Source organism: Misgurnus anguillicaudatus, chromosome 21 (genome assembly GCF_027580225.2).
Source record: "Misgurnus anguillicaudatus chromosome 21, ASM2758022v2, whole genome shotgun sequence".
In the NCBI taxonomy this organism is placed as follows: Eukaryota; Metazoa; Chordata; class Actinopteri; order Cypriniformes; family Cobitidae; genus Misgurnus; species Misgurnus anguillicaudatus.
The window spans coordinates 41,869,854-41,941,942 of NC_073357.2; the positions used below are offsets into that span (position 1 = coordinate 41,869,854).

At 38.9% G+C, this 72,089-nt stretch overlaps 1 protein-coding gene across 1 annotated transcript; it reads right to left on the bottom strand.

The window, feature by feature from the left end:
* Nucleotides 1-2,677: 2,677 nt before the first annotated feature.
* cdh11 (cadherin 11, type 2, OB-cadherin (osteoblast)) lies at nucleotides 2,678-59,449 on the bottom strand. The gene is made up of 12 exons (XM_055207847.2): nucleotides 59,014-59,449; nucleotides 23,770-24,271; nucleotides 22,760-23,054; nucleotides 22,005-22,124; nucleotides 20,097-20,264; nucleotides 18,420-18,607; nucleotides 15,376-15,629; nucleotides 15,022-15,158; nucleotides 14,301-14,422; nucleotides 11,271-11,388; nucleotides 4,911-5,162; nucleotides 2,678-4,353 (listed from the first exon to the last, which is right to left on the bottom strand). The coding sequence occupies exons 2-12, from the start codon at nucleotides 24,019-24,021 to the stop codon at nucleotides 3,857-3,859; spliced, it is 2,403 nt and encodes an 800-aa protein (XP_055063822.2). The 5' UTR covers nucleotides 24,022-24,271; nucleotides 59,014-59,449; the 3' UTR covers nucleotides 2,678-3,856.
* Between the last annotated feature and the right edge of the window lie 12,640 nt (nucleotides 59,450-72,089).

Sequence of the window (72,089 nt, forward strand, 5' to 3'; positions counted from 1 at the left end):
CATATTGTACACACATGCAACGTGACACCCTACCTAAAATATTTCTAAAACCTCTCAGTAGGGTTTTGTGTGTTAATGTGACAATTTAAATCGACAGCACAATGGTCTTGTCCTTTCTGAACTGTACACTAATAAAAATATAATAAATAAAGGTTCCAAAAATTTTCTGCGTCAGGCTATATGGTTCCAAGAACAGCCACAGTACATTTTCTGTTGCACAAAAGGTTATATATTGTGGAAAAAGGCTCTTCAGACTATAAAAATATAAGAAAAAAACAACATGATCTCACAAAGTTCCTTGGTATAGTCATGGAATATTTTGCTCATTTATCCATGTCATTGTCATGGATCTCCACATTTTTCCGTGTCCGTCTGGAGTACCTATAGAGTAGTATGACATCCTTTATATCTCCGAAGAGTCTTTCGTTTAATCAAATTTATAAAAGAAAGATTAGCTTTACCGAATCTTTCCGATAACGTACGAAAAAATGAAGAAGGAGGAGTTACTACCGCGGGTGGAGCGAGTACAAGTCATGCAACACTGTACAACACTGTATAACTTATGATTCACTACGTGTTCGTGTCATTTATAAAATATGCACGCGACTATTTCCAACATAAGACAGAAGTCTTTACTTACCGCATGCAACTCATGACTCAGTTGGGAAAATCCAGCGCATCAAACACACACGCAAAACTCCGCTGCTACCCCAGATAATAAACTATATCCATTGTTTTCATAAGGCTGGCTTTCTTCTCCTTACATCTAAAAACACACTTCTTCTTTCGTGCCATTGTTGACTTTTGAAATTAAACAAAGCTGTCGCGTGATGTGATGTTTGTAAGCTCTAGCGTCTCCCGCTGATTGACGGGTGGGCGGGGTTTTCTGGGGGAAGTGCCCATATAAAGAAGTGAGACGTATAGAAAACTCCTGAAACGTCAGTTGGACCTGTTTTTGAAAAAAACTTTCCAAAACTTGTACGAACCCTGGCGAAGTGCATTTGGCACAGAAATACATGTTAATAAATGTAACATGTCCAACTGCTTTTTTGACACTTAACAACTCTATAACCGTGTTAATAAGTCAGAATGCTTGAAATACCATTGAACCCCCCCTTTAAAATGATCAAACTGTGTGCATGGGTACATGCAACTTCGACACTAGGTATCCCGAGATGCTGGGCGACGTTGTGCATTTTTTACCCTTTCCCAAGCCACATCTCAACCAAGATAACGTTAAGTGTCTAAGGGGCTAATCACACCAAACGCGTGATTAAATGCTTGGAAACGCAAGGCGCGACACACTGCCTTTTTTAAAAAAGAGCAGTGCGACGCGGCTTTTTATATTGCTAAGCAACCAGCTGCCATAGCGCCTGTCACTGAAAGTTGATTGTTTGTCCGAATGAGTGGAGGGGGCGTGGCTTAGCCATAGGAGAATTTTCGCCTGACGTTAGGGTTAAAGTTGGGCTTGGGTATTTTATGTTCAGAAAGTCGCTCTAACCCCAAACCCACGCGACAATGGTAAGAAAATAGTAAAAACAATTGAGTAACCAATATGTGAAACTGACACGGAAAAGAAAGTCGTGGTATGGACACGGAAAAATGCGGAGATCCATGAGAATGACATTGAGAAATGAGTAAAATATTCCGTGACCATAACGTGGAAATTCGTGAGATCAGGTAGGAAAAAACAGAAAGGGGAGCCAGAAATGGTTCTTTTATGACATCGCTGTAAAGAACCTTTTCACAGCACTTTTATTAAAAAAATAGCATTTCAGTAAAACTCGAAGTTGCAAATTAAATTAGATCAAACTCAGATCAATACTGACAAGATTTTAGCATACAGGACATTTTTCCGAAACAATAAACCCCATTCTGAAATAATCATCTGTGTAGTTGAGATTTTGAGGATTGCATGAGGATTGTGATTGAATAATCGGCTATCAAGCAGATCCGTCCCCAATGCAAGTATACCTCAGATTACTCACACATAATCTGGCTCTCTCATACGGCACGTCCTGCAAAATGACATGTTAAAGAGAAACAATGAAGGAGGAATTTACAGTACATGATGATCTCCTCTTATCTGCTGATAGCCTACAATCATTTCTGACAAAGACATAGGTGGAATAAATAACAAGAAAGCTAGCCAGCAGCTAACCAGTATTTTAAGCTACTTGTCAAGATCGCATCCTCAGCAGGGTACCAAGAAGAATAGCTAAAGGCTATGGTTCCACCGAGTATGGTTCTGCACTTTATACACGGCTACAGTTTTCCTTCAAAGGATGGAAAGACCTGCAGCAGTGCTCTTCCAAAGCCCTTCTGGGAAATTGGTGTCAAATCTAATTCAGGTGGGCTGAAGTTGGGTTTTATGTAACTATTTTCCTTTTTTTAACAAAGTGCACATTGACCTTTCAATGTGTGGCTACCCTGGGAGAGGAAAGAATGCAAGACTCTCCGCTGGCAGACAATGGCGAGACCCACCACTGGAAAGCACTAAAAGCAATGAAAAGCTCTGCGAGTGCGAATGCAATTCATGCGTCGAGTGGCTTTAAGGCACCGTGTCCTCATTCAACCTTTGTGTTTTTGTCATTACTTGTGCTACAAAGAATTTGCATTGTGAAAACCGATGATAGATATAGTACGCGTTCACACACATTTATTACCGCCATTGATCTTTTTATAAAAAGAGCATTTATTTCAAAGTTTTTTGCTCCTTGGATTGAAGCACATAATAAAGCAACAGTACAATGTTCATAAAATATAAGTGTGATGCCTGTAATATTTTCCTTACATGTTGAAATACTGATATTTGTATGTATACTAAAATAAGAACTTTTAAAATTGTACAAATAGTTACCATAAAATTGACATAAAAATTAGCCAGTTCTCACTGTGACAGGACAGACTGCTAGTTTCTCCCAAAGGAGAATCAAATAAGCCATAAAGAAAAACAAAAAATGAAAGAAAAATGAAAATAATGATAGTCATAGTGATTTTATCATAATTAAAAAAGAGATTTACATAAACTGATAGGTGCAGGATTGATCCTCAAGAGACATATTTTGCACATTGTACTGTACATACGTTATAAGGACTTTAGCTTGCTTTAGGATATAGCTTTCAAGTTACAAAAAAATGCACTGTGTTGCAAGAGTGTCCATTAGTTAAGGCGATTTTCGAGCTCACAGGTCTTCGTGATTGTTCGCAGATGGAACTGGGCTGAAGTTTATTTTTAGATGACAGGAACACTATTTTGCTGGATCCATCAGCTTCCAAATATATATATAAAAAAAAAAAAAAAAACAAGAGGACCTGTTTGGACAATATCTCCAAAGACAACATGGAGGCGCTACAGACGTTACAAGTCTTAATTTGCTGACGTACTCTCCAGATTTCTTAATAAGGCAACTGTTTTTTTTATTTTTTTCTCCGTGAGCTCATTCACAGTATCAACAAATCCACGTCTGTCTGTGATTCACATCCATAACCTCAAACCTGTAGGAACCTATAAACATTAAAAGTGAAATATAATGTTCTTTAGTTCTAAAACAACATCGTCACATATTTCTTGATTTCATACACGCCGACACATCCAGCGGAGGTGTCTCTTTTGTTTATCTTTTTGTGAAATTTATTTCTACCCTTCTTGCTCCCCCACAGCACATTGTGATCGTACCTATGACCCTTACGTGTCTAGTATACTGCACGTATACTCGAATCTAACAAACAACCTAAAGTTTACTATAAATCGATAAACTCATGGAATACTTATAGTAAACTTCACGAAGAACACACGGTTGGTGGAGGAGGGCAGCGTGGAGGGAGATGAAAAAAAGACTCGTTTGAGTGAACGTTAAGAGTTGTCATCGGCCGAGTCTTTGGAGCCGTAAAGATCGGCGAGTTTCTTGAAGCGTGGCCCCCAGCTTTGGAGGTAATCGTAGTCCAGGTCCGAATCTGTTGTTACCGACTCCAAGGAACTGAGCGAGCCGGCGACCGAGCCCCTGCCTTCGTAACCGTAGATCTGAATGGAGTCATACGGGGGTGCCGTGGGATCATTGTCCGCGTCGGAAATCCGTGTTTTGATAAAATCGTCCACGTCCACGCTGTTGCCGATTGGCCTCAGACCGGGACGCAAGGCATACTGCAGCTCGGGTTTGATGTCCTTACGAGGCAAGAAGCCGTTGGCACCGTCCGGGTTCTGTAAGGTGGCAATGTCAAACGCCTCTGTGTCCTCCTCTCCGCCTCCCTCGTCATCATAGGTGATGATGTTCTCTCGAATGTCTTCCTCCTCAAACACGATCAAAGGCTCCTTCTTCTGGCGGCTCAGGGCTACAAACAGCACCACGATCACTGCGGAGAAGCAAGCAAACGTCAAGCCCATACTAATAGCGTGCGAGAATAGCGTTTTCTTATTATAGGTACAGGAGATACAATGACAAACTGTTCGTGGAACACGCAACGCTATAATAAAGCTCTTTAGTAAGTCAGCAAAACATAAGACAGCTCATATATTGTGGTGAATGATGACATGCAGCATTACAGCTCTAAAATAGGCCTTCGAATAAATTCGTAATCCCTTCTGAAGATCTGACCAGCTTCTAGGGACGAGCAAAGTAAATACATGATGCTGTTTATCTTAGCCTCTCTGTAAAACATCTGTTTCATAAATACTTTAAGCCTTAAAGACAACTTCAGTGCATTCTGGCCTGAAATGCTAATATTGACACGCATCGGGTCCCTATAAGATGCTTAAGCCAACTGAGCTAGACCACGCATATTTACACATGGTTGCACAATTTATCCTCAGTTTTTTGCTCATACTGCAGGATTTGTTCAGAAATGCAATACAATCTATAAAGGCAATAATTTGATAAAAATAAATAAATAATAATAATAATTATGCTTACCAAGTAGAATAACAATGCAGGCCAAGATGGCGATCAGGGCTCCGGTGCTGAGCCCAGCCGTCAAGATGAAAGGCTCCACGTTGCAAGACAGGATCGTGTCTTTGCTGTCGCAGCTGCACACGCGGACTATCAGGGTATTGGTGCTGCTCATTGGTGGTATGCCGTTGTCATTGATCTCGATAGGAAGATGATACACATCCTGGGCCATTCTGCTGAATCCCTTCCGGATCACAAATATACTAGCGGTGCTGTCTATAAACAAAGAGAGGAAACGTTTAGCCCAGTTTACCAGACTTTAGTAAAAGCAGTTGTAAATGTGTTGTTTGTGTTGAACAGAATCACAGTAAAGTTCTGCCCTCCCCAGAGTTTAGGTGTCATACGAATGACTCACAGCCACTGGTAAGAGTTAATGAGGTGTGAATCCTCCAATATTAAATTCATGTTTAATATTGTGAACATTTATCAGCTTTTGGAAGTGTAATCAAAGTTAGAGCAGAGGGAACGGTATTGGTTTTATTTGCAACTGGGAGGGATGGATCAGCGCCAGCGCACTTTCCTGACTCAGAGCAAGGTCACGCTGAAGGCGTAGATGGAGTGAGTTCATTTAGGGGCTTGGGGTTTAGTAATCTTCTCTCCCTCTGGCACCACTGTCTTCAACCTTCAGTGGCTCTGTCAGGGAAGGCTGTTAATGATAAGCCTTCATATAGGACGATGGCACAGGCGGGCACTATCAATCTGCCGTTATACATTATAATTCTATATCATGCTATGTCAGGTAGATTACAGTATCAATTTGCCACATTTGAGACAGAGAGAGACACCTTGCCCTTGTTAACTGTTCTGTATTGGCTTTTAAGAGGATTTTTGGGCACCTCTTTGGGGAAATACAGAGCCAAATGAACTCCTACCCACAAAACAAAGTATTTTGTAAGGGAGGGTGAGTGCATCAGGGTTGTGCATTGGTGTTTTTTGTTGGTCCAGTACAGTAGATGTTAGATTGGCATCGCTGGCTTTATGTCGCACCCCACTTCAACGTTGACATAATTTTCATCATTACAGACCATTTTGCTAAATATAACCAGCACTGGTCCAAAAGCACTTCTTGTTTCAGGTTAACACTACACAAACATTAAAATAAAATGCAACCAACTGAACATTTAGTTCTGAATCAGACATTTAAACAATCATATTTAATGGGGTGTGCACACGAGAAGCAAATTTAACAATTTGCGCTAGTAGATTACATACAAAGTCAATGCAGAGACAAGAATAGATGCAAATTAGGCTGGGTGATTGCAGCAAAAACGCGCTATTTGCTTCAAATGCTTCCCACTTGGTGTGTATGTAGCATAAGACTTGGTTATACAGTAGGGGTGGACCGATAAATCGCCCGATGATGCCTGCTATGCTTTTCAATGAATAACCGTGAAATGCCGCTACATCCAAAAGCCAGAGAGCGCTCTCGTGCAGAAACTCAATATGGGGCGGAGAAGAAAAAACATTACACGGCCAGCTCCAGGAAATGGCTTAAGGATATATTTATATTGGTGTTTTTCAAACTAGTGATGGAAAAATGAAGCTTCGAATGAAGCATTGCTAACTTCCCTTACTGTTTCGAACCGTGATTGAAGCCTCAAAGAGGGTGTCGAAAACAGCGCCATTTTTTTGGTTAATAAAACACATAGCAGTCGCTTCTGGAAGGTCTGTCAATGAAGCAAACAGCTGACGAAATTCAGATGAATATTACTATTATGTGTACAAATAAAGCTTAGACAACAATGTGTGTGAATACTCAATTTCGTCTATACTGTATTTTATTGAATACTGTTCACATGCACAAGTATATGTAAATACAATACTATCTATTCAGTATTATGTGGGACTAAAATGTGAATAATGCAAATAACTGCTAAAAAACTTTTTATGAAACAACAAACACGTGACTGAGCAGAAAGTGAAGCCATTGGTCACGTGATTTCTACATTAACAACACCAGCTTCGAATCGAGGCGACACAAGCTTCGAGGCCTCGGTTCAAATGTAACATCACTACTTCAAACCTTTTTAGGTATTTTCATTATAATAAAGAATATGTATAATGAATATGTTTGACGGGTGTTGTTTTTCAATTGCATGTTATAAATGACTAACAGTGATTTCAGATCGATAATGATCAAAAGCGTAGTATATAAAATAGCTTTGCATAATATTGGCGGTGCGATTCAGAATATTTATTGGCCAGGTATTATTAGTGTATACCTGCATTTACCGTCGCATCTCTATTATACAGTGTGTGAAATAAAAGCAACTATAAAACTGAAGATGCTTCTGGACCAGAGTCCCCTGCAAGCAATTTAGCATTTAAAAGCCGTGTACCAGCTGTCCAATACACAACGTTCAGCAAAATTTGGGCTGTCAGCAGTGTCGGCTGGTGACTTCATTTTTTGAAGGCGCACGATGCGAAGTTCGTCACATGATGTACTGTATGTAGCCGTCGTGTGTGGTTCGTCATTTCAAAATATGTGTTCTGCGCTTTGAGAGATCACGTGTCTTGTCAAATTAAGTGCCTGCTGCAGACGCGTCTAAAGGGTTTATGATAAAAGAGACGCTCGCGTATGCCATATACATGTACTCGCATAATCACATAAGTGAGTGTCTTGGGTGTATTTTGTGAACGTGAGCGTCTATTTTATCATAAACGGTTTTGACGTGCGTGCAGCAGGCACTTATTTTGACAAAACACATTATGCACACAGGATCTCTTGACAAGCAGGACACATATTTTGGAAAAGGGAACCACACACATGATACTCCGAACATTTATTTTGAATTCGCGCCGCTCGGATGAGGAGTCACGAGCCGCCACTGGCTGTCAGTAAAAATGTATTAGTCTACAGTAACCACAGCCCAAAAATAAATAAGATAAAAATAAATAATTAAATCAAACAACTTGTAATCCATGTTGAATATCATACATCTCACAAGTTATTTTTGGCTAAAACAACATGTAACTAAATTATGTTGGCTAGAAGTCACATTAGGGGTATTGTCAACCTAGACATTAAAATGTTGGCTGTTGCTTGCTGGGTTGTTTATGTCTAGCAAAAGGTCTAGCAAAAATACCGAACCACAGCAACTTCAAAATCGCTCTGAAAGTGATGTCTCTGCTCTAACTGCAGGATTACTTTAACTATCTTAATAAGCATGGACCACTATTTTTATCACAGCATGCCTGTCTCTATATTTTAAAAACCATGGCTGGTTTGAACATAGATGCCATTGGCTTGTTTTTAATATAGTTAATACTGTCACTTTCAAGTCCGTACTGGTGTCCATCCCTAGAACACATATAATACATTTATTACTCCTTTCTTCTTTATCTCATCAGCTCTGTTTTCCAGCAGAAACACATAACCATCGCTGCCTTCTTTGCCTAAGGGATTGTGATTAATAAAACATAATTTGAATTTGACATCAAAGTTTTATCACTTTCATCAGCGCAACTAAACACAAATAATATCCTACACTCTAAATAAGTGAGTTCATACAAATATTCAGAGTTCAAGCATGACTTTATTAAGTCTTAGTGATAAGAGAAGCCTCTGTGCGGAGCCTCCTTTTAATGGACCTCTAGATAAATGGGTGGGCAAAGCTGATGAAAGCTGTATCCGATTGAAAAGCTCTGGTTCCAGTCAATCTGAGTAGCTTAATCTGTCTCCCTAATATTGTTGTCTTTTGAAATGGCCTGCTAAAAAGTGCTCATCTCATTTCTCATTACAGCAGACCAAATGGGAAATAGAGAGTCATTTCTCTCTCTTTACTGTCCTCAGCTTCTTTCTCAGTTTAAATGTATTCTCAGTCTAACTAATGCTTAAATAAATATGTGATTGTGAACATGCAATTAATGTATGTTTTACTCAAGCCTGGATCATATTTGTTCTATTGAACATGTGAGATGTTTGTGTTTTTTTTTTATTGAAGCAGTGGCGGCCAGTGACTTCTTTTTTCGAGGGCGCACGATGCGAAGTTTGTCACAACATGTATGTAGCCAGTGATGTGTGTGGTTCGTAATTTCAAAATATGTGTTCGGCGCGTCGAGTGAATCATGTGTCTTGTCAAAATAAGTGCCTGCTGCAGACGCGTCTAAAGGGTTTATGATAAAAGAGATGCTCGCATTTGCCAGATACTCGCATAATCTCATGCGCAATTAGAGTTTAATGTTAAGGGAGTGTCTTGCGTGTATTTTGTGAACGTGAGCATCTCTTTTATCATAAACGGTTTTGACGCGTGTGCAGCAGGCACTTATTTTGACAAAACTCGTGGTGCACATAGTTCACATGACGCAACAAACACATATTTTGAATTTGCGCCCCTCGGAAAAGCAGTCACGAGCCGCCACTGATTGAAAGTGAAAGCATTTCGAGCATGCAACGCATCCTCGAAATGTGACCTCTGCATTTAACCCCCCCCCCAGAGCAGCGGGCAGCGGGCAGCTATCCCAGCTCCCGGGGAGCAATAAAGGTAAGGTGCACCACAGTTGCAACCCGCCAGCTGTAAGACTCGAACCAGAAACTCTCGGGTTTCAATCCCTACTTCCTAACCACTAGGCTACAACTGCCCAATTGGCTACAATTGGTCATGTGATCTCAACAAGGCAATGCTCCTACGGGTCCAACCCACCACATGTAAACCAAAACAGCTTCGTTTGGCTCACAGATACTGAAGTCTTCAGTCATTTTTTAATTAGCACAAAATTACAGAGCGCACCTCTACAGTAAAACAGATCATCTGGGAGTCTGGAGAAAAATCTGCTTTTAGAAGAAAGTTTTCACAGGGGAAACTTTTGAGAGCTATTTCCTATTAAGAAACGAGTTATTTAATCATCAATCAAACAATAATTATGTGGAATTACTGGAAACAGCGACTGACTCCATTATTGGTTTTCCAGCCTTTTGGTGGTCAGAGAGAAATATGCCAACTCAATTATGGCAGTGAAATATGTGAAAATCTTCAATCCAGTATCACAAAATTACGTACCTATAGTCACGTAATTTTGTGAGTCTTTTCCGTGACACTGACACGTTTTTCCGCCTTTTTGCGTGAACATGTCACGTATTTCTGTTTACGTGTCAATGTCACGTATTTGTTTTGTCCTATTTTCTTACCGTTGTCGCTTTGGTCTAGGGTTAGATTTACATAAAATGACATCCTTACCCAAACCCAACTCTAACCCCTAATGCCAGACAATGGTTTAAAAATCATAAAATATAAAAAATAAATCATGAAAAAAGGTATAAGCACCAAATCTAACCCTAAATCAAAGCGTCAATGGTTTGAAAATAGGACAAAACAGTTGAGTCACAAATACATGACAGTGACACATAAACAGAAATACGTGACATGTTCACGCAAAAGGTGGAAAAACATGTCAGTGTCACGGAAAAGACTCACAAAATTTTGTGACTTTAGGTACATCATTTTGTGAGACAGGGTTGAAATCTTATATAGCAAGCTATAAAGCAATATTTTTATATAGTATACTAAATACATACATTTATCATTATATAACAGATGTCCAATATCCACTATTGGTCTCTATCCAATAATGATCCAAGCATTCCTCATAGACTTTATTCAGGGCTATATGCCATATTTAATTTTCACACGAATAACATGCATCTGTTCAATAAGCTGTTCTATCTTAAGCTCCTACAGTATGTTGGTCTAATTTTCCAAGCTTTTAGATATTTTCAATTAAGGAATTTAAACCAAACGCAACTTTACAAACCATTAAGCAGACAGTACTTCTGCTCAGCACAGCTTGATTCCTGTAAAATTAAACAGGGCATCTACCCTGACTAAAGTCCATTGAGCTGAAACTAGGGAGTTCTCATTTCACCGCAACCAAGTCTAACATCAGGTGGGACTCGTACATACGGTCTCCTGACCTGCGTCTGTCTGTTTGGTCAAAGTCCAGGAAGGTTTGCACATGTAACCGAGTGGAGTAAAGCATGGCGATAAAGGTTTCCAGGGTGCAGCAAGCATGATGCCTGAGAAACTTATACAACCGCTGCTGCCTACCAGCTGGGTCTCCCACGTTTCGAATCCACAGATGGCAAACTAGAGAGATGCCTTCATAATTAATAAGAGAGGAAGTTGACTTGAGTTTTTTTACCTCATCACGACCTGATTGACAACACAGAGTTGGTTGGGCAACTCTCAGGCACTCACTCCTATGCATAAATAAACTAATTTGGGTTGAAATTAACGAAAATATTGTGTGTTTTCAAGGCAGTTTTACAGTGGTCGTGATTCTGTAACGTTTTTTTTGTGTGTGTGTGTGTGTGTGTGTGTCACATACCTCTGTTGTCCTTGAGGGAGAAATTGTGGTTGTTGGAGACCTCGGGGGCCAGGCTGAAGTGGAAGTGCTGGCGGTGGGACATTTCATCCTTATCCACAGCACTAACCGTCTCGATGAGCTGTGGAGGACAGAGTTCATTTCAAATCATGTTAAATGAGTTAAAACCACCAAGGCATGTCTTTAAGTGCTTTCACACATATAGGCTTCACTGGTAAATTGCAGTTAAGAGATCATGTGTGACTGTGAACAGGACTATTTTTTAGAAATACTGCTAATTTACCAGTAGGAGAAGTTGTAAGATTACCAGTAAATTACTGGTACGATGCTATGACAGAACAGGGAATAGGATTATAATGGCATAGGCACGGATGGCGTAATAACGCGCTGGCAACTTCGGGACAATCAAAACATTTTGACACAGATGACATATTTACCTGGCATGGTTTATGGAAGTTTCTCTCCACAGGCTAAATGAAGTCGAACACACGTGAAGTGCCAAATGTGCCAAATCTTGTTTATGACTAGGGATGCTCCGATCAGGATTTTTGCAGCCGATACCGATTACGGATTTGTTATCTTTGTGATCGGCCGATATTGATTCCGATGACAATTTTTTAAGCTGATATGCAAGCTTTTTGATGACTGTAACAGTTAACATTTTTTCTAGATAAAGTAATACCACAGATGTTGCCTTTGTTATATTACTTGCAGTAATTAGATATATTATTGTTTTAATAGAGAATCAAATAAATAAGCACAACAAATATTTCTTCTGCAAAAAGATATTTAATATCTCTTTGCAAAAAGGTTTATGTCTCTTAAAAGTAATGAAAATAAAACACTTCACACTCTTTACTGTATGAATTAAACATGCACGCATTCGTATAAAGTATAACAGTTCCTTAGTCAAAAGCAGAGAGTGATTTAATCGAGAGATGAATGAGGTTACTGTAGCTTTAAGATGTGAGAGAGATCGCTCTGTTCACATGCACTGATGACAGGCTGTTGTTGCCATAGACTGTAAAAAAAGATGGACGACGCGACGTCGCCTCCCACTATTGTAATGAATTGAAGCCAAAAATGTCCAACCACAGTCGCCGCCATGTTACGTAAAAACGTCAGTTTGGAGCCGAGGCATGCGCAGAAGGAATCGTCCGTGAAGCCAGAGGCGGAGCCGCGGTATCAAACTTCCGCCCAAACGCTCGCGCGGCCAATTCAACCATTCCAATCATAACGACACGCCCGGTTTCTATAGCATCAAATTACAAGCTAAAATGAAACTTATCACAAAAATTAACACTTGAACATATATCAGCGTGATAACAACTACTTGAAAGGACCAAAACCATCTTTCGAAAACTTTTATAGGAAGTGTAAATTTTTTTTTTATTTAGAGCAAAGTCCTATTCATTTGAATGGAGAAGGTGGGGTTATGACTTGTACTGCAGCCAGCCACCAGGGGGCGATCAAAGAGCCAGAGGCTTCACTTTTCAAGGCTTATGAGGCACACCCGGTTGTGCGTGCACGGGTCAGGTGTAAGCAGCTGTGAGGAACATTAAAGTTTAAACGCTCAAAACTTTAAAACGCATGCAAATAATAAACTTTTGGCACGAGGATTTTTGGCCGCAATAGATATATGTTGTATACGCTGTTTTATGGAGATGTGAAGATGTGTCGCGCTGTTGACCGGATCGCATCCTCATAGAAAATACACATATCTCTGTAAAAGCAAAGAGAGAAATACAAATCTGCACGTCGCACATGAGCAACGGGTTATAAAAATGCTCAAAAATTGTCTCTAATTGGAGCCGCATTTAGGATCCCTATGATGACAAAAGTAAACCGAAAGATCGGTTCATGAGATCTGCAAATTTAGCGAGTAACGATCGAGTCATTTAATGCCATTATCGTCCGATACCGATCGGTGGCTGATCGATCGGAGCATCCCTATTTAAGACAGTTTACTATCTATTTGTTGAATTGCCCAACATTCTGTGTAAAGCCATGTTTAGACATTACTACTTGTCACAAATGTATTTAGCCAGTCATGTGTGTGGCTCGTCATTTTAAAATGTGACAAACATAAGTGCATCACGTGTCATGTCAATATAAGAGCCTGCTGCAGACGCTTCAAAAGGGTTTATGATAAGAGACGCTCACGTTTGCCAGACACTCGCTTAATCTCATGTGTAATCAGAGTTTAGTGTTAAGTGAGTATCTTGCGAGTAATTTGTGAACGTGACCGTCTCTTTTATCGTTAACACGTTCAATGTAAGTATTTTGAAATGACATATGATGCACATGGTTCACATGACGCAACAAACACATATTTTGAATTCGCGCCCCTTGGAAAAGAAGTCACCGGACACAACTGCATCTAATACAATGTTGTTTGGTCAAGAAATAGAAACAACACAAATACAGCCCACAGATATGAAGACATAACCTACCATTGTTTACACCAACAAACACAAATCTCACCGCGCGGCGGTTGAGAAGAAACTTTCGATCTCTGACAGTTTACCGCCATTTTGATACTGATGTGTAAATGATATCTTACTGGTAAAAAGATGTAAACTTTTTGCGTGGGTGAATAACAAATATTTGTATTTACTGGTAAAGTCAATTTGGTAAATGTATGATACTTTACCAAAATTACAGGCTTTTAAATAAACTGATGCATTTTTCATCTCTCCCTCTCTTCCTCTCTTTCCCTGTCACTTACTCAAACTTTCAACTTTACAACAAAAGTAAAGTCTGCATGACATTGACTAAATTTAGATATTAGGATAAAGTTGTGACCTCCTTAGTAATGAGCTAATTCCTGCTTTCTGTTTAAAGTAAGTCTTACATTTCATAGGTCACTAAAACAGGAATCAAAGATAATGTTTGGTGTTAGTAGGCCACCATTCCTTCACCAGACATTTACCACATCTCCTTTTATACCAAAAGACTAAGACTAATCTAATTAGATATCTTTTATACTGAAAATGAAGTGATAATTGCATTAACACAAAAAAAGTATCTTACTCTGCCAGGGCTGACGTTCTCACACACAAACACTTCATTTTGAGTTGCAAATTCTGGAGCGTTGTCATTCACGTCTTTGACTTTAATATTGACTCGTACTTTCGCATCTTGGTGATGTCCGTCTGGAACAACAACACAAATCAAATTAACATATCTTTACATTAGCTTTATACATTGTATACCGCATTGTTGTTTACTGTATAAATCATATAAATCACCAACAGCCTTGGTTTAAGGGAGATAAAAAGACAGACCCAGAGCTGTGAAAACTGTGATGAAAAAACGTGTCTTTCACAGTCTCCAGACTGAAATTATCAGGTTTTGTGAATGTCTAGATATTATGCTTCGAAGTATAGGTGCACTCAAAAGACCATTTTGTGTGAAGCTCCAGACATGAATTTTACATGCTGGAAATTATCAAAGACAGCGAAATGTAAAAGAAAGTGTATTCAACGAGACACAAATACTGCACATGGAAAAGATCGCATACACATACAATTTAAGGGCAATTACACACTGTTCACTGAACTGAGGGTATGATTTGGAGTTTGAAGAGGCAATCTGTGGCTGTCTCTCTGAAATCATGCCGGAGTCCTGGCGACACTACAACCACATAAGAGCAGGGTGTAGGGAGAGCTGGGGAGCTTGGTCAGGGAAAAATGTGAACAACGTATGGCTACCCTGTTATTTAAAAGCCCAAAAAAAGAGATGATTGACCTACCAATCTCAGTAGCACTGACAGAGATGTTGTGCCAAGCTTGTGCTTCCCGATCTAAAGGTTTTGTGGTCTTAATAATGCCGTCCTCGGAATTAACAGTAAAGAATTCTTCCAAGTCTGTGTAGCGTGGGATCATATATCTGGGATAAAAGAGAAAAATCTCAGTGTGGGAACATTTTCTTTTGGTCTTTCTCAGAGTCAGAAAGCAAGAATGCTTTGTTGGCATGATTGTTATGTACATACACAATATTGCGAAAGGATAAACTAAGTATAGTATATAAATACACAATATAGAAAACACTCATTCAGCTACTTGGAAAAAAATGCTAGCATCATTTTGACATTTTCCGTTGTTACCTGATTTGGCTGTTCCTCAAGTCAGTGTCTTTGGCATGCACACGGCCAACCAAAGTGCCTGCTGGGGCGTTCTCCTCCACCTCAAAGTTGTAGTTGGGAGACATGAAGGTCGGGGGTTCGTCTGCATCTTCCACTGCTATTTTCACAATGGTGGTATCTTTGTATGGACCCCAGGCAATAAAACGGGGATCCACGTGTGTGTTGGAGGCCTCAACCTTTAGTGTGTACGAGCGTTTGGTCTCAAAGTCCACAGGCTGAAAACCAAAACAGAACTCAATTCAGTTAATCCATTTTTGATGGATGCTATCAATAAAACAGTAATTTTCAGGAATTACTATACAAGTTCAAATAGAAAAATGACAAATGTGTCAAATGATTATAGACTTTTGGAGGACTGAAGGTGAATTACCAGCTCAAAGCCTCAGAGAAATAAACGAATCAAGAATAGATTATCAATAAATCAAGGAATTGTGGTAAATATAGGTGAAGCAGGACTATTAAGAAAAATGTAATTGACATAAAAAAGAATAAAAAAAGATCCAAATGGTTACATCAATCAGTGTCAATGTTCCACTACTGGAGGACATTAAAGGGATATTTCAGCCAAAAATGAAAATTTTGTTATCATTTACTCACTCTCATGTTGTTAAAAATAAACAAAATACATTTCAAAATAAAATTCAGAACAAAATAAACATGTATGCATTATCAGATCACTGTTTATTTATTTCTAAAAAAATTAAAGGGAAAGTTCACCCAAAAATGAAAATTATGTCATCATTTACAAACCCTCGTGTTGTTACAAACCTGTATAAATGTCTTTGTTCTAATGACCACAAAGGAAGATATTTTGAGAAATAACCAAACCGTTTGTGGACCCCATTCACTTCCATACTATGAAAAAAGAATACTATGGAAGTAAATGGGGTCCACGAACATGGAATGTTTGCTTACAAACATTTCTTAAAATATCTTCCTTTGTGTTCATCAGAACAAAGACATTTATATAAGTTTTTAACAACATGAGGGTGAGTAAATAATGACAGAATTTTCATTTTTGGGTGAACTATCACTTTAATGCAGATTTTTGTTTTTTTAAGTAACAAATAAACAGTGATCTGATAATGCATGTAAGTGTACCAGTATTCATACTGTACCTATTTCTAAAGAAAAAAAAATTAAAAAGAAAACTATGAAACTAGATGGCACTGTTGTAATACATTTAGAAAAAGACTACATTCAAGCTTATAACACAAATAACAAGAATATCATTTTTTTTTGAAGACATATCAATTCAAGGTCCCACTTCTTTATACAATACCTACATTTAACCCCATTAAGATGAAGGCAAATTAAACTTCATTATAAAAGCGACTGTGCTAAAGCTCTCGTCTGGTCTGCCTCTCTCCTTCTGCATGGGCAGTTTTCACACGTCCGCCTGTTTTCTGATTAGCCTATCTCACCCGTCACACCGCTCACTCGCAAATTACCAAGCGAGAATTACACTTAAAGGGAACATATCAACTCAAACACACACTCACACGTACACATGCTGGCTAGCTCTCCGTTGATTGGTTCGAGGCTGTTTTTTCTTGTTTCCTCTACCCTCCCTTATTTTCTTTTCTTTGAATTTCTTTAATGAAGCTGCCAACACTGGAAACAAGTATGACCCAGTTCTTTCCTCCAACAGGTTGGAAACTATCCTCTTGTTTATTCTGACAACACGGGTCCCATCTCGTCTTCTGTTCTCCATTTATTTCCCCCACTACGATCCTTTATTTTGGCACCTAATAACTCCCGACCGCACCTAATCAGAAGCAGATAATATTCACAATAATGCTACGTCTCCTCTTAATATTCAGCCTGCGTCGCTAGCCTGCAGTTGAAACAGAATACTTGATTAAAACCCTGGCAATTCCGTCAGTAATTTCGACTTTAATTTTCAACATGCTTTGAAGAGCAAAAGGTGATGATTTCCCAAGAGGTGTATCAGCGAGGCATTGTGTTATTGAGTGAAGCAGCACTGCATCCAGCTGATAGTTGTTGGCAAGCTGTATTGTCTGTTCTCTCTCCTTTCTGCTTCCCCTCCTTACCCTTCTCGGTAATCTAAAAAGCTCTCTTGTAGCTCAGTTGTCAGGGTGCTACGTTATCAAAACAAAACCTTGTGCGTTCGATTCCTAACAAATACACATACTGATAAAAATGTATATAGCTTGAATGCACTGTACATCAATTGACATCCACAATCCTGATAATACTTTTTACTTTTCTCTGCATTATGCTCAGCCCTTTCTGAGTCAATCCTTACTAGCATCAAACAAACTATCATTGGAGATATACAGATACCAGCCATCTTAAGGTTTGGAATTCTAGGTAAAAAGATCACCAGCAGGTGGCAGCGTTACGGCTGCAGGCAGGGTCTGTTTGGCTCTCAGGCTAGAACTGGTTGCTCTGGGCACTGTGAGAAATTTTTCTCAACCACAGGCGGAGGAGGAACGAATGGCCGGCAGTCTAACCTGAGCGGCTGCGTAATTGTCTACATAATCCTGGGCCTCAGAGCAGGGAGCAATAACCTGAGCTTCAGTCCAGCATGACAACTCAGCACGCGTGCGGCCCAGATGAGCTCCCCACATGGGAAGAGACAGAACCAGCTATGAAAGTCAATGCTCGTCTCAGAAATAATAAGAAACGCGATGAAGGCAATGTCAACGGAATTATAAAGCGGAACCCTGAGAAATCACTCCCAAGCCCAAGACTCCACACCTGCATCAGAACCACATCACACACGTGCCTCCATGCAAATACAAAAGCAAATACAAAAGCAAATAGGCTAAATGCAAATAATTACTCAGGAGAAGAAAGAGAGAGAGAGAGAGAGTGCTTGGATAGAAATTCAAATCAATGATATTTGACAAGAACACGATGGCTTTCACAACATGCACATGCACACTTTCTTCCATTCACAATCACACTTACATAATGAAACTGCTATGACAGTCATCCTTTCACTTTGTGCTCTTTTACTTCCCAAAGGTCTTTCTCACCTTCTTCAGTTTGACGACAGCCTCCTGGGTCTCGGAGTCTTTCGTGATCTCAAAAATGTTCATTCCATCACCCTCTAAAATGCGATAATCCACCAGCCCGTTCTCTGCCAGGTCCAGATCTTTGGCCTTCAGCCGGCCCACCTCTTCACCGGGAACCTTGTCTTCGGAGACTGACATGGCGTACACACCTGTGGAGGAAGAGAATCAGTCCCGGGAGCTCTATTGAAGGGGTGTGATGAGACGGGGGCAGAATGTAATAAGGTTTATAATATCAGTGAGTCACAGGCAAGACGAATCATCATCACACTGCCCACCCGGGAACGGAGAGCCAAGTTCGCTGCATGATACCAGCGCTACCTTCAGCTGCCTGGCACCTGTGAGCTCTTAGCTAGAAGTGTATGTGTGAAATTTTGTATTTGTGCAATCGAGTGAGGCTGTACGTGTATGTGGGTGTATGAAGACTATAATGGACACCTGCCTGAGGCTGGGGCTCGCAGAAGGACCATATGGCTCCACTCCCTGTATGCTGAGAGCCAAACACTTCAGCTGCATTTACAAAAATAACTCCCACATGGGGCGGAAGTCCTCCCGAAGAAAGGCCAGGCCATATGCAAAAGGTTTTGCTTTTTCAATCAAACAGAAAAAGGAAATGTAGCATTTTCATCTTGACTTGTGTGAGCGGAGTTTCTAGGCACGTTCCAAGTCGTGCTCTCAGAGTCGGTTTCTGATTGGCCGGACAACTCTGTGAATCTATAATGAGCCAGACGGACGTCTGATTTTTTTAAGCTAGCACAACCACATTAAAAATCAGAGGCTCAGATTTCAACCAATGCACCGAGCCAGGCTGCCATCCACATTAAATCTTTTCTGAACTTTTCCATCATCGTGCAATAGGCGGCTCAAGGTAGATTTAAGGGTTTCCTAGCCTAAGCTACTCATTGTGGGCAAAAACCTTGCAATGTACATTTTATTTTAGTCCATGAATAACGGCTACTACCACCAAAAACACAGGGATGGGAATGAGTCGGTCTTCTGGGACAAATGCGACATTCTGCTTTAGTCAGGGAAAAAAGCTTGAAGGCCTTACCTACCAAGCCTGAGGCTTAGAGTGCACAAAAAAGCACAAGCTCTGAAGAGATTTATTGTGGCGATTTCTGCAACAAAAGACAGATAAAATCTATGTGCTTAGTGTGCAGTTTAATGTCACGTTGGCGAAACACAATGCTAGCTCACTCCAACCGGCTCCCGCTCTATCTTCAGTTGTACACAAACACCGTAAATATTTTATTCAGGCCTTTCACGCTAAAGGAAACTGATGACATCATGTTTGTGCTGAATGCTTAAGAAGATTTGAAAATTTAAGCTGTGATATTTTCATTTTAATATTTGTAGGACGAATTAGCAGGCTCCTGAAGACTTGTCAGCGTTAATGTGTGACTGAAAGATTGAAGTGTTAGGAAGAATGAGATATATACTGGCTAAGAGCAATCTCTTCTGTCTTGGTGCATGCATACTGTAGCCGAGGTTAGAGTAATGTTGTGTGTAGCAAGACCAAGGGATGGCCACCGTGACTATAATGACATTTGACAGGGATGAAGGCAAACAAAAAATGATCGATTGCTGAGAGATAGAAAGAAAAAGAGAAACATTTGTAGCAGAAAGAAGAAATTTTCTCACCCTGAGAAAACTTTGGCGGGTTGTCATTGACATCAGTCAGGGTGATTTTAACCTGAGTGGTTCCTGACAGACCACCCATGTGTCCACCCATGTCCTTGGCCTGGATGACGACGTCATACTCCTGCCTGGCCTCTCTGTCCATGTTCGGAAGAGCTGTCCGAATAATTCCTATAGAAATGTACAAACATAGTACATGTTTACGTCATACAAAATCAGCTTTTGTACAGTACCTACGTTGTTCATCTAATTTAGGACATTGCTGTTAAAGGGATAGTCACCCCAAAATGAAAATTCGGTCATTATTTACTCACCCTTAACTTGTTCTAAACCTGAGTTTTTATTTTGATGAACACAAAATAAGATATTTTGATTTGTAACCATTGACTTCCATAGTAGGAAAACAAATGTTATGGAAGTATTGTGATAAATAATGAAGATATTTTAATTAATTTTCACCTGGCCCTCATTTAGCAAACAGATATTTGAGCAAACAAAGCCCAGACAAGAAAACAGGACCAGCTAAGTATATTTTATAAATAATAAGATACAGATAGGCATAAGGTCTTATCTAGCAAAACAATTGTAATTTTTGACAATAAAAATAAAAATATGCACTTTTAAACCACAACTTCTCGTCTATCTCCGGTCCTGTGAAGCCCCAGCGCAACCTCACGTAATTCCGTAATGACGTAGAAAGGTCACGTGTTACATATATGAAACACACATTTGCGGACCATTTTAAACCGACAAAAAGACATTAAATATTATCATTCAACATATAACAACGTTGGAAACTTGTAAATACAAGGGGTGAAGTTTCGCATTCATCATCCGTTACCCCTTGACGTGATGAGGTATTGTGTGAGGTCGCGCTGGCACATCACAGGACCTGAGATAGACGAGAAGTTGTGGTTTAAAAGATAATAATTTTTCTTGTCAAGTCACTAGATAAGACCCTTATGCCTCGTTTGGAATCATTTAGAGTCTTTAAAAACTCAATTAAAAAAAAAATTAAGTGTTGAGTTAAGTGTTAAGTGTTGGGGTCCATTAAAGTCCATTAAAATGAGAAAAATCCTGGAATGTTTTCATAATTTCTTTTCGACTGAACAAAGAAATACATCAACATTTTGGATGACATGGTGGTGAGTAAATTATCTGGATTTTTTTTTTTGAAAATGGACTAATCCTTTAAGTCAGGACTAAGCCTTAGTTAAATCAAGATATTAATGTCATTTTTAAAAGCATCATTTATAAATAAACATTACTAATGTGCATTTTCAGACACAACACACTCGCACATATATTTTAAGACATGTCAGAGCAAGTTGTTTTCGATCAAGACAACACTAACATTGAAGTTAGTCTGAGACTAGTTTAAGCCCTGTCTGGAAAACTGCCCCGTAATGTCTACATTTATTATTGGTTTTAACTGACGCTTTACCTTGCCAATTGTTTTCAGCATATAACCTATCACACTTTGTTAAGCTTCATAAAGCCCTTATTATAAATGTATTCCCTCATAATGCAAAGGGAATACACGTGGGACCATTGTATGTCGACTTTGTTAGCATCACACTGATAAGCCAACAGTGAATTACAAATGTCAGCACTGAACAGGATCAAGCAAAATATCCAGCTTTAGTTTATTAGCAGCATCTGCTCCATCCCTTCAGACTGCTGTTAGGGTTTCGACAGCCACGGGGGAACTGTAGGACTAATCTGACCACGGGTTAATTTAGCTCAGAAAAGCAAAGTTCTCTCGCGAAGCGTGAAAAACTATCCTCTTCATTCCCAATCCTCACGCCAAGATAATTGAATTGAAGCTAAACATGACATTGCACGTGATGCATATTTGAATGCACGATTGCCTCATGGAGCAATGTAAAATCTCATTACTGGTAACTGTACCTGTTTGTGGCTCCACGGAAAAATATGGCTGCCCCTGCAGGATGCTGTAGACCAGCCTGGCGCTGTTGCCGTATGTGGGGTCATCTGCGTCTGTAGCTGTGACCTTTATAACCGAAGTACCTGAGGAGGAAGGCAATAATGTTGACTCATCATCAGCCATGATACAGAAACACTTTTGGATCTCGCCCAAAAGTATGAAAAATCACCTCTTACCGACATTCACAGCAAGGGATACGATTTTGCAATTTTTGTATTTTAAAGTGAAAGTTTAAAGTTGAATGCCATTACAAACGCAATAACTGTATCTCAGGTGCACTTCGGGCTTTTTGTTTTGTTTCACCTTGTCTAAATTCCCTAAAATCTGATTCGATTTACTCACTTTGTGTACCAACTTGCAAGTATATGAAATTGACCTGGCCAAAACCAGCTTTTCCGGGTTCCCAGAAGTATTACATGAGCCGTGAATGGGGGGTATTGGGGTAACAGATCGTTACCCTGTGACAGGAGGGCATTACTGATGATGTATTGCTCAGTGAAAAAGCAGCGAACACACAAACAAATGTAAGCACACACGCACACACCTGAAGCCTGACTGCAAAACAACAGTTGCAACAAGAGTACGAGTCACTTTCTGAGAGTCAGATTTCAGCTCTCTTGAATAATTCATGAGGAACAAGCTGTCAGGGAAAGGCTCGTCGAGAAAAGTAGTAAAGTAAAGAAGCTGACAAATATGCTTTTCTGAGGTTCAGACTCACCGACATTGGACATCTCTGCCACGCTAGCGTAGTATGGGCCGTGGAGGAATTCTGGGGGATTGTCGTTGATGTCCTGCACCTTGACAATAAACTCGGAGGGAGGCTCCAGGGGCTTGTTGGTATCTCTGGCCACGGCCTGGGCTGTCAGGGTATACTGGGCCTGCTCTTCTCTGTCCAGAGTCTTTGTGGCATGAATGTTGCCTGTTTTGTCATCAATGACAAAAATAGTGCCTGCACCTTCCCCTGAAAGAATGTATTTAATGTTTCCATCCCCTGAATCTACATCCGAATGAAGCTAGAAGGACGGACAGAAAGGAAAAGGACGTGGCAATGAGTAGCAAAAACAGACTATATGGAAAGTAGTACACTGTGAATGAAGTAGAAAGCTTTTTAGCTGATCTTTAGTGACCCGTGATACCAGGGTATCACATTAACATACTCATATTGTATCTTACAGTAATATCCTTCCTGATGGGCTGCTGCATTGATGGTGCATTTACATGTAGCATGGGGAAAAATCTTTTTCTGAGTCTACTGAAGCGACATCATTTTACATAAAAATAAAAGCAGACTTTATTTTAGTGTGGTTTGATTGCTTACGTTAAACATGCGCTGTATAGATCTGCTCTGAATAAAGAAAGGTTGATTTTAATATTAAAATCCTGACACAGAATATCCCCACTCGATAAGTTTAAACCTTCAGTTCAAATGGGAATTAAAAGGACAACATGCTCTAGGTTTGCCATGTAACTATTCGGCAGGCCCATAAATCGTCCATTTCCCCTATGCAAGAACCATAGGGGACTGTAGGGTTATTAAAAAGGAAATCCAATTTATAACCTTTAATCAAGTAGGCCACTTATTGCTTTTGTGGAACAAATGAAGGATATCGCAAGGACTCTGTCTGTAATGAAAACCCCAATGACTTTCCTTCACAGCATAACCTTAAGAATTAAAAGAGGAAGAGGACAACAAGAAATGAATGTAAAAGTTGCTTAGTTTTCACTTACACGTCCTACTAAGACGGGATCTGGGCCTGTGTACTCCTCAATGACAAAGAACTGGTTCCAAACCCAGCCTCGTTTGGAACGGTGAAGCACTTGGCCCTCTTTGCCTCTCTCTCTGTGTCTGTGTAAGGAGGGATGTCGGCGATGGCCGCCCTGCCTCAGTCCCGAGCCCCTGTGCGCTGATGTCACCGCAGCGCTCCATAGTGCAGCCCCCAAACACAAGAAGATCACCTGCAGTCTCACTCCCCCCCACATCCTGCCCACACTCTCCACTTCCTCTGGGCCTTCCTGTTTGTACCCGTCCTATGGATATTATTAAGGTCCAGAGAGTATCCTTGGAGGTGGTGTCTTGTAGCTGGTTGGGTTTGTAAAGGGGCTGAGGGGTTGGGGGGACAGGAGCAGAAGGACTGCAGACCTCACCGGATTTGACTGTCCATGCGGAGATTCATCACTTAACTGTCCTTCGCTTCTTCTTCTTCTTCTCTCTCTCGGTGTGTAGCCGATTCTGAAAAAAATGAACATATCATCGGTTACACGAGAGGGCATGTCAGAGGTACAAGGTGGATATTCAAATTAAAACAATAGCACTTCTTCTACGTTATAATTAGCATCATTGAAATGGAAGTGATTCAGTAAGGTCCACACATGCCAACAGATAGGCACTTAAAAGCTCTTATCATTTTTCATCATGGCAGGGTAGTAATGTAAACACAGTTTTGTGTAAACACATTCTGACAGATATTATTGAATAAAATAAAAAAACTTCTCTTAGTGTATTTGTTCTTTATTACTGACTGTTATGTAGTTTTAAAATTATGCAATATTTACTAAATACTACATTGAATTTAGTCACGTTATATTTATAAGTTCAATAAGGGGTGGGCGATAAACCGGTCGACATGATTAACCGGTAGAAATTTGTCAACCGGTAGAGATTTTGGACTATCGTCTCTATTGAGTTTACACGCCCACATCACGCTCCTGTGCGTGTGGTCGCAAAAATGTAACGTTTGTACACATATTTAAGCACCACAGTTTTAAAACAAGTTATTTTAAGCCATTGAAACGCAAACAACAAATCTATATGCGTGCGCTCTTTCTGTGTGTGAGGAGTGCACAAGTCGCCCAACCGCTGCTCATTAAGCTCGTGAGCATTTCCCGCATTATTCACCTTAAATACATATGCATCAAAATACTTTGCAAGTATCCTCATAAACACGACCATTTAGGTCTTAAGAGAAAGTAAACAGCTAAAAGAGAAAGCGTATGTGTAACATAGGGTCCGGAGTTTGGTCTTAAAGGGGAAGTTATCTAATTTTGCTCCTGTCTGTCACGTGTTTATGAAACAGCATTAAGAGAAAATCTCTCACTGCTCTTGACTAAATCACATACATAATTATTTATTACCATTCATTTATTTAGTTTTGTTTGTTTTTGCTTTCATTTTATGCTTGTATAAGGTTTTTGTGAGAATTATGAACATTTCTTTGGTATTAAAGATTTTAAACAGAAAAATCTTATTTAAACACAAAAAACTCTACCATGATACATATCGTTATCATGATATAAAATGAATCCTGAATCGTGATAGAAGATTTTGGTCATATCGCCCACCCCTAACATACATACTGTACATAATTATTTACTATCATTCCTTTATCATTGACTGTTTATCTTCAGGGTGAAAGTGATTTCACCAAGTAAGATGTGATCCTGTATTAACACCATTGTTGGTCAGATTGCAGGATTAAGATTAGTGTGCATGTAAGATTTAGGTTTAGGATTGGGTTAGGGGCTTTTAAGAAATACTCCTCAAACTATTATTTCACACTAAATTGAGGGTTTAAAAATGGTTAGGGTTTGAGTTAAGGGTAGGTTGGGGTATCTTTGATTAAAATGTTGATCCAGGATCAACAAAAAATTGATTTAAGTTTTGTTTGTTTTATCTTCTTTTTATGCTTGTATAAGTTTTTATTTTTTGTGAGAATGAACCTTTCTATGGTATTAAAGATTTTAACCTTATTAAAACATAAAAAACTCTACCGTGATACATATCGTTATCATGATATTAAATGAATCCTATCATGATAGAAGATTTTGGTAATATCCCTGCTAAAAATACCAATAGACACCATCACAGAAATTCTATTGGTTTATTGGGAATTTTATTGGTTCTAATGGAATATGGCCCAAAACACAGTACAGTGTATTGGTCTTTGTTGGTCTCTAATGATATGCATTGGTTCTATGTATTGGTTCTTATGGAATATGGCCCAAAACACATTACAGTGTAGTGGTTTTAATGGTAAAAGCTAATGGTTCCTATTGGTATTTTAATGGAAACCATTAAAATTTTCTGTAATGGCTCTATTGTTTTTGTTTTTCAGCCTATGTTCAATTACATTTTAGGTGTGCACCTTTGGTACAGACTATTGAAATCGGTATTGTGACAACCATAGAGTATATACAGCCCTTTCATATACAACAAGCTTAATGTCTTAGACCACACAGGAATCAAAGTTTAATTGACTGTGTTGAAATATATTAATTCATTTTGTAACAGTGTACCCTGAACTAATTAAGCATCAGAGGTTGTAAGCCCATTTGCACTTATTCAATTAGGCATTAGCCAGTCAGCGGTCTACCAGCAACCCATTGTTGCAGCTATTCTCAATGTTGCACAATAAAACCCACAAGACTCCAAGTCTCACAACCGATTTTTATTTATTTTTGAAAACGTGATAAGATTTTCTGCTTAATTACAAAAAGAAAGAAAACCTTGAACACTAAAATTCCCAATATGAACGTCACAAACAAACCCTGCTTTAATAGCTGTCAATGGATCATTTTCCAGGCCTTTATCTAGTGTAAACACTTGTCATGTTACACATCCCATAAATAACCACTTGAGGTGATGGACGAAATCCCATAATGGCCGTTCATCGCTCTCAGTCTGGGCGTAGGTGGAAGTGCTATGGGAGTTAGGCCCGCTGGGTATTTTCTCATCCAGTGAGCTGCTAACAACCTTCAGCTTTGACAAAACAGCCACGGTGGCCTGTTGTGCCCACACACACACAAACACAGTACAGGCCCAGTGCACCATCTCTAGCCTAATAACAGTACGTCAAATCCACACTTCAGAGATGTAAGAAGGAGGGGTTTATAAGTGTGTGAAAGGCAGTTGAGAGCTGGATAAGGAAGAGACTAAACAGAACAGATTTCCTGTGCTCATAAATATATACCAAATAAAGTGCATCCAGCGGAGAACTAGGAAAACTGGCACCCTAACTCAGGTAGACCTCCATACTGTCAGACCCTATAATGATTACATTATATTGCTTTACGCATTTTTCAGTCTCGGCTGTAAATTGGCAGTGATGCAAGAAGAAAAAGATATTTTATCCCTGCCTTCATTATTGACCGGCGGCCACCAAAATATCAGCATGCTCCGTTAGTTAGAGCTGTTTTACAGCCTCTAAGGCCTTTCTCTCAAACCGTGTTTCCTATGAGCAGCTGGAATCCAGAGCATTTACCTGAACCCTCAATCAACATGGCTGACATAATGTGAGATTCTGGAACTGCATCATGAAATATCAAGGAAAATAGGGCAATTTAAATCAGAAAAGCACAACGGACACCTACCGCACCCTGAAAATGTTTAGATATCAACTACCTTTCCATAAAGTTCATGTCTTTTAATGTCAGACTGGAATGCTGGGCTCACAGACCGCTCTGTATTTCCCCATTAAAACCACAACCCACAGCATTTTTTACAGAATAGCTCTGGGCTTTTTCTTATTCCTCACGGGAGCATTCTCTTTTGTTTTTAAAACACCAAACCACTTGATGATTCAATAAAAAATAAAACGCAGCAAATGCTTTATCCCCCCAAACTGATTTATTCATGTCCTGACTGGAACTTTTGTATTACAGACCAAGTTTACAGTCACTAAAGGATAATAAGTAATTCATTAGCCCTGCAATATCTGCAACATCTGTAACCGTGGTACAGTGTGTTATTTATTAGGCACTCTTATCACTGTAACTGTCTCAGTGTGTCTCCGCTCAAACATTCAGAGGACAATTTAAGCTGATTTAAATGAGAGGGGATATATTAACACTCCGTGACTTCTAAAACATTCAATTGAAGAATACATGAAATACAGATATTGTATTATTGTGTCTCTGGAGCAGACGAAAAAGTACTGCAGTACTGCTAGCGTGTACTGTTATAGTACATGGAGGGCAAGGGAGGAAAATGCCTCAGTGTTTTGAAACCGCGAATGATTACCAAGCCTTCCAGCCTATAATTACTAGTTTAGTGGAATACATTTAATGGAATATATTACACATCCCTTAAATATTGAATTCTACACTATAAAATGCCAAGACCTTAATTATAATAAAAAGTTATGGTCACCACTGCAAAAGCCTTGAAGTGAGAGGGAGTAACTGCAGCATCTGAAAGGAATTTGATATGAAGTAAAACTCTTATAGTGTTTGCTTCAATCTCCCAAGTAAACAAGACAGATGGATGCACAAAATCCCCAAGTGTCAAAGCCTTGTCATGACTCTCCTGCGATCATATTGAATCTAATATTCTATCACATGTATACTTTCACATGAAAAGGATTTGGAAGCGGACTTAGAGGAATGTTCACAGAATGACACTTGAGACCAGACATAAGTAAAGCTATTTGTGTGAAAGAGTCAGACGTGAGTGAAAGAGTTATTCTGTTCTTTGCACAGTATTTTCAGTTAACAGCCACTTACCCCATTGGTTTCTGAATTTTAGTAGCTATCACTAAACGAAAACAGAAAATTACTGCAATTCAGCTGCAGGCACACTCTGCTCCTCTGGATCTTTCAACATGAACTTGGTATCTAATGAAAAGTGACTTGAGAGAGCAAACGCTAATGTGAAAATGGCGTGGTCAGATGTACTCTATTTCACCCATTTTTTCTCTTTATATCTTGCTTTTAATTTTACACTCAGCAGCATTCTGGACCAGGCAAAAGCACACCTGGATAGAACCGGTGCGATGCAATAACGATGATTCATCTCTGTGCAGATTTGATATATGCAACTCTCTGCTTGCTCCCTCAGCAGCTATGCTCAGTGTTGCTCGGAGTCTCTGAGATTGCATTTGTGTCTATGTACACGGGTACAAATAAAGTTTATTCAATCTAAAATGGCTTTTGCAGTAGGTAAACAGAGACTTCCACGTTTATCTCCATGGGGTTTCTGTTAGCAGTAGATAGTTAGGGGTATCTTACTATAGAGGGTATGCATTGACGTCACTTTTCCACGTGACCACGCGAGAGCTCGCTCGGTTGAGTGGCAAAACGTGCAACAAAATGGCTGTTTTTTATAGGGGACATAGTAAAACTGACTATTATCAGCTTAAATTAAATTTAGTTGGACTTGATAGCAGAGGTGGACAATACTTAGTTACATTAGTTACATTTGTATTGGAAAAAAATTCCCTTCACTACATTCTAAAGCATATAATCATACTGTGTATTTTTTAATACTGCATATTAAAATTTATTTAAAGGCGGAGTCCACGATGTTTGAAAAACGCTTTGGAAAAAGAGACGGGCCGACTACCAAAACACAATTATAGCCAATCAAATCAAATGCCGGTTTGCGTATGTGTGGGGCGGGTCTATCAACAGAAGGTCCAGATTCTATTGGGGTAGGGGCGTGTTTGTTTAGGTGATTTCAAATATCAACATTGGCTTTCAAACATCATGGACTCCGCCTTTAATACCTAATTACATTTAAATTGTGTACTTTTACTTGAGTAAAAGTACTTTAATGTACTTAAATATTAAATCTAAAACAAAAACGTATTATTTATGAAATGTAATAGAGTAAAAATTATGATAATATGCTTTGGAATGTGTTTTCCAAAGAAAAACACTGATAAAATACAAATACTTGAAAAATACGTTTAAGTAGAAAGTAAAACCTCTGCTTGATAGTGACCTTAGTGTCTTATCAACCCACGTGTTGTCTGTGAACGTTGGCATGAACAATCAATTTACTTCTCCTATCTGTGTTTTTTGTCAGTCCGTAAAACGATAGCTCAGAATTCTTGTTTATCTGTTAGTACACTATATTGCACAACAGCTTTTTCCCATTTCGACACATTTTCACAGTGTTTTCGCCGATGTGACGGTGTACTCAAATGCTGCCGCTTTGTCTTTTGCCACTCAGTGGGCGTAAACGCAGACCCTCTCGCCGACGGTGACGTCATGTGCATACCCTATATTAACAACATACTGATGCAAACTTAGCCAAAGGTGCATGCATTGCGGATTGTGAATGTTTATTCATATTATTTTTAGTGTTTCTCTAAAACATTGATGATAATAAATATTGTGTTTGCATTTTAAGTCTACATAAAAATGCATACCCTTAGCTGAACTTTATAATAAAACTCTGATTTTAAATTATAGTGGTTTTAATAGTCTATTCAGATTGGTGTTATAAAACATGTTGGACTGTAGATAAGCAGTTCCAGGAATTTGACAAAAGCATTATAAAAGAAAAATGAAAATAAAGCATTCTTAAGTGCTGTGAACCTATGGCTTTAAAGCGCTTACACCAGTGCAGAAAACACCCATGGTTTTTTATGTTGCGAGGAGGTTTTTAATAGCACATAAGTAAACCACTTTTTGCTATCAAGAGACTACAGCCTCAACAGATACACTGCAGAATGCGCAAAGCTTGAATCTATATAATAATACATCTGAATTCACTTTAGATAAAAAGATGGTTGCTATTCATACTACTATTGGGTTGAATGGATTACATTGTTCACATTACATAGAAGTCAGGTGTACAGAAGCATTCACCACAGGCAGTGAACGCCTCTTCGTACTGTCAAATGCCCTGACAATGTAAACTCTGTGAACTTTTGTGAAGGTTGCTTGACTCTCATTTCACTCCTTCAGCTCCATGTTCACCTTAGGCACAAAGATTCACCTCCATGACACGAAGATTTAAATGCGTACAGTAAGCAATCATTTGAACAAACGGGACACAGTTTTTGGATCTATCTCAGAGTGTTGTTTGCTGTGATCTTGTGTAGTGCTCCTCCCCCTGACAAAATGTCAACTTAGTCTTAAGTGATGAAGGTCAAAACCTTCGAAACCCTTTGCTAAGAAGCGATGGCATAATTCGAAAAATCATCCAAAATAGATTTTCTCTCAAATGGCTAATTGCTATTTGAGGCATGAAAACTAGCAGGCTTTTAAAAGTGCAATGTAACAGGAAGTCATAACCTCTAAACATTACACATGCTCTTGATGGACCTGGGAATTGAGATGTGTATCTATATACTTCAAAGTCCTGCCATCAAAGCCTCTGCCGATGCTGTCACGGAGAAAAGAGCTTTTTGGTTTCTCATTACCCAGCGGCACTTCCCCTGGTCAGCGTTTGTGCTCGCAGGGCGAAACCCGACTCTTAATTGCCGTTCAATTACAAAGACTAATTTGTGGAGGTGTTTCGCAAACAAAAATCCCTCAGCCCGGCTCACTGCGGTGCTTGGTCAAAGAGCTGATTTGTATTCTATAAAGGTAACTAATGTCCATGCCTCTCCCTTCTCCCCTAACGTCTGTACATCCACTGAGAGGTCTGGGTTTTGAATATGCTAACATTCAGGAATAGGGCTCTCAGTTATGGTTAGTGGTTTGGGAACATGATGGAAAACATTCAGCCTTTGATGACGTTTTTGTGGATGCGGCTGCTCCGGCCACCACTGCACAGCAGAAATGTCACGTCAATGGAAAGTACAGTTTTTCATAGACTCCTAAGCTTATGTGATGTTATTTTAAGTGTCCAAGACTCAGTCTCTTCTGCAGTTCAGCATGGTGGCACGTGCCCATGGAGAAGAGAAGTGTGTATCACCTTACTAGGGCAAACCAAGCTCAGCATTCTACTTATATTACTTACAAAGACATGAAGGTTAGTCGCCTAAAGGGAAGATCAATCGGTGTATAGGCAATGCATTGCTTGTATCCCTTGATTATCCAGAGCAGGAGGTAAATTTGTCTTTTTTTACGAATTCATGCTCTTTCAGACATTAGCAGAAATGAATAGAGATCAGAAATTTAGTTGCAATCCAAATGTTACTGATGTGTAAATATGCATATGGGCCTGTGCTTGGTGTGGTGGATGCCTCTTTGGCTCTCTTTATGGTATGTTTTAGATGCATTTTGGTCAATCACACCTGTATATAGCATCGTACACACCAAAATGCATCAACAGCCCTTTGAGCTAAAACGCATTAAAGCTTTATTCATAATTATTAAAGGAATAGTCTATTTTCTTAAAAGAAAAATCCAGATAATTTACTCACCACCATGTCATCCAAAATGTTGATGTCTTTCTTTGTTCAGTCGAGAAGAAATTATGTTTTTTGAGGAAAACATTGCAGGATTTATCTCATTTTAATGGACTTTAATGGACACCAACACTTAACACTTAACTCAACACGTAACAGTTTTTTCAACGGAGTTCAAAGGACTATAAACGATCCCAAACTAGGCATAAGTGTCTTATCTAGTAAAACAATTGTATTTTTTGACAAGAAAAATAAAAAAATATGCACTTTTAAACCACAACTTTTCGTCTTGGTCCGGTCCAGCGCGACCTAACGTAAATGCGTAGTGACGTAGGGAGGTCACGTGTTACATATATAAAATGCACATTTGGGGACCATTCTAAACAATAAGCTGACACAAAGACATTAATTAGTATCATTCGACATACAACGTCGGAAAAGTCCTCTTTCAACACACTTGTAAACACTGGGGCAGAGTTTCGCGTTCATCCTCTGTGACCTCTTGACGTCATGACGTATTGCGTGAGGTCATGGGGTTAAGGGTTTAAAAGTGTATTTTTGTTATTTTTATTGTCAAAAATGACAATCGTTTCGTTAGAAAAGACCCTTATGCCTCGTTTGGGATCGTTTATAGTCATTTGACTATACGTGTTGAGTTAAGTGTTAAGTGTTGGTGTCCCTTAAAGTCCATTAAAATGAGAAAAATCCTGCAATGTTTTCCTCAAAAAACATAATTTCTTCTGGACTGAACAAAGAAAGACATCAACATTTTGGATGACATGGTGGTGAGTAAATTATCTGGATTTTTCTTTTAAGAAAATGGACTATTCCTTTAAACACAAAAATCAGCTTTTGCACATGTCTGATAAATGATCTTTTTTTTTTATTATTTATCTGTGCTACCACATTACCCTTCTGTTTATTCATACAAGCACAATATGTGAGTATTAATAACAATCTGTAAATCCCCACAGCCAGCCAGTGCTTTTACTGCCATACCTCAAAATATTTTAATTGAGGAATGAAAATTAAAATGTGTTAATTTTAATGACAAGATGTTGAATAGACAAGAAACACGATTCATTTTCCCGCTGCATTTTGAGGATGAAAGAAATACAAGAGTAGTTTTAAGCAATTATCAAGAAAATTATAGCAAATAAACAAAAGACGACAGATAATCATTTCAGAGCGACGTGCATGACCATTAAATCTAGTAATTTAAGTCTATAGAAATAGCTTGTGCATGGTTGACTTTAAACTATTCAGCAATGAAAGATGATTTCCACGTTTAACAGTCTCTCTGCTGACTTCTTAGATGTCGTTTAACATGAATTCTAATGACTTAAGATGATTGTTTCTTTCTTCTTTTTTCTCCTCTTTCCACATCAATAACATTCTAATTATGTCTTCAGTTATTACGCTATTCCAATAAGCACTTCATAGCGTCACAGTATATCCAAGAATACTAATGACTAGCTTATAAAAACAACGACTAAAGACAGCTGCATCTCCACAGAGCTTCAATCACCCGCAAGACACTTCATTCATTATTAAAACGTACAGGCCTAATAAAGCCCCCGTGTTTTTGCTTTTGTCTAACGCATAAGGCCACAGAATTTTTCTGTCACTGTGAAAGATATGCCTGCGTATTTTCCTTTAAACAGCTACATTACAAAGAAGTGAATGGTGAGGGCCTGCCAAAGCCTCTCATTCCCAAACCTTTTCATTTCCTGGAAAATGGAGGAGCAGTCAGGGCTTTCAGACAGCCGCGTCCCGGAGGATCCGGGGAACAGGAAACTGCGGTGTCTGGAATTGATCTGAGGCAAAGGGAAAATAAAATGCTTGGGATTCTTGAGGTTGGGGGAACGGGAGACAAAAAGTCATGGATCCCGACGAAACTATGTATGGAGACGCTGAAGTGAGAGAGAAATGAGGCTATTATGCTACTGTGACAAACTTCGGGCGGATTTAGGGAGCCGTTTCAAGCACGGGAAACTTATCTGACCTGCCAACTCCAATATTTAAGTCACTAGGCATATTTCAATAAAACTCCCCTCTGAATTTCAGCTTTAAAAAAAATCCTCTCTTTATGCCGCTAGCATCTGCGAGCTGCTTCCAGCCTGAAGCGCCTTGAATGACAGCTTTATTGTTTGACTTTTTCCGAGATGATTGAAAAGCAAATGGTGCATTGATAAACATCGCTCGATTTTTAATACCTTTTCACCGAGCTTCACCTTTGAGGAGAGGTTAATTCACTGAATTGGTAAACAGAGAAATTAAACCTCAGAGCCATTTCAATAGAGTGCACAAAAGAAAAGACTGAAATGATTATCTAGCTGCTTTGAAACAAAACTGCATAGACCTGAGAAGGAAATGAAGGGTTGTGTGTCGCCTCACATAGCAAGTCAATAAATAAATATGCAACAGACATTAAAGACATCATGTCTTAAAGTATCATGTCGCAGACCACACTCTCATTGTTTAGACAACGATCAATAAATATGGAAAGCAATAATAGAAAGGCTGCCTTATCTTTTAAAGTCATAAAGTAAGGATCACTTTCACAATTCCGTGTACCTATATACTGTAGCAATGCTGCGGTATATTTATATATAGTTATCGGGATCAGATCTAACAAAGATACAATCCAGCATGTAAACTCACAATTTCATAGCTACTGAACGGATCTCATTCATGGGTGTGGGCAGCAGACCCGAAACTGTCTCTATGGTTGTTAAACAAACACAGAAGATGTCAAGGTGATGAGCAGGAAAAAGCTGAGGGAGAGAGAGAGAGAGTGAGAGGGTTCAGGGTAAACAAGACAAGCAAAAAGGGAAATCAAAAGGAGAGCTCATAGAAGGTCAGAAAGCACTTCACTGCTTCCAATTTCCTCTTATCAATGATGAAGACATGGACTCATTTGAACAGATGGCTGTGGTATTGAGCCTATATCCCTAATCCCTTTACAGAGAGGTGGGGCTGAACCTGACATCAAAACTGACATATAAAAGCATTTGTCAATTCCCCAACCTTATTCTTCATCTACAGTTCTCAACTGAGGGGGCAGAGCCCACAAGCAAGCCTCGGTAAAATTTCGAGGAAAATCACAAAAAATCATACAATAATTTAACAATAAAGTACTGTATCTGCTATATGGTAACAATGAACAAACATCACTTTCAAAATGACTCTAAATACAACATATAACTAACATTACAGCGTAACTAAACCCCTGGTCAGAGCCTGACTCCACCCACTGGCAATATTTGAAAAATGCAAGAAAAGTGGGCAGATCCCAACGGAGATAGAGGGGACGAACTAAGCTCGTAACAAGAGCTTGAAACTGCTTACGTCACAAGTTATTTTTTGGACCCAACATCCAATAGGAAAATTCAACTGCAGTAGCCACCGTTCAACCTGAAGAGGGCAGCACTCAGACGTTTTTACACCATATATTGTAGTATTGGAACACTTTATATCCAAATGTCAAAAAACTTACTAAAATCAATGAACAGCACTAAAAAAGCATCATTCTTACAGATCATTAACTAAAAAAAGTTGGTTTAGGGTTTAGTTACTCTTTAACAACATAACAACATAAATAAATCCAGCAAACATTAAAACAATAATTGTTTTTAGTAAATATTAACCAAAGAAGTGAACATGTCGCAATGCATGTTGGATTTTTTTTACAGTGCACCTCCGTCAATATGAGAAAATGATATTGACCGAATGCTTATTATAAGTTCATCAAACATACACTCTAAAAAATGCTTGGCTATTTTCAACCAAGCATTGGGTCAAAAATGGACAAGCCCAGCAGCTGGGTTGAAATAAACCCAGAAAATTTTTATATTTGACCCAACAATAAAACAACCCAGCATTAATTACAACCCAGCGGGCTGGACTCGTCCCATTTTGGCCCAGTTTTTTAGAGTTTACACTATACGTTTGCTTCATCCCAGCCTCAGGCCATTCAGAAATACTGGTTTGTTTGGCAGAATATGTTAAACACTACGTCGATTTATCAGCAAAGTCCTCTAATACCTGTATCCCTGGATTGGACCTGAATACAACACAAATGTGGCAGCATCATGCATCACACCGCCCCCTAATATGTGGTCCGTTCAATTTCCTAATTTTTACATTTTCATCATTTGCTATGCTATTACTTGCTTCTTTAGTGGTTTTGCAACTGTTTACTAAGTCTTGTTTAAGGAAGTGTATTTGTATTACTTTCTAAACACTTAAGAACACTGTAAAATAAAAGAATAAGTACAACAATGACAGTCAAATTTGTAAAATACCAATAAAATGAGTAATTAAAAAATAAAGCATTTCAATTACTGACTAATAACGTTTTCATTAGCATTAAAGTAAAATTACTGAACATAAACATAGAGCCTGACAAAAATGCTCATGTCAAACACTTTATATACTGTTTAAATATATACAAATTTGACAAATAATTTATTTGTTCCCTCACCCATGTTTGTAGTGGAACATTCTGTGCTTTATTAATCTGCTCATGTTATATTTCTCCTAAAATGTTATAGGCCACAGTGAGTATCAGTTGAATTTATGAGCAATGTCTGCAGCAACAAATTCTGCATCCAGGCAGCTTTTATGGCCTACATCCCAGCTGTCTTCTTCCTTTTAAAGGTAACAACTCTGAAATTAATTATGATGAATTAGGCCTATTTTAATATACCCGATTTTCTTAGTTTCTGTTAATAAATAGTTTGAAAACAAGCCAGTGCTTTTGTTATCATCTCAGCAGGAAAACAAGGGGAAATCAAACTTCACTGGTTTATCACGGCAATCATATGGCTACAAATTCGAATAATTACATTTGTATTAATTTAATGGTGCTTTTATTACCGCTATAAACTGTCATTGCGTAGAAAGAGCTATGAAAATGAAAATAAACACGGATCTTGAACAACACTAGGTTGAGTAAATAATGACTGATCTGTTTCTTTAAATGGCCCCCGATATCAGGAATAACCAACAATAGCAAAAACTGCAGAGTCTGAGTTTTGACCTCGAAAAAAAAACCATTAAGCTGCTTTTGGACCATTTCTCAGGGCATTAGAGCGAATGAATCTGTCTCTCAACATGAACAATTTGAAGCTCAAGCTTCCTTCTTACTATGGCTTTGAGACCCTGAGAGGTGGTTAAAACAGGAAGATGCCTGTCCTCAATCCTCCAACCCAATCCACCCCTGTCATGCACCGCTGACTCAACAAAGATGCTCTGTCTTTCTTAAAACATCTGGTGACAACTGCCTACCAGCAGGACTCCTTTGAGACAGCCGCAAGCCACCGATTAGGTGTAAATGATTCAAAATGAGAGAAGGGATTGATATAATAACACAAGCCTTAGACCTGTGGACCAGCAGGGAGTAAACAAAAAAGAAAACGTAGACAGGGGAACAGAATCCCACCTGCCATCAATCACTTTAGGACCTTCTGTTTCAGAGCAGGAGTCATTAATAAGTACCAAATTTTTCAATTTGCAACTGATAGGTCTGTTATAGTGAAGAATACACAACTAAAACTGTAGAGCTTCAGGTTAATAAATAAAATTTACAAATCGTATTCAAGAGGATCTTGTTTGTTAAGGAACTTTGTAATGGGGCTAATATATTGAGAGGTGCTATAACTATTGTCACAGAGGATGACAAATAACTACATATAGTCACACATACACAAACGTATGAAAGATTTTTACAATTCTTTGAAACATTAACGAGATTTAATACTGAAGTCAAAACAATATTCAATCGACTATACTACACATCACTTTTCTGTTGTTTCCATCAGCAATAAACTTCAGATCACTGTAAGGCAGAAGATTTAGCCTAATACCTGTAAATAGCTCTCTTCTGTAAGAGTGTATTTTCCTCATCCACTCCAACACTAAATTCAGTGTTACTATTCAACTGAATAGTATTTTATCCACTACTTTATTACCTATACATCATAATGCCTCATAGGGCTTTTTGACTCCATCCGCCATTACAAAAGCAGCACAAAGGCATTTTGTGTGCCTGGTTGATTCTGACCGGAGCTGACTAGGCCCTACTGCACATGCTCACACTTACTGTGCAAAAGCAAAGATAAAGAAGAAAGTAATTCGACAGGTACTGAAGGAAGCAGGGCAATCCTTTCTTTATTCTAGCAATGGGAAAATGAGATTGTTAATCCTCTGGGGCTTACATGTGTTTTTTGTATATCCAACTTTGATTCCAAAGGGATTTATAAACCATCATAATCCCATGACAAGGGAGTTCCACTTACTTTACTCATTTATTCAGGCTTTTATTTATTTATTTGCTATAGTCCAGATTATTCAAACTCTTAGTGCAGGAAGATTTGATTTTTTTTGTCTCTTTAAATATTATCTCTAAACTGTAAAGCTATACAGTGAGATATTTGTTTATAATACTTCACAAACGGTTATAAATGAAACATTATAGACTATGTTCTGTCAGGGCGTGTGTTGTTTGTAAGATAACTGGTATGTTTCAAGTGTACGAATTTGATCAAATATCAGCAATTGCTTTGAACCGCAACACTACAATTGATCTGTTATTTCTGTATCTCAGTGTAATCAAAACACATCTTTACAATAGTTTCAGTGAGTCTGAAAAACACTTGTAGAATATCAAGCATCTAGAAAAATCCTTCTAGGGCTGGCGATTTGGATGCGAGGTTACTTATCTATTCATAGCGATAAACTATGAACTAGTTTAAAGAATATTTGTCGTCTACCATGGCAACACAATAAATCTAGACTTAAACCTATAATCTCTGTCTGAAATCCAGAAGGCTTGGTATTTTGTTTCGATACCTAGCATGTGTGCCGAGCTAATGCCGGGTCCCTGGTCAAACGGTTAAAGACAACAGAATCATCTGCACATGAAGAGACCGAGTCCTCCATAAATGTCACGCGCACCGATTTATACCGCTCAAGAGCCAGGGTCAGGGGTTAAGGCTCAGAGGGGGGCTAACTGCTGCAAATGTTGTCATTAGCATCCAACTCCCAGGGCATTTGTTAAACCAGGCATCTCTCTGCTTTCGCTTTTTCTCACATTGTAGACAGTGTGGGATTAGAGGCTGCTCACAATCATGACATATGGCAAAGCTCGGCTATGAGCCATGATAAAAATTAGCTCCAGCTCCAGCAGATAACATCAAACCACACGGTTGCGTAAAAAGACGAGTCAAGGTGCATTACTGCGTGCCGCTTTGTCTCAAATGTGATGAGAGCTGTCACATATTGATGCAATAAAATAATGGGTGGGAATGCATGCGTACCCGCAGGAGTCATTGTCACAACATCGGTAGGAAGGCATACATTTTTTAACCATATGTTATTTACGTGCATCACAAATCATTCTGTCACAATAAGTATATCAACTGCGTTTCATAGGTGCATGGGGGAAACTGAGAGATTGAGTGGTATGTTTACATTAAACGTCTGACGGTGAGTTGTTACTATATAATAGCTTTATTTCTGGTACAGTGAACAGTGTGTGGGATCTTGATTAGAAAAAACAATGCATGCTCTGCGGAAAAGTAATGAAAAGCATGCATGACCTCTCATCCACAAAAGAAATGTGAGACACAAACAATTTAAATGTGAGGTAATGTCTAAAGTTAGCTAATACCAGCGGGATCCATGAAGCTCTTCTTCGATTTGTTTTATTTTACAACATGGAGAGATTAGTCATCTTCTCGCTTTTAAAATGCCATTCCTAAAAATCTTGGCTATCGCGCACAGACAACAATATAAGTGAGAATAAGAGCGAGCTGCAGAAAATGTCAGTCACGTGCGTATAATGGCGGCAGTTCTCCCATGAATTTCACAGACTTCACAGTGAATCCTTTTGGCAAACCCTTTTTTGAGGGTTCCACAGGGGCTGTTTGATTCACAAAGGTCATGCTGTGAAAAAATGCACAATTCTATTCCAGCCACCCGAGCGAAGAAATCATTTAGTTAAATGGACGGGTTCGCCTTTAAGCCGCATATAAAGTCTTATATAAAAGTACTGCACCTAACAGGACCAAGAAAGCAGCTTTTATGTGAGCCACATAGTCAAGTATGCACGATTTAAGAGATTCCTTAGGTTTCTCCTTTCCTGTTGCACAAGTATCGATCCTAACATTTTTCTTTGGGTTTTATACTTCATATTTTTTATTTAAACAAAAACTTCATGAAGTTGTAGGCTCAACTTCCGCTATTATTACGGCTAAGTATGTGCACATGATCCCAGAAAACCTTCCTGACAAATATATCACAAGCTAAGTGCTTGTTATGACAAACTGGAGAAACGCTCGGTCTCATAGCCAATTAGGAAAGGGAAAGCGCTGTGGAGGGAAACTCACCATACCCTTACAGTGCTAGAACAGTGGCTGCAGATGGAAAAAAGGTTAAAGTATTAAATGTTATATGCTCTGGGCCTGCAAATGACTTCTGGTGACATATTGAATTTCATTTAGTGCTACGCTAGCATCAAATCAACTTTGGGAGCTGGGAGGCAGACTCACAGTCACTGCTCTGAACTCCCGGAATATCAATGATGGCCGCTGATTCAGTACAGTAATGAGAGAGCATGAGAAATGGGTTCTCGGTGGAACGTACTGGGGGACGGGCACAAGGGGGTTTTGAATTAGCAGACATATCAGCCATCATGAAGAAATATGACTGTCTTAGCTACTCTATAAGCAGATGTTATGTCTGTGAAATCAAATGCAAAGAGTTGAAAACTCACTCAATGTGACTGTGTGCTGAGCTGAAGGAATGTTGCCTTCAATCAGTCATTACTAAAGTGAGTTTTGCAATTTAAAAAATTTCCATGAGTCATATCACTGAAGCTTAGATACAGAATGTTGCTGTGGATCAATGCATTGTGCTAGCTATGCAAAGGTCTTGTGTTTGATCTCATGAAACACTCATAAAACAAATGTACTGTATAGATTGAACGCATTGTAAGTAAATGCATGAATGTAATGTAAATGTAGTTGTTTGTGTAGACCGCGTGAAGGTCACCAAATCGTGGACCACAGTTCACATTCAAACTTCAGATTAATTTAAAATAAATATATGAACACTGTGCTTTTATATGAAACTGATCATCTAAGCTAGTGTATTATTTCTTACTTTACAAAGTTTAAACATTTAGGGGCAGTTTCCCGGACAGAGCTTATCATAATCCCAGACTAAAATGGATGTTTGAACTGCCTTAATTGCATTGACACATCCTAGGAGGTTCTTCTCCTCCTAGGAGTTTTCCCACAGGGTTTTTCTCCTAGGGGGGGTTTCATCCCCTGGAGAGTCAGCCACCATTGGCTTAACTTAGCACTTGCCTGTATACGTTACATTTTTACTAAGCTCGCTTGTACGGTTTATTCTTAGCTAGTGTATTCTGCTTCTTATGTTATCTATTGATTTTTCTGTGTTTTCCCCTACATTTATTTATGTAAAGCTGCTTTGACAAGAGCACCACAATGGTTTAACCGGCATCTGTGACAAAGAGCCCCAGAAAAACTAGTCCCAGACTAAAATGGATGTTTGAACTGCCTTAATTGCATTGACATATCCTATGAGGTTTTTCTCCTCCTAGGAGTCTTCCCACAGGGTTTTTCTCCTAGGGGGTTTTTCATCCCCTGGAGAGTCAGCCACCATTGGCTTAACTTAGCACTTGCTTGGTTACGTTACATTATTACTACGCTCGCTTGTACGGTTTATTCTTAGCCGCTGTTTTTTGCTTCTTATGTTATCTATCGATTTTTCTGTATTTTCCCCTACATCTATTCATGTAAAACTGCTTTGACAAGAGCACCACAATGGTTTAACCGGCATCTGTGACAAAGAGCCCCGTCCCAGACTAAAATGGATGTTTGAACTGCCTTAATTGCATTGACATATCCTAGGAGGTTTTTCTCCTCCTAGGAGTCTTCCCACAGGGTTTTTCTCCTGGGGGGGAGTTTCATCCCCTGGAGAGTCAGCCACCATTGGCTTAACTTAGCACTTGCCTGTATATGTTACATTATTACTACGCTGCTTGTACGTTTTATTCTTAGTCGCTGTATTCTGCTTCTTATGTTATCTGACTATCAATTTTTCTGTGTTTTCCCCTACATCTATTCATGTAAAGCTGCTTTGAAATAATTAACAATTGTAAAAAGCGCTATATAAATAAAATTGAATTGAAAAATATCTAAACATATACAGTATCAGTCCCATTGTTTTGTCTCAAGATAGCACGCCAATAATGTTTTTTGTAGGGTATGTTTGTGGAAAACTACTAAATGTACTAATCTAATGCCTAGTCCTGGCTTAATCTAAACCCTGTCTGGGAAACCGTCCCTTATAGTATTACCTCTTGAAATGCGAGTTATTTTGAGATCTTCGATTGTTTGGATCTTTCTAGGAAGAACATTTAAAGTCTGACTCTGAACTTTAATTGAATATTCCCAGTCTAGACTTGCAAATGCATGTAGAAAGAAATTTCCCAGCACATATATATCCAATCACAGCCCATTGAGTTTTGCTGCTCCCCAGCTGCATGACAGCAAATCTTAAAGCATGAGAAGGGTAATTAACAGCCTGGTCGTGAAGCCTGGCAGAGCAAGCTATCCTCGTAATTACAACGAGTGGGACCTCTGATCAGCCGTCTGCTTAAAAAAAAAACATTCTTCGGCTTGTCTTCATATAAACATGTGAACCTGCCAAAACATAACAAATGGGCATACATAATACACAGAGGTATCTCTGTGCCTAACCATATTTAGCTTTATATTATCTGTGTGCTGCTGACAGCTCTGTTGTGTCCTGTCTGAATGTGCACCGTTTCTCGTATTCCATAATCTGCAGCAGAGCCGTTGCGTTGGAAAACCTGTGGGACCGTCCAAAAAAGTGTCTTAAAGTGAATCAGGACAAACGATGAAATTGGGTTTGGGCAAACACAGGCCACGGGTTAACAGATTAGGCATGTTTATGGGGTAAATATGCAGGTCACAGCTGTGGGGAGCCGATGCCACAGTTTTCATCTTTGAAACACGTGACATAGCCTCCTGCCAGACATTACTGTTGTTTGTGGCAGCAAAGCGAGAAAGAACTAAATTACTTATGCTCAAAGCTGTATATTTTCAGGAATTATGAGGAAATGGTGAATAGATAAGATATGGGCTGATTATTCCTCTTTTTCACTCTCTTTTTGCACACATAATTTATTATTGCTGACTAATTACAACTATCTGTTCTGAATATAAATGATCAGAAATGTCTGGATGAAAACACATTAAAGATGCATGGCAGAGAGTAAGAGAATACAAAAGTCCAAATATGATCAAAGGAACATAATAAAAGCACCCTTAAAGGGTTTGTCGAGAGCAAAAGCACTCCGACATTGGCCATAAACAACGCTGTCTGGGCCTGATTTCCAACACTTCAAACGAGACATGGGGAACAAACTGAATGAATAAGCATCCACAAACAACATGCATACCGCCCAACACAGGCAGCACAAAAACCAATAACCTTCGCACAATCTCCCACAAGCACAGACTGGTGCAATCAAAAGCTTCTTTAGACGCAAGAGCGACAGACGCATCTGATTGGCTGTTTACAAGAGCACCACAATGTTTAACCGGCATCTGTGACAAAGAGCACCAGAAAAACTGCATATCTATCTATCTATCTATCTATCTATCTATCTATCTATCTATCTATCTATCTATCTATCTATCTATCTATCTATCTATCTATCTATCTATCTATCTATCTATCTATCTATCTATCTATCTATCTATCTATCTATCTATCTATCTATCTATCTATCTATCCAGTCACTTTGCAACTATCAATATTTTCCAAAGGTTCAAATAAAGCAATACAACAATAAGAAAGACCTCAGCAAAATACATATTTTTTGTACTATTCACACAAGTTTCTTTACCTGTAATTTTGAAAAGTTTAAGACATTTTAATAATTTAAAGATCCACAGAAACTCGATAAAGACTCAGACTGGGAAGTCACGCTCTTCTCCTCTCAAATAATTGCAGAATTGCCTCTATTCACCCCTAACTATACATGTTGATAAGAAAGAAATTGTATAAGTCAAGCCATATTCTGGCAGCTGAGTTTTCGGTTTCCTGTATGGGAGACAACCGTGTGGTGAAATGAGTGGCTGATGAATGGCTATCCCCTTTTCACAGCTAGCCATCTATTCTTCTTTTCATTTCTTTTCCAGGCCATTTTTCTCCCCAAGAGGAATCTCAAATCAGGGTGCAAGTAATGAGTTTGTCCCTGATGCATCACCACCACCAGCGTTATAACCACAGTGCTTGCACCCGCCATTTTCTTCTCGGCGAGGAGGCGACACAAACCCTGCATGGTGCGAGCACGCGAGTGTGTGCGTGTTTGTGTGTCTAAGTGCAAGAAAATAAGGTCAAAAAATGTGATTGCATTGATAATGTATGTATAAGTGGAAAACTGCAGAAGCTTAAGGAGACCATGGGTCAGCGGAAAGCTTTCCTCTCTGATTTCTGATATTCCTGGCACCACTTCTCTCTCAAGGGTGATGTTTATGGATAAGCTCTTGAATATGTATTTCACAGATTATGAAATGTGCCTTTGAACGACTGTCCTTTATCTCCTTCAAAAGAGGTCACCGACCCCCTGTTGCTGACAGTCACCTGACTTGAGTCCAAATTAAATCACTCCACTTTTCCTCCTTGACTGTCATTTATTTTGGAGAAGAGCCTCCTAGTGCATCGTATTACCTGTGTGAAAAACCGCAATTGAGGGAAATTCAATATGCTTTCAACATGCATTTGGCCTCTGCGGGACTGGTGTCAGATGTGCTATTGTATCTATTTGATACAAAAAGCAATGTTTTTTTTTCTTGGTGTGCAAAAAAAGCACATCGAATTATTGCAGTTCCACCTATCTGACCCTAATTTTGTAAATCATTAGGTTTTTATTATTCGTCTATAGTTCTTCAGATCAAACTGCAAATGATTTTCTACACTCTGGTGCTTTCTAATAGGATTTGTGCAGCAGCATATTTGATTGTAGTAATCTATTTACAGAAATCTTTAGAAATGACGAGAGCTTAAGAAAAGGCTTTGAAAACTGTAAATTGCTATTAAATGGGACTTTGTGCCAGAATATCATTGATGCCCTGTTTGCATAGCCGAGGTTCATTCTGATCAAATCTCAGTGATACATGCGAGATAAAGTGAAATTTAGGCTGATAGATAAGTAAAGGACATTTCGAGCAGAGAATTAATATTGAGATAAGCCCAAAGCTAGTCTTACATTAATTCCTGAACTTCACCAGATCAGAATTTAGCAGTCAATACAAACCTTATGATTAATTAACACTTGAACGCTCACGCTTGCAGAATGTAGGTATTGGGAGCCATCACGCATAGATAAGGCGTCACCCATTTTTCTTATGATAAGAACATACATTTTGTTGTCATTGAAAAGTGACCTATAGAATGTAATTTTTATTTATTTTTTTATTTGCTCCATTTCTTCCAGCCCTCAAAAGCTGGGAGCAGCTGAACGGTTATCTTGATAAGAGTAGGCCCTGAGCTGCATGCATTGTGACAGCCTCCAATGAATATCAAGTGACGTGAGTCAGAGTCTGCAGCCATTCCGGAGGGGATAAAAAACCTTCCATTATAATCGCCACCTCCTTTTAAACAGCCATTACCTCTGAGCGCGGTAGCCAGAGGTGAGGTAAGGGTGCTGACATACACCCACAGCTGCTCGCCAAATTAAAAGAGGCTTGGACATGCGATCGTGAATGCTAAATGCATCCTGGAAAGCTCAAGGTTTGTTAAATTCATTCACACAGACTGGACAGAACGACGTTGAACCAGGCAAAGGATTCCCTACGCAAGCTATTGTTTGTGCAAAAAGTAAAAGACAATTAAATGAAAACAATCACTTAACTAAAACAATCGATAAATAAAAGCCACAGGAATGTGGGCTCGGCAGCTGGAGAGGAGATTTTTACAGGACGATCTGGGTTCTGTATATCACCCAGTCGTGGATGCATCGCTAATCGGCAACCGTTGAGCCTCATTCATCAAGCCAGTGGCTCTCGTACCCCCTTACTCACGAGGGAGAGGCAGCTGTAACTTCCAATGTGCGCTCCATACTGTGGCTAATGACTAAATCTGTCATTTTCAGCCTCATAAAGGTTTCTTTATGCCTACAATCCCGATCACGGTTGATTAGTTGTGGTGTGCTAGATCCAGTGTGAAATAAGCCCCTCACTCACTAGTCCTCCTAGTGTTTCCTTCTCTCTTTGCTTTCTGGATCTCGTTTTTCCTCTGGTCCTACAATGGCATTCTTTGCCCACATCTATTTCTTTCTCCAATCATTTGCCCCATTATTAAGCAGAATACAGTATGGAATAATTCATGAAAATGAATTATTCCAGTGGTTTAATGAAAGCGAGCTGAGCCTTGCATATTCTTCGCCAATATGCCTGTATAGACGCAGTAATCTTCCATGCTGACAGCAAGAAGTCAGTGATAATGAGAGAATATATTACACTGAACTCTCAATGTGTAAACTCTATATATTATGCACATTTGTGCCGTTCTCTGTCTCTCTGCGTTTCATTCTTTACTATAATAATCTGTATACACCAGCTGCTTTGAAACGAACAAAATATCTACACTTTGTTGAGAGAACCCCATGCATTTCTCCACAGATTTAAGTGTCTTTTCAAAGTTTTATCCCTGGATTCAGTGAGGTGCCACTAGCCAGTCATAATCTGTTATTGTGTGCCTGAAACCATGTGTGATTAATTTCTCTTTTAAATGAACCGTCCAGGCCGGTTTGGCATTGGGGCCGTGATGGAGCCGCACTATAAATGGTTTATGTCATGGCTTTTGTCAAGCGCCTTTTCCCTGCAGCCTCGCTCAGTAATTGAAAAGCCACCTCCAACAGAGGGACTGAGAGGCTGTGTTTGCTGCATACTGACGACGGAGACCATGGGGGGAATGGTCCGAGAGGGTCTTGCCACCTCAGTGCGCGTAGCTACCCGACAGGATTTCCAGGGACACCTGCGCTGACCCACAATGACCCACAGGGTGCCCTCGCCGCATACAATAACATGTTCTGTTCAGCCTGAGCGGGAGGTGGACAAACTGAATGACTAACATTGTTAATGGCGAGCTTTGTGTTAGTATCAGATGAGTTCATTGTGAATTTGATTTAATCTCGGAGGCGACTATATCTGTCAGCGTGGCCTCAAGGGCCATGGAAATGTTGCTCTCTTTTTCATTTCTGTGCCTCTGTTCTTAGCCCCAGGTTTTGCTTTGCTTGCATTCAGATGGGTGTGATAAATGATAGCATCTGCCTGCCTTTTTCCCCACCTGCATTTAGATATTCCTTCTACTGGTTCTCGCTGGGATGATACTGAAGTTTTGTGAGTGCACATGGGCATAAACAAAGAAAAGAAAGCATACATTTTAAAGAAAGTAAAAAAATACAATGTCTGCGGTTAAAAATATAGGGGTGGCAGAAATTTCCAGGAGCAACTAGAAGAGTAATGTTAGAGTGCCATCCATATTTGTATTGTTTTATATGATGGCTCTGCTTTTGTCTAGGGTGGCTCTGCCTATATATTTATGACATCTATAATTGCATTGATATTGACTTTGTGTCTGACGTTACAGCAACTAAGATAATTAGACTTTATAGTTTAAATATTGAACTGTTTTGTTTTCGTTGTTGTTTTTACACCATGTGTTCCTGTAGCTCAATTGATAGAGCATTTCTTAAGCAGAGTAAAAGGTTATGGGTTTTATTTCAAGAGAACACAAATACAGAAGATAATTTATGGCTTGAATGCATTATAAGTTTCTTTGGATAAAAGTGTCTGCCAAATACATAATAATTAAAAAATTGTAAATGCAAACTAAACCACATTTGTACAAATGTAAAGCATGGGTTTTCAAACTTGTGGGTCCGGACCTACTAGTGGGTCAGTTGGATCAGGTGGGTCCAGCAAACTTAGTTGTTGTAGTAAATGACACAGATGTTTTGTCCTATTAATGAAAATTAATAGCAATGGATTTGATATCAGGTATTTTGGGATTGCAATTAAACTTAATTCATACAATGACAATAAAAATATAAACTACTTTTTTTTCTAAAAGGAAAAAAAATGTTTTGTATTTCTCAATGTATTTTTCTGCATATTACTATAAAAATATTTTATTGGGTCCTGAGATAGATTATACCTAAGTGGGTCGTAGAATGAAAAGTTTGGGAATCACTGGTTTAAAGGACCTCATATTGTTTTCAAATAAAAAAACACATTTAAATCCCTACAGAGCTCTGCAGTTGACATCACGCATTTAGGCTGCACCCCACCCTTATGGCAGGCAATTGTAAAGCACTTGAGCCCTGTAGATTTGGTATTGACAGACAAAATTGTATACCTTTCAAACCTTACAATTTCAACATGTTGTTTAAGGTTTTTTTATTAGTCAGTCCCTCCAGAAAAACGCGATTATGCAATTGCATGATTTAACGCATAATCAACCAAAGTCTGCATATTTATTTATTTGCAGATTTTCGTGTGCAAAATATGCAGGGCTTGCATGATAATCCCCGCATTTTCGTGGCAAAAAATCACTAATATCTTTGCAGAAAGTTGGAAAATGTTGCATTTGCCTCACACATGCGCAGCCATTTCCCCTGTTGCCATGGGAACGTTATGAAGTGAAGTGATTATGTGACGTGAACATCATTGAAAAGCTGCAAAAGCTAAAAACAGTTTTTGCAAGTTACCGCAGTTTTTGCAAGTTCCCGCAATTTCAACGCATAAAATTGCATAAATGTGCCACATATTCCATCACATTTTTTAAGAAAACAAGCAAGATCAAGGATTTTTGCCTGCAACAATCACAAAAAACCTCCCCGTTTTTCTGGAAGGACTGATTAGTAACCCTGAAATGACACTAAAGAGTTTAAAATGTGGAAAATAACTGGGCTGATAAACATTAAAATGCATTATATGGATCTGTTATATTTCATCTATTAAGTTTTGGATGTACATATCTATGTCTTTTGATTTAAAGTGCGCAGTGAACTTTGTTGCCATAAAACTCCTGCTGGTTCTATTCATTTCATATTTGCTCCCGGCTGTCCATGCCTGCCAGTATGGTGGGTGGCGTAAACAGAATAGGTCAAGTAACGTTCTGACCTCTATATAGTGGAAAATATTGCTATTGACCAAAACTATCTACAGTATGGTCATATATATTTTTGGTAATGCCGCCACCCCATATTTTCTTCTAAATCTATCCCCACAGTTTTGAATGCACACAATACAAGCTACTAAAGAAAACACAACAATGCCCCCCATTCGTCCATCACTTCCAGTGACAATACGCTGCACCCCAAATAGCCCACAGAAGCAGAGAAACCTCCAAGTTAAAAAATTGTCAGGTTTCATGCTGCTCAAAATCTCCCATTTCCTTTTTGCTTGATGAGCCGCTTGGAGCAGTGCTTTTGAAATCCCCCATTTGTGTGCATGTGGTGACGCACATACTTCAATTCTACTTCAAGACACTTCTGAGAAACAATGCACTGGCTCACCCTCAACTGTCCCCAAATATAACACACACAGCAGAGTTTTGCACTGAAAGAAAAGCAAATTTTTGGCTCCCTATACGTTTCAACAGCAGTTGCTCTCCACACGGCCTGGACTTGAGATCCAGCATAAAGAAATGAAGTAATGGTGTCAAATTATTCTAACAAAGAACGTATGTAAAAATAAATAACGTCAGGGAACACATGATGTCATTTATAGGCAATTGGTTTTTACAGTCCACATTGACACGGTCACTGCTTTTATACTTCCATACGCTGCTTTTCTTTCTGTTACCAAGGAGAGCCATTCAAACACAGACAGCTGTCAGGTCAACAATCATGCAAATGTCCATCAAAGAAACTGGGTTTGCTTTGGGTTAAGGAGGCATAAACATAGTGAATGGACAAACTGTCAGGAAACTAAGGTGGGAATGTGCAATTGGAGGTCTTTCCAGCCTTATAATGAAAAGACAGCATTTTGCATAATAATCGAAGGAAACATAGTTTGTTTGCTTTTCGTGGGAGTGGTGGGCTTATTTGTATGGGGTGTCTCTAGGTTAAGGCCCCTGTACACCTCACTCTCCTGGTTGCTCAAAAGGGGCCGGGCTGCTCCATTACAAGCAGGTTTAGTTTTACGACACCAGGCTAACTGTCATGTTAATGAATACTGTCCTGGCCTTTACTGGGCCCTGTGTCCTTGTGGAAGTGACAAGCAGTGTTCAGCCCTTTACAGTTCCCATTGAAAAGGCCATTACATCCCTACCCCTGCAACAGTTGTAGTGCTAATGTTTAACAGCCTAATTAGAAAACGAAGCGGCTGCTTTGCTCAAAAGACTGTCCACCCATCGGCCACCCACAATGTCAGACAGCTGGAAATAATTTCTGCCTAACTGTAACCTACAAACCCCAACAAACAAGGGTCAACAGGATGCGGACACCCGTGCTTTAAATTAAAACAATTAAAACCTCAGGCTGGACGAGTCCCAGAACTATTTACAACGGAGCCTGGCAGTGACAGAAAGAGGTCTAAAAAGAACCTTCCTGACACAACAGAATTTACAGAGGTGTGAAATTAACTGCAATTTGGCATCACGGTGATCCAGGCAAAACTAAAACGCCTTAATGCATTTTGCTAATGCGAATGTGAAGAATGATTCACAAAGACTAAAAGCAATGGGAAAGCTGTTGCATTAAAGGCAAACAGTCCCGCAAGTGCAATGAAAAGTTTCACTCCACAGTGGTGGCACTGCAAAGCTGGAAGATTCCTCAGGGTGCTGGCTCCAGGAGTGTGAATGTGTTCACTGATGCAAACCATCATTGACAAGCACTAAACAAAAATGGGCCTAGACACAGGGACAACGGTCCCCTTGTGTCACATTCTGTTAAGTATTTTTTTCACACTTTTCACATTTTCATACATATATAGACAATAATATTTTCAAGAGATATAGACAATCATACAGAATTATATAATTATATATGATGTTTACAATGAGAAAATTACGGTAGATGTAGCCATTATATATATATATATATATATATATATATATATATATATATATATATATATATATATATATATATATATATATACATACACAGTAATTTTATGGCTACATCTACCGTAATTTTCTCATTGTATGTCCTTCTTTGCATCTGCAATCATTTCTAATCACAGATAACTCATGGCCACTTTCAAAACTTTCTACTTTTCAGTGATGCCGGCTAAGTTTAGACTATGAACAGTTTAAAGCGCTAGTCTCTGAGCTCTCGCCGGCAAGGGAGAGGACTGAATCCACCATTGTAGCTGGCTGATAAAGAGATTAGGGCACTGTGAAAGGAGGCGGGACAGCATCTCCCTGCATCTGAGATGCTTAGCTGAAAGGCCCATTGTAGGCCCAGTACACATCCTGCCTTCCCAGAGCACTTGACAACCAAAACAGCCAACAACAGAATTCCTGTGTCAAACAAAACGCTCCTTGTCTACCCAAAGGTTTATCTGCCTCATTTACAAATGTATGCCTTTGTGACCAAACCGCTTCCCATTAACCGAAGGCACTAGAATGAGAGCTAAATAAATTATTCACTCATTTCATGCCATTTTTGATGATCTCGGGTTTAAAAGGAAAATGACATAAATAGCGTTTAGAGAGATGGACCGACTGAATGGCCCTCTCTCAAAAAGTCAATAAGAAGGAAATCCAGAACATGTGCTGGGATTGTTCCTCTCCTCTTTTGAATGTTCTTTCAATTTAGCCTAAAAATTTGATTAGCATATCACGTCAAAAGAGTTTATACATTATAAAACACCAGATGTTCCAATCAAATTGAGTTCATACATATTTTTTTATTTCAAAAAAATAATTATTCATCTGTATTGATTTAGTTGCAATTTCCCTCTAAGGAAATGAGGTCTTCAGATTGTTATATTTGGATAAATACATATAATCAATCATGCATCTTTTCCTATTATAATTCCCTGTGAGGTATAAAAGAGAAGATAAAATCATTTACATATCTTTTCAAGTCTTTGGATTTTGGCAGAGAAAGGTCCGCATCATACACTAGATCCGTGGCCCTGTTTGGCTAAAGTAAACAAACTACTGATTACAAATCCCTGAGCTTGTTTTTGTATGATAAATTATCTGCAGCAGATTTCCAGCCAAAAGTTAAGATGAGGCCTTGGAGATCGTGGATACAAGGCTATAATGCCAAGGACTATGCACTGTCTGAAAGGATATTATTGTATGAGGGCACAGGCTAATATTCGTACAGCCTGGAAGCCACATCCTTCGACAGAAATCTTTCCCACCGGTTAAACCAATTTCTTTTAAAAACTTTTTGATGATCTGTTCAATAAACCTAGTTTGGGATCTTGAAAATAGAACTGCCTTTACTTCCAGTCTTTCCCCTGTTCTTCTGCTAACTGAGTTGTAATTACCCTGCTTGTTATTCAATTTTGACAAAGCCCCAGTGGTGCTAGATGTGGATCCCTTGTTTTCTCTGAGAGAAGCAGCCAAAAGCTAGCGCTGTGGCCAGGTCTTTAGAGAAGCTTGCCCATCAGATGGTCAGTGGGATGGAACATAGCCTAATTCTTTACACACCATTGTGTCAGCTTAGGGATTAAATGGATGAATATTTTATCAGGGCCACTGAAAATGGCCAGGACCACACAAAACCTAAACGCTAAACACGGGAGGCGATCGGTTATGTCTCTCTCCGTCTCTGTCGAAAGAAATGACCGTGTCATTTGAAGGCTAAACAAACAACAAAAGGATACAAGCAAACACAAAGCCGTGTTGAAAAGAAAGATCCTCTGTGCCCATCTATAACACTACACATCACACATGTCAAATTCATTTTGTTTTGCCGGATTTTTTCTGTCTTTCATCAGATAAGAAAAAGGGCTGGTAGAGGGCGGATGAGTGACAGAAAAAGGCTGATGAGGAGGTAATACAACATGAAAAAAGCTCAAGTTATGGCTGACTGGAGATCAGTGCGGTTGGCAGAGATAGAGGGAGCAAGCGAGTGGGCAAGAGTGATGAAGAGAAATAAGAGATGACTGACTGAGATAGACAGGGAAAAGTTCAGACTCTTTTTTTCGCAGCCTGTCTGACATTTACAGGGCCTGTTTGGGGGAATGAAGCTGGAGGAATCTCTTGACCTCCACTTCATTACAAGCCCAAAAGACCCTCCACCGCATTAAATATTGAGAACAGGTGAGCAGCTCTGAGGAAATACAGCAGACTAAAAGGACAGCAAGCAATGAGAGATCCAGTGAACTGTAAGAACAACGATGCACTTTACCTCCCCCTGTCTGCAGCAAGCTTCAAAACCAATTTCATGCCTCATGTCTTGAACTGAGCTAATTTTTACGAGATTTACTTTTATCAATTCGTTTCTGAATATCGGTAGAAGCAATTTTCATTATCCTTAAGTAGGATGCTATAAGCTAATTGAATGTTGCTACAAAAGCTTACATGCTAGCAAAGCATAAGAGACAACTAACCAAAGAGACAAATACCAGGCATTAGCCGTTGTTATCATGCCTGGCACTCACCGTTTCTTTGGCTTTTCTTTGTGTTCTGGTAATTTATGCGCAGCTAAGGCGACAGATAAATATTTAAAGACAGAATGACGCTGTGATGTACGTGTTGTGTAAAATGACAACGATCAAGTTGTTATTTCAGGTGTGTTCCTCCTGTTCCTTCATTATATTCAAAGACTTAATTAGGCGAAAGAACAATGAGTATACATCTCAGGGAAAAGTTTAATTGCGGTGCATCATGCATTGCCAACAGCACAGAACAGGATAAAAGGAAGAGAGCTGGTGTAAGTATTAGCGTATTATGCAAATGCATCACCATATGCCACCAGATAATGAACCCTATGTACATAACGCTCAGATTGCTACAGTTGTAAATTAAAAGATGTTCGTTCACTCTCAGTAGGAAAAGGAAGGTGAGCATGTGATGCATTCCTGTTGCCATGCTCTTTCTGATCCCTCTATTGTTTTTCGGTTTACATAGAACATTAGTGATTGCGCACTGTGGCTGTGCTGGGCCTAAACGGGGTAACCCAACAATTAGCTTTATTGCAGATGCAAAGAAGGAGTAATGGAGCGTGTCATTGCAGATCAGTTCATCTGCCCACCCCTTTCCCGCTCTAAAGGAAAGAACTGCAAACCTGTGCAAACCATCAGCAGCTTTAATACAAGACGGGTGTCTGGCCTCACAAATTTTAAGCAAGTATTCATTGACCAGCAGGAAGACCACATGCATGGATCTGGTAGTGCAAGGAAAACCATATCGGGGCACCCACATTTTATTGTATGTATACAGGATTTTTTTGCTTCTAGTATTTGACATCACGCCATGACATCAGCAGACACATAAACGAGTTTCTTGACTCCTTTATTGGTTTATTTTTGGAAAAGAAGGCATTTCTGTCGTATGATTACATTATAAGGAAAAGGTTACATGTTTCATGTCTCATTGTGCAGTGTGAAAATGGGTTCAGTATAATGCTATCAGCTTTTTTCCAGCCAGGCAAGCCCGAGAAAAGAGTCAAGCCTATTAGTGCTCATACACCTAAGCCACATCACTTACGAACAGTGCTTTCTTTCTAAAGGTCACCTGCTGGAGGAAACAGCAAGAATGTGTATTTTCTGATCACTGGAACAAAATTATATATTAAAAAAAAGGTATTTTAATGACTATGGGGAAAAGCAGTGACAAATTTAGCAAGGTTTAATATAAAAAATTTTAGGAATATTACATAATAGGTGCGTGTTTATGTTTGTAAGCAGCCCAGTTTCACGAAAATTTCGCTATATAGTCACATACATTTTTTATTATTTTTTCGTGATATTATCACGAATTTCTGCGTTTTTTCGTGATTGTATAACAAATTCCTGTTTTCGTGTGATTATCACGTATTGGTTACTCAACTGTTTTGTCCTATTTTCTTACCACTGTCGCTTCGGTCTAGGGTTAGATTTATATTAAATTACATCCCTACCCAAACCCAACTCTAACCCTAACGCCAGGTGACATATAAAAAAATAAATCAGAAAAAAATTGTATAAACCAATACATAAAGTGACATTCTAATGCAAACACCAAATCTAACCCTAAACTGAAGCATCAATGGTTTGAAAATAGGGAAAAGCAGTTGAGTAACCAATACGTGATAATCACACGAAAACAGGAATTCGTTAAACGATCACAAAAAAACTCGGAAATTCGTGATTATATCACGAAAAAAGAATGAAAAATGTACATGACTATATCACGAAACCTCGTGAGACTCGGTAGCAGCAAGAAAGCTGAATACATTTAGAACAAATGCATTAAATAATTATAGCCATATTATATGTTGGTAAAATGCAAATATATAAATGTCTGCAATCATTACGCCACCAAACATGCACTAGGTCGATTCGTTTTTTAAATATATACTGTACATTAGCCATTGAAAGCCATCTATAAAAGAATACCGAATAAAATAGTCAAAGAAAGGTAAGTTACATCATGGTCTTCAAAGGCTAAAAAGCAATATGATGATATGGTGCTAGATCAAAGAGTGGCCTTGACATCAGAAAAAGGTATTTCTACTCTGCTTTTGACAAAATCTACTTCGGCTCTGACACTTTAGGCCATCCAGAGTAAATGGAGAATATTAAGAAAGAGGCATTTTTAATTCAGTACGCTGAAGCATATCCAGACTGAATATCTAAATATCTGAATATCAGACCTGCATCATCAACTGGGTTCACACAGACAACAGTTTGTTTTAATATTCACATATCACAGCAGCTCTCATTAAAAACATACAATTAGCTGAACATCAAATGATGGTTCATACCAATTGATCATCAGATATTTCTGAATCAATAAGAGTTGAAGTTAGGCAATACCTCTCTGGTACTGCATCAGATAATGATTGAGTAATGGTTTGCCATTGCACCGCCTTGTAAAGCAAAGCATTAAAAAAATGAAAGGAAGAAGAATCATCCCCTGCTCTAAAAGTTACCATGTATAAAGGCTGTGTGATTTTTTGCTTTGCTAATTGCTGCTTATAAGGGTGAATGAATGTATTCCATGCACCCACACAGTGATTAGTACAACCACGTTCGGCATGAAGGGTGCTTTGTATAAATGAAGCTATAATTCTCCACTGTGTCAAATACTCTATTAATAATTCTTTGAGGGGATTTTTGAAAACCAAATGCATCCAATTTATTCTTCTGTTGTCATTGCGTATTTTATCCACCGTATTTTAAAGTGGTAATTGTAGACTCTCTTTATTACTCTTTGTAAAACCACTATAGAGGTAAAGAGTCATGCCCCCAAATAAGTTACACTCATATTTACAAACCTGATGGCTGGGTTTAAATTAACCTATGCTGGGTTGGTGTAGCCCATGGTTGGGTCGAATATGGACTATTTCTAAGTTAATATAATCCAATGTTCGGGTTTGTCCATTTTTACCAAATCATGAAACAACGCAGCATTTTAAAGACTATATCAAAAAGCCAATTGATAATTTTAACCAATTCGAACAAAGGAAAGAGCTCTTACATAGCCACCCGTTGGAAAAATGTTATTTATGTGTTTCAAGGTCACTAACAGATGGCATGACATTCCTCCACTAGAGACAGTTGGCATGAAATCCTTGGCCCTGTCCAGGCGCCAATATAATCATCATTATTTTAAGCCTGAGTAGAAACCACTACAATAAAAGCATACAGCTGTCATAAAAGATACAGAGAGACACAGACAGTTTCCTTAGATTATTTTCATACTTTACGGTAATTAACCTTCCCTTAGCGAAGCTAATTAATTTGCAAAAGTACTGTTTGTCTGAACATCGCTTTACTTTAGCGTAAAAAAAAACTTTGGAAACCTGAAATAAAATACTGCCTTGCAGAATACAGTTTCCTCGTTCATTTCTGACTAAAATTAAACTCGGATTCTTCTGCCTTGCTTGTATATAGCTGAAAACTGGCTCTGGGAGTAGCTCCACCGGTCAAAATAACAAATGCCTATATTTGTTGAAAATGACTGAGCTTCTTCCTCCATCGACCCGCAGTCATGTGGGACCGAAGCGGTGCAGCACCCAACACAATGCGGTGCAAGATATCCAGGGCTTCATTTTTTTCTCCCTTCACACAACTCCAAGGTGGTAATGTGACACCAAAGGTAACAGGAGCCACTGACTAGAAAGATGTTAATCCTGACAAAGTGCCACGGCATTAGCCAGAGCCTCTGTTAGATTGAATTCTGCATCCCTGGGGAGCATGGGCAACACAGACGGTGGCGCTCAATCTTTTTGAGTGGTCCTCCGAGACAAAACTGTGGTAAGCAAACAGGACTGAAAAGTACAACAGCACCCTCTATTGAATGCCTCTAAGCATAGGATCCTTCATGCATTATTACAACTCAGTTATATATACACAATTACCCCTTACCATTGCTCTTTAAATGCTGGTGAATTGTATTGTTGGAAAAAGGAAAACTGGGTTTAGCTTTTGCTAAATTGTAGTAGCCTACACATCCCATATCTTTTTTGTAATTGGGCCTAATGGTGAAATTAAACTGCCTCAGAGTCACAGATAATCTTAGTAGCATATCATATTGGCTCTTTCATCATTTCTAAACAGCATATATGTTCAAAATGGTCTGGGGGCACAACATAAAGCTAATTTATTCATGTAAAATTCATGTTATGAAGACTTTTCACGGCCTTTTCCACAACAGTCCAATTCGGGTACCTCTAATCCAGTATAATAATAATACAAATACTCACACTGTTTGCTCACTGTGTCCCACATCTTACAGCTGATATGACCGATAAAGGATTATGCTTAATGATTCATAGTTTGATTCTCACACCGGGGAGTAGGCTATATGATGTTTTAATACCCGGAGAGCTGTTCTCTCTCTGCACCCTCACGACTTACTCCCCGCCGAGCGTGAGCTCCGTGAATGCTGACTGGTTTATAGATTCATCAGCGCGAGGCGACTCGTTCATTCTCGTTTTTATGTAACGTTTCCGTTCACACACTAAAAATGATGCAGGAAAAAGACTCACGACTTCTACCTAAATGTTGTCTTTGCTGGTGTTCACGCTTTAAGTTCTTGGTTAAATAAAAAATAAATTGCAATGAAGCCAGACTGAATCATCTTTTTTTTAATAATGCGGCATGTAAACTCTCAGGGCATTATGAGACAACGGCATAACCTATCGTGCCAAAGTAACAAAAAATAAACAAAAATGATTTAATCCTAGCACTTAGAAACGTATGATCGGTTAAATGTGGGTTATTTCTGCAACGATCTTATATCCAGTACACCCCACCTGTATTTGAAAAACTTAGCTATCGTTTTTATGGTCAAGCTTAGTGAATCCCTTACGCATCCTCGCCACATCGTAGTGATCATCAAGCTCAAAACTAAAAGTTGAGCTGGTCACTGTGACATCAGCAACATAGTCCAGCAATACCGATGAAATGTCATCTTGCGCGTTAACATTTACAAACGACTGCGTGCATGCTTTGTAATACGCGTGCGGTTAATTCAAAAGCGCTGTCTGCGGAAGAATAAAAAAGGACTTCAGGTGAACCCGACCTGTCCTCTCTATTCCCCTGCAGATAACTCTTTACCGACCACCGCTGACATGCTACGTACTTCTAACTATTGCTTTCTTCAAAAACGCTACAACACTGGTAAAAGCATCATCACTCCCTACCTTTGAACACTTCCAGACACGACACCGGGTGTCCAGGGTTGCTCCCAAAAGCGGTGTCACTTCTGTTTGAACAACAATCAACATCCAACGCCAGCAGTCTGGAGTGATAAGGTCCTTCTAGGCAAAGTCCTCTCCCGAAATTGAATGGAAAAACAAGGAAAGCCACTGGAATTTTGTTTATTCTTCAGGAAGTAGTCAATGAAGACTGGTCAAATAAAACTGAGGTATCTCCAAGATCAGTCAGGTGCAGCTGCTGTGAAGCACACGATCTCTCTCCTCCTCCAGCAGTCGGAATGATGGTGACCGGTGAATGTAACGCAAGCAGGAGGTGTCTTACCGCCGATGACTGACTGAAGTCAAGCCTCCTTTTCTCCCCAATGTTTCCAGATGCAAGCAGTTTCTCATCTGTCCTGTCTCGCGGTTCCGTCTGAAGCGAGCGGCCAACGCAATTGTAAAACCGGCCTCTAAAATCCTCATCCAATCAAAACAGGCGGATGAAAGCTAACCCCCACCAGGGAATAAAAACCCAGTCGTGGATTAAACCACGATATTTTGACCATTTTTTCAGTGAGGGATAGAGTTCCAAAAATTAAAAGTCGTTTTATTGCAGCTCTATAGCTACGTTAATTTTTTCTATTTAGTTAATGATCTAATTTCTAAGCAAATTAATGCATGGCACTTTTTGATAAATACATACATTATGTTTATTTAGTTAATTTATTTATTTTTATTAAAACAGATTACAATTAAACCAACCTGACTGCTGTTATTCTCTAACAAAACTATCAAATTAACATAAACTATATAATAGAAAATATGTTGAAAGCACACACAATGTCAATTCACATTTGAACGATGCTTTTATCTAAAGAAACTTACAACGCTTTCAAGCTAAACATTATTTTTATAGTGTGTTTCCTGTCATCAAACACAACTTGCAAACACAAGTTTCTACCAGTACAGCTACATGAGCAGTTTTGGAAAGAGGTCTTTATATTTTAGGACCACTACTCTGGTCATCATGTCAGAGCTTAATTGTAGGTTAGGTTAGTAATTATGGTATCCATTACTGGGCTGCTAATTGAAATGTCTACTCTTTTACTATTGTGCTTTGTTGACTGAATTGGTACTCTGCTGAAATTGCATTTTGACCCACTTGTTTCCATTTGACTTTGACAGGAAAGTCTCTTTTCAGTAAATGCGGATAATGGTAAAAATTACAGCTTACATTAAAATCAGATATAATATAGTTATCCAGAATCCAGTTTAATGTCTATCAAGCGAAATGCAAAGCGCTCAGTTTAGACTGAAAGTTCAATAATGTGATTTTTTTCTCTCTTTCTTGTCTCTGCAACAATGTTGTAATAAATGAAGACAACACTGAATGTTTGCTAAACAAATTGGTTTCCTTGGGCGTATTTATGAACTCAGGTTTCAAAGTCAGACTCTCGGATTGATGAAAGCATAGCGGTCTTCATTACGAGAAGCTTCTGGTCATATTCGGCCCGAGCTCTATTCCTGTCTTAAGAGCAAAAAGTCTCAAACATGATCCGTTCTCCATCAGCCATTTGGCTGGGGATATAGCGAACAATCAATTCAGTCAGATTATTAGCCCGTCTAATAATTGAATTGAGCTGTCGCTGGGGTAATGGATTCACTGCTCACATGGTGTTTCAGCCAAGACTGGTTTAAAGAAGTGTGTGGGAGAGATAGAGAAGTAGCAAAGGAGGGCGGGGTGTGTATAGAGGAATAGAGACCACATTACATTGTCAGTGATACCTCAGGATGGCACAGCTATCAGATCCATGTCAGTTTTTAATCGGTTGCCTTGAAGGCACAAATTAACCATCACGTAAGGAATACATCTTGCTGCCTCTTTCTAAATCACAATTGCAAGTATCAACTTACAATTTTACATCTAAAGAGATATTGTTGCAACTCCCTCTGGAGAATTCCATGGCACATTTAACAAAGTCTGTCCTATTAAATTTACACCAGAGATTATATCTGGCAACACTGTTTTGGAACACATAATAAAATCTGTCACGACATCAATAAATGTTCCGAAAAGCATATTGTTATAGATATTCTCAAAAAATGAACACGTCTTTTACTGTTCATTCACACAAACAACTGACTGCCAATATCTATTTCATGGTCTTACTGGGGCACAGTTGGGTATACAAATCAGACACTCATGCCAATGTGCATCCGAGTAAAACACAAACAAAAGCCGGCTCAGATTCCAGCACACATTACAACTATTATTACCACCATCTCTGTTGTTTTGACTGCAAAAAAGTAGAAAATAGCCAGACACATGCACTCTTTGATATAATATCCATTTTGTCTAACCCTATTTTAATCCATTACTAGACACTGATATCTGCCGGTGGATCAGAGGGCCGGTGGGGGTCTCCGTACAGAGCATGGAGAGAGGCTGATTACTCGCTCTGTAGCAGCGGGAGTTCAAATGAAAGAAAAACAGAACAACCCCAGTCACAGTAATGTAGTGATACATCTGACACCTTATCAGTTGGAGGTGATCATCAGAGAGAGCACTCTTTATTTTCTTTTAGAGATCCTCCACTGATATGGCTGTGGGTGAGGTGGTGCCTTTATACTTTAGGGGATTTTGGTAGCACAGGGTCTCCCGTTCATTATCAGGTCACATATCACATCAGACTAGACATGGATACACTGCTGGTGAAAAGTGAAAAGCACCTCTTCATCTTGGATACTTCACCACGACTCTTTTCCTTACTTGTGATCTACGACCTATGTAGACTATGGTTTAAAACCAGAAAAAACAACAATAAGAAGAGTTACACAAAACATGCCAGGAGCTTCATCTTCATAATGAACCTTGTCGCTCTAAATGGAAAATATACAAGCAGAGGAAGCCCTATGAATAATTTAATGAGGAAATCACGAAGAAGGCCTTCGCATTACTGCAAATGATTACTTTTTTCTGCTGATACAAGTCTTTATGATGAAACTGGCTAATTGGTAGTGCAGCTGGCTGACAGTTTCATTCTCAGGCATGTACGCTAATACGAAAAGATTTCAATAGTGTCATTTCTGAGACAGTAAATCCTTTGTTTCTTGAAAGACACACACGTTCTAAATTAGTAAATAATTGGTATTTTTGTTACAAGAATTGTACTAGCACACTGCGAGCCCCATGCAACCTAAAACAAATGTTTCAATATAAAATATATCTAGCAGTTTCCTTTCTTTTATGCAAGTCAAGCTAAAGTAACACCTAAATCTAGTCTTTCACGCTATTGACCTAAATTGAAATAGTTAAAAGTTATGCAAGCTTTAGACAGTTGACTTGATTAGTCCATGCAATGAGTGGATCATCCATATTTGAGCAGGAAAACCATTGGCAGATATAGCAGATATAATTGAATGGGGTTCTGCTCCACCAGCTAATGGAAAGGAAACAGGCTGCTGGGCTCAAACAGGAATCTTCTCCACCATATGGAGGCCTCCTGCTGCTATGGTGATATATACTAAATAGGATTGAGCCCAATGGGGTTTCGTCTACTGCATGCTATGGTGTCGGGTCAGGCTGTCCCTCCCCAAAATGATCCTGTTAAAAAGAGACATGTTAGCTCAGTCTCTCTAGCCCCGTGGCCATGTGTCTCCCACTAATCTGATCAAAAAAGCATGATACCCCAAGACCACTTTGAGGGCATAAAAGAAGAATGATCGCATGCTCCAACAAATGATCTATAAGTGTTAACAAAGGACCACTGTTTTGTATAAGTAGAGTATATCCCGTTTGTAAGTGCACTCAGTGAACTCTTTATATGGCACAACATTATATTTACTTATGTTGGTATGGAATAAATCACTAGAAAATGAAAATTACCCCTTAAATGGCAGCATGTCAGTTCCAGGTCAGTACATAAGATGATCATTCTCGCGTGTCTCATGACTGCGTGTTTCATCACAACGTATATGACGACTAGTCTTGAGATTTTTGAGAACCATTGATCGACCGTGGAACTGGCATGCCGTTATTTTTTATTTGTATGTGTTTACATTTAAATGTGACATATAAATTGCTAAACACGCTTGAAATTCAATACTTTCTGTTTACAAACATATTGTTTTGCTTCAGAAACATATATATTACCCCACTGGAGTCATATGGAATTTTGATAATGAATGGGCTTCAAAAAATGGGTACTTAATGCCATTACAAAATTAGGAAGAGCCAGGATATGATTTGATGTAACTTTAAAATTGTCATACCTAAAAAGTCAAATACATCTAAGATGGCATTAAGGTGAGTATATTATGGGGTAATTTTTATTTTCTGGTGAGCTATGCCTAGGATAGTTCATCTAAAAATGAAAAATCTGTCATAATTTTCTCATCCTCTTGTTGTTCTAAACCTGTATGAAGCTGATTGCAACCATTTACTTCCTTAGTAGGAAAACAAATATTGTTAAAGTGTTGTGATAAATGATGAAAAAGTTATTTTGATAATAGTAAGCACACAGTTGACGGCACCCACTGAATTCCATCATATTTGATTTTTCTACTATGGAAGTCAATGGTTTCAATAAGCTGTGTGCTTACCATCATTTATAAGAATATCTTTTTTTGTGTTCATCAGAAAAAATATTCATACAGGTTTAGAAAAACATGAGGGTGAGTAAATGATGACAGAACTATCCCTTTAACATGATTTTACTGACCAATACCCATGCTTTGCTTTCAGCCCTTTGTAAATATATTTTTCCTTATATAAAGTCCTTTATATTGGTTAATGCTCTAGGGTTGTTATACTTTAAATGTGTGAGCATAACTCTAAAATGACATAAAAATAAACTAGTTCCTGTAAGCTCTAGGTGATGTTGATACTTTGATGAAAAATAGGTCCTGTCCCCCAGGCAAGCATTCAGTAAAAATTAGTTTATGAAACAATATCACAAATTGAGGTCTCCTTTTTCAACTCAATCAACTTAGTTTTAACAAAGTTTTTTTTAGACACTAAGAAGAAGTTTGTTGAAGTATATTAATACATAAAGTTTTTAGATGGATTGAATCTACATCAGCTTGTGCAGATATCATTTTCTGTTCTATGCTTTAAACTACTGTTGATTGTCTAAGACTTTCTCTTACTATCTTTTGCGGAAACTGGGAGATGGTCCTCACTGCAGAACATGACATCCAGGGGGCAGAGTTGGATCTAGATCCAACTCCTCCCACTTTATATACTTTTCTCCGCCAAATGAACCAGAATATTTGCGTTGTTGCAGCCTGTAATTAGTTGCAACCTGTGGTGCCAACGTTTGCTCTTATCAACTAAAGTGTACGTTTGATTAATAATACTTTTGAGAAAGATTCATAATTTATTTAAGTAATTATCACAGTTAAGTGCAAGGGGAGGTAAGGGACACGTTCCCGACAGGGTGATATCTCTGAATGGATTTATTTTTGAGCCGGTTGGCTGTACATTATCCCACTTATTACATGGCTATTCCTATATGATTAAATATAAAAACACAATTTTATTTTATATCTTTTATTATCACATTTTTAAGAAAAGTAAACCTTCTGCGAGGGAGATGGCCTAATGGCTTCAAACAGACGCGTTAAGTTCAAAGTCCATACAAGATAAACATTCAATTTATTAATTTCTAAATAACATGACATTGCGGAAATGATAACGCAACAACAATGACGTGCGGTAAAACTGTCGACCAATCAAAACGCAGTGGGAAGAGATCTCTGGACCTGGATCCACCCCCGCCCCCTGGATGTCGTGTTCTGCAGTGAGGCGCTACTGGAAACTGGACACAGAAAATAAATAAATGCTATATGCATATTTAGTGAGCATGTTTAGCATTTTTATAAAGAGGTTTTGATATACAGCCAAATACAAAAAGTGATCAAATGGTGATCTAGTACTCATCTACCGCCTCTTTCAGGCTTTTTATTTTTGTGACTATACATAGATCTTACTATTACAATTTGATCAAAGCTCCAAAGACTTCTTCAAATAACAATAAGATATCAGTATGCTTATCTTTATGGTTACTTAATACTGATGCAACCACTAATATTAGTTAAAATTTTCTTTGTGTAATTTAAGAAGAGGCCTTTAATATACTTAAGAAAAATGTATTAGTAGTAAATTAAACAAATTATAAAATAAATAGCAAAAATAAATAACTGACTTAATAATGTGTGAAGAGTCTTGCTGTTTTGTGTAAGCCTCGGCTGAAACCTAACAGCTGTCACTGTTTTAAACAAGGTGGATGAGATTTTCACTTGCTTTTTAAGCACCATCCCAGAGTCACCAGTGCCAAGGCCATACTGTCACTCAATTGTCTTATGTTTTCACTAAAGTTCCCTCTGCCTGGTGGGGGACACTCAATCGAGCCACGCTGTCACAACCTATTGCCCCTTCAGTCCAACTCATCCATCAATCTGATCAGAGACATGACCCACCACAGAGGCAAAGACACAAGATCTCTGAAATTCACATTCATCAGCTAGCGCTACCAAATAGATTCAATATAATACACTGCCAGCTACTGCTAAGCGTCATCAAACCCAAATGACTTTAATAACTGTGATTTAAACATTTTGTAAACAATTATCAGCCGAGACCAAAATGCCAGTACGGCACTAAAATACTTATTTAGTGATTTAGTGATGCGTTTTAGTTCCACGCTTATTTCAACTTGATGACTTTCTGAATGATTTAGATTTCTTTTTGTCTTTCCAGAATCAGAGGGATGCTGGAGGCCTTGGTTTCAGCATGCAGAAATCCCAGTTTCAGATCACACACAGGGGAAGAAGCCTGTCCACAGCCAGCTGGCATGTTCAAACGCTCATGTGGAATGCCAAGAAGTGGCATGGGGCATTTCCTTAGTGACAAGACTGGACTACCGTGGCTAATCACTAGACAGCTTGGACATAAATTGGAGCATTATTTGCAGATAAAAAAGAGACCCAACACCCCAGATTGGAGTGCCACATTACTTTCTCACATGGGCTGTTTCTTTTCCTCAGCGTTCCATTTTTTACTATTAAGAGAAGCTGAAGAAATAATAAATGGATGCACTATGATTAAAATTCTAGCCATAATAAAGCACTAAAACATTCATGTTAAGAGCCATAAGTGATAAATTGATGATATAAAGGCATAATTTATTTATTTGATCAAAATAATACATTATAAACACATTCATTATATAATCGACCGTGCTGTCAGTTTATATGCAAATTATAAAATAGTAAGTACATAATTATCATGCATCTTTTAAAATGTGCACAAGCATGAGTTTTGGTCAGTGCTATTTGTTTTTATGGCCAATGACAGATGTAAGTATTGTGTAAAGCTTGGGTTTGAAGAAAAAAAAAACATATTTGCAATACCGCTTGTTACCACAGGAAGTGTTGGAATTGTTACATATTTCATTGACAGAGCTTTGATTATGTTTTTATTATATTCTCTTTTTACAACGCACATACTATTAATGCACACAATGTAACATTTGCATGGATGTTATGCTTAAACCCATCAAACAAAGTACATGTAAGCGGAAGGACAAAAGCAAAACCTCCAGCTGAATCCGGTCACTTTATTTCAGACTGATTTAGGTTACTCATTTAGCTCTGTATATCTTATAATAAGAGAACAGGACAGCTATGCAAACTACATTGTGTATTAATCTGCTGTTTATAATGCCTCTCATCCTGTTGTTATTACAGCAGGAAGATGATTGAGAGGTGAAAACTCATTACAGGCCCTGTTAGCTGATTGCTTACTGCTGTGCCCTCTCCCATGGAAAAAGAATGAACTGTTAGTGTGCATGTGTATTTTCTTAAGTGCATATAAACAAGCACACGCACTCACGCACGGACGCACGCACACACACACACACATATGCAAACTGTCATGCAAAGGGTCTTTTATCTTTCTTTTTTTTGTTTACGCTCTATCCTTAAAAGGAAAATGACTGCACCGTAAACCACATTTATACATTTATGCTTCATCCAAACTCAAAAGCTTGCATTTCACAATTTCAATATATTCCCTTATAACAAAGGTTTGTAAGATTTACAGCTTTGTTCAGTTTTTCTCACTTCAGTTTTATGCCATCTTTGCATATCGCAATATTTGTCAACACCTACATCATCTTCTCAGTTTTCACGGCAAAATGAAACTATCCAATAAACAAACAGTCAGTGGCTGAAAGGAAAGAGTTTAGGGTCACAACCTGAACCAGATGGTAAAATAAATGCAGCACAGCAAGACAGCTCGATTCACATTTAAAATTAAAATAGTGATTTTGATTTGTAACAGTGGATCACAATAAAAGACTATGTAAATGTGTGTGAATGATTCTGAGAGATGTTTGCAGGAATTCTTCTCAATGCTTGAAATCTTTATGTCGCATTATAAACATTATTTCTGTTTTATGATGAGGTTTGAAAAGGATGTCTAATGCTATTTCATGCATTCTGACTTATTTACACTGTTAAAGAGTTAGATTCTTATGTTAAACATTGGTGAAGTTTAAAAAAAACTAGTTGGACGCATGAAGGAGCATTACTGTGCTGTATACATTACAACCCATTAGGGTTCGCATAAGTTTCGTATAGTATTACATGAAAAACAGAATTCCTTATATGCGCACTTTTGATGGAAGAGTGTTTGCGTTTGGATGTTGCGTTGGTGGTTTTTCTAACGGTACATTCACACGGGACGAAAGCGTTAGCGCTTGATGAAAGGCTTGTCTGAAGCGTGGCCAATGGCCAATCACAGGGGCCGCAACACATGCTCCGGTCTTCTATAACATAATTGGCTGGCTCTGCCTAGGTTATTTGCATAAGGCGATCTGATTGGCTGACGCACGCGTTGCCGCTTGAAAAGTTAAGAAATGTTCAACGTCTGCCGCGAGCAACGGCACTGACGCGGTGCCAACGGACCCACAATTCAGTTCGGCAACGCATGACGTCACTCATTGAAAGTGAATGGGAAGCGTTAACGCTTACGCCCTGTGTGTTTCTTTGTTCCTGCATTTCGGTGACAAATATTTTATAAACAAGCCCCTGGTTCGACGTTGGAATTTTTATCATTTAAAACTGAAGGATGAATCGGTCACAGCAATAAAAGATTATGGCAATTAGTCGGAATCGCATGCATTAAGTAAAACTACATCAAATGTTTGTCACTCTTTAGCTCCGCCCTTCAGGAGACGTGCTTTCAGAAAGCAGCAGTACAGCTGCATTTTTCTTTTATAAATCTGATGAAACTAAAGAAAAATGAATGCATACTTCTCTATAGGTATTCAAGATTAAAATGGCATTGGCAGAAACTGTGTATGTTATGTCACGTTTACCATTCCCTAGTTTATTCTGCTTTATGAATATAAAATCTAACTTAATTTTCTCATCTCCACTGCATCTATTAAATCTTATAGGTTATGTAGGCGTAAAGCTTTACAGAATGATTGGTATTTTAAATGCTATCTGTATGATAAGGTACACAGGGCCAAAATGTATGATCCATAAGTCATATGGAACCAGTCGATTTAAGTAACCAAGTTACCACCCTGTCAATGGCAGTTAATAGTCAATGCTCAGAGCTGAAAGGTCTAGGTCAAAAATGGCCACAGATGTCCATGCTCTTCAGTTATTTGTCTAAAAGGTAGTTTTGGTCTAATGGCTCTTCTTAAAAGCTCTTTGTGTTCTCTAAAGGCTTATACTGGTCGACTCATCCACAGAAGGGGTCATAGGCACAATCTACCCAATAACAGACAAAACACAGAGGAGGAGTTTATGTGGCAGTCAACTGCACTTTTGTCAGTGCAGAGGCCTGGCCTTTAAAAAAACTGCTCTTTGTGTTACGCTGGCATTGATCTTGATTGAAATGGCATAAGCCACATGTGTCACGAATACTTTGCTTTCCCCAGCTGAATTTTTGCCTGAACTCTCCAAGGGAACCAAAACAAAATAATTGGATCATTTAATTACTTTCAGGGACACTCAAATGAGTCCAATTTATCAAGGTCTCAAGACCTTGTTGTGGCCTCTGTGTTTAATTCTGTCTGGATAAAGCACCAGGTGACTTGAAATACACACGGCTAAGCTAAATTAACAATTGATCTCTGCTCCATCAACACAAACAACATTTTGCACTGTTAGTGAATATGTGCAAGTAACAAAGCATTTACTTCACTGGAATTTGATGGAAAATTGTCAGGCCGCCTAAGTTTGTAGTTCAAAAGAAAGCTGGAATGCCTAGCTAAAAATATGTTGATGTTTGTAAGCAACATAGAAAAGGGTAAGAATGATGAAGAAATGTAATTTTGACACATGCACACAATCCAGACAGTCATTTACAGTAATGTGCCATAACCGCACAAATAAAACATTAAACTGTCCATACTAATGTGCTGATATTACTTTGTCAACCCACATGCCGGCAAATCATGGCCTTGTTCAGTTAAAAGTCTGCAGACAGCATCCGTAAACAATGATGATTTCGACCATCTGGGTAGAGTGGAAGCATGTCCGATTCGTCTGAATAAGAAATCTGGACATCGCCTAGGGGTCTATCCAAAATCGTCTAATTGTAAGTACCACATTCTTGGAGATGCTTCAATGAAGACACTCATTCCGTAGCCATTCACGAAGCCTGATTATCTACATTTCGTCTTAATCAAAGACTAATTATCTTTCTCTCTCTCTCTCTTTCTCTCGCAGGCCTTGTTAAAAGGACAGATTTTCTATAATAATCTCAACTGTCTTTTCAACAGTGTATTATCTGTATCTAGAGATAGACATCATATGGATCTTGTTAGCCAGGCCTAGTCTAAGGTCTACCTACTATTACGAGGAAATTGAATTTGTGGATGGGTCACTGCAGACAACAGTGAAAAAACTCAAATAATGTTGATGGTAGTAAAAAGAAAGATTTTCGTCTTTTGTGAGGCTTTATGCTATTGTGCAGTATAGTTTTACAGTACATAGCATTATTTTCTCATGGTATTTTGCTGTTGCCTCTGTCAATGTCAATAGAGTTGTTTTGCTGGTTTTAATGAGAACAAATTCAACCTTGTCACTGAGAAAATAATAATCTCAACTGTCTTCACAACAGTGTATTTATCCATATCTTGAGATATAGACATCATATGGATCTTGTTAGCCAGGCCTGGTCTAAGGTCTACTTACTATTACAGGGAAATTGTATTGGTGGATGGGTCACTGCAGACAGCATTGAGAAAACTCAAAAAATTTAGATGTTAGTAAAAATAGTACATATTTTTTTGAGGTGTTATGCTATTGTACTACAATACATTATTTTCTCATGATATTTTGCTGTCGATTTCGTTGCCTCTGTCATTGTCAATAGAGCTTGTTTTCCTAGTTTTAATGGGAGCAAATTAAACTTTGTCCCTGAGAAAATTATATTGTCAATGTGGATTCTCCATCAAATGTCCCATTTAGCTCTCGATTAGGTTTAATCTGTGTCTGGGAAAGCAGTCATTCTAGTATCAATGCTTGGTAGGCACACCTTGTCTGTTTTCCTGTTCTGTGTTCGGACTCCGCCTAGCAAGTTTAATATCCTGTTCATATTTATCACCGTCATATTGCAAATATTCAGAATGGAACATTGTCAAAAGATGACTGTTTGTTGAAATTGTGAGCTGGTGTTGCTTATGAAAGATCTGAAACATCTAAAAGGAAGTGGGGGTTTAGATGTGGTCACATCTTTGGGTGTGTGCCTGAACACAAGAAAAGACCGACGAGCCCCGTATCAGACAGCGGGGCTCTAGTCTTGCAGATTGGTATCAAGCAGTGAGCTAACATGTCACATCCAAAGGACATTTACAAGACAGACCATATAAATTTTACATAAAGTGCGCCTGTCTCTTTACCGAGAGAGACAACGCTGTTGATTAAGCGCCTCGGAAACTCTCCACGCTGCCCTCCCCAATTCTTATTTAGCAGAAAAGAGAAGCCAAACATTGCTTGTGGCTGGCAGCACTTTGAATCGGCTGGACGGCTGGTAACAAATTAGGGGATGTCAGTGTGGGAAATGGGCTAGCCGAGATGATTAGTGTTGCTTTACAATCTGGTAAGGTTTGACCTTTCGGGCTGCCATCCTTCTAAACCCAAGTCAACTTGAGAGAGGCTCCAGATGTAAAACTCTGTCAATGTCCGTCTCAAACATCGATTCATTTCACACTCTTTTGTTTTCTTTACTGTCCGTTCCCAACATAAGGCATCCAGAGAAATGACACAGTCAATGCCCTCGAGTAACCGCAGACTGCCACCTATGGAATTAAAACAGATTATGTGTCAACAGCGAAAAGGCGGCACTAAAGACATGATGGCGTTTACGTCTCTATAACTCAGGCTCAGAAGACCCTGCTTTGATGAGGAAAATAACATAAAAAGCAAGATGGATGAACTGCTTATCGTTGTATAGCAGAACTATTGACTTAGTGGTCCTCTTGGTTTTTAAGGCCACTGTAAAGGACACGATATATAAAGCTAGATGACTAACTATTAACCAGAATGGATAAATTTAAAATGATGCGAGACCAAAAAGCACTAAAGACCTGTGGGCGACGGAGCTGACACTGTTGACTGTGGGCATTCTGCCAGTGTGATGCGATCAAGTCAGAGTGTTCTCTCACTCACTGCCAGCTGCAAGAGCAGAGGCAACAAAGATTCCCCTGTGACCCACACAGCAGCAGATTCAGAAAAAGATGGACGCCGCAGGCCCTAACCCCTGCCAGCGTTAATTGCCTTAAATTATTCAATTGCTTCTGAAGCCAAAAAAGGTGCAGCACGCTGGGCATGCAGCTGCAGGGAAGAGCTTATGTGGTCCCGGGCCCTCGCTCAAATTCACCACTTGCTCTCTGCTCTGCACAACACAGAGATTAGAAGAAAGGAGGAAAAACTCTACAGCTCCATCTTTAAACTGGGCTGAATGGGTCAAAGCAACAGAAGGCCAAAGTATCGTTTAGTGATTTGAAATTGTGTCCAAAATTGGCTTTAAAACAAGCTCTCCTACCGTCACGATAGAG

Bases quoted from the DNA above. Each gene is read 5' to 3' on its own strand.
- cdh11 (XM_055207847.2), bottom strand. From the start codon at position 24,021: ATGTGGGGGGGAGTGAGACTGCAGGTGATCTTCTTGTGTTTGGGGGCT. The intron at 23,055-23,769 runs GTAAGTGAAAAC...CCGTCCTTCTAG, and splicing joins ATCCCGTCTTAGTAGGACGT to CTTCATTCGGATGTAGATTC. The intron at 15,630-18,419 runs GTGAGAAAGACC...TTTGGTTTTCAG, and splicing joins CTGTCGTCAAACTGAAGAAG to CCTGTGGACTTTGAGACCAA.